The sequence below is a fragment of the Haliotis cracherodii genome, unplaced genomic scaffold (assembly GCF_022045235.1).
Source record: "Haliotis cracherodii isolate W230 unplaced genomic scaffold, xgHalCrac1.p SCAF_7, whole genome shotgun sequence".
In the NCBI taxonomy this organism is placed as follows: Eukaryota; Metazoa; Mollusca; class Gastropoda; order Lepetellida; family Haliotidae; genus Haliotis; species Haliotis cracherodii.
The window spans coordinates 9,960,742-10,023,067 of NW_027266330.1; the positions used below are offsets into that span (position 1 = coordinate 9,960,742).

At 42.7% G+C, this 62,326-nt stretch overlaps 2 protein-coding genes across 2 annotated transcripts; one reads left to right on the forward strand and one right to left on the reverse strand.

Moving 5' to 3' along the window:
• Nucleotides 1-32,222: 32,222 nt before the first annotated feature.
• Nucleotides 32,223-43,961, reverse strand: LOC139447393 (uncharacterized). The gene is made up of 10 exons (XM_071228721.1): nt 43,874-43,961; nt 42,963-43,073; nt 41,832-42,005; nt 41,122-41,389; nt 40,528-40,699; nt 39,666-39,843; nt 38,703-38,885; nt 38,427-38,591; nt 38,212-38,340; nt 32,223-32,343 (listed from the first exon to the last, which is right to left on the reverse strand). The coding sequence occupies exons 1-10, from the start codon at nt 43,950-43,952 to the stop codon at nt 32,228-32,230; spliced, it is 1,575 nt and encodes a 524-aa protein (XP_071084822.1). The 5' UTR covers nt 43,953-43,961; the 3' UTR covers nt 32,223-32,227.
• A 1,491-nt stretch (nt 43,962-45,452) lies between these two features.
• Nucleotides 45,453-53,190, forward strand: LOC139447392 (uncharacterized). The gene is made up of 10 exons (XM_071228720.1): nt 45,453-45,534; nt 46,235-46,345; nt 47,638-47,811; nt 48,251-48,518; nt 49,624-49,795; nt 51,153-51,330; nt 52,112-52,276; nt 52,388-52,543; nt 52,645-52,758; nt 53,070-53,190. Exons 1-10 carry the CDS (start codon nt 45,456-45,458, stop codon nt 53,183-53,185), a joined length of 1,533 nt encoding a protein of 510 aa, XP_071084821.1. The 5' UTR covers nt 45,453-45,455; the 3' UTR covers nt 53,186-53,190.
• The last annotated feature ends 9,136 nt before the right edge of the window (nt 53,191-62,326 follow it).

Here is a 62,326-nt window from a genome sequence, read left to right on the forward strand (position 1 = left end):
ACCATAGCTACCAGAACCCAGATAATCAGACCACTTTCTGTACTATTAACTTGACCAATTTGGCAGCCGTGTTCCGGAAATGGCTCTACCGATACGATTAGCGGTAGGTCTCGAGTTGTGAATTGAATACAGGTAAATTGGACATTTCACCTTTTGTTTTGTTCAGGAAAACGGACTCAGAGCGTCTGAAGGTTGATTCCACTCTCCCCTCGGCTTTCTGGATCTAGGAAGTTAGCTCGTGCACGAAACGACCAAATTTACTTCTCGCACGTCTCATTAATTCTCGCGAGATTTCGACGAGCTTTCGTTTGCGTTATGCAAATTAATTACAGCAAGAAATGAGAAAATTGGGGCTAAAAGGCGGAGACGATGTCCGCGCGGTTTTCAGTCGGAAGACAGCCCGATTTGAACAGGAGGGGGTAATTGGCAAGCACTTATAAACAGCCAGGTGAAATAATTGACTCTCATTGCGACTATTTTTTGGCGGAAAGTATTTGATTAAACTCCCGATTGGCAGCCCGCTGAGAGCCTCTTTGATGGTTAAAACACTTAGATAGTGTCTCGTTCAAAGATAATTATTTGTGAGCTGGTTTTTTGTAAAAGACTGATCCAACAGAGTGTGATGTTACTGTTCTTGATAAATGACGATTGAAGAATGCTAGATGACGAAATTATAATTTATGTAAAATTAATGCTTTATGGTTATACTCATATGATATAAAAAGTAAATTCTGAATCTCATAGACCTGGATGTATGCTAGTTATGGGCATAAACAAGTGAACGTTGCATTGAATTGTTCTCTCATTTTATTCATCTAGCCTCATGATCAGCCTTGGTTTCGTATGTTTGTTTGTTGTTGTTTAACGCCGCACTCAGCAATATTCCAGCTCTATGACCCCGGTTTGTAAATAATCGAGTCTGGACCAGACAATGTAGGGATTGACATCATGAGCATCGATCCATGCAATTGGCCTACGATGACCAACTCAACGAGCCTGACCATCCGATACCGTTAGTCGCCCCTTACGACAAGCATAGTCGCCTTTTACAGCAAGCATGGTTGCTGAAGACCTATTCTACCCTGGACCTTTGCGGGTCCGGCATGCAGTGATTCGTGTATGGTGATTTCGCAGCTTCATCCCCACAAAGAAATAAATAGATTTAACCGCTATAGTTTCATTCATATGCGTCGTGTCATTGAAACCAGACACAAACCATCGATGTGGAGGCAAGCCTCCAGGGTAATTATCATATTGGATGGAGATGCAGATATAGATACTTAGGATGAGGTGATTTCGACATCGTTCTGCATCACGTTTCTGATCGTAAAGATAAGAATGAAACGCTGCGACATTAAAAACAGCCTAGACCTACAGCCTCACTCCGAAATACATGTGAATGTCGCCAGGATCCACTGAACATAGGTTTGATTCATAATTTCGCCCTGAGGTCTCTCAGTACCATACACGTGCTTTTGGTTCAGGTTAATAATTGACTTGCCTTTGCATGTGTTTATGGATACGCTCACCTTTCGCGAACCCCTGGTGTCAGCACTTTTTGATAGTGATTAATAAACACATGCTCATGATATAGTTGGAATCTTACAATCGAGTCTTTCTTTGTAAATTGGAAAGGGTTTCGTTGCTTTTATTTCAATATAGGTAAACGTCGACGTCGACGTCGAGGTCGCCGGGAGCTCGTGATGCAACTGAAACCTCTTCCAAACAACGGAACAGCAGCTCCTTCTCTCGAATTGGCAAACCGTGATTAAGTGAGTTTGGTTTAACGGTGCTTTTTCCATTTATATCACGGCGTGTCAGCTAAATGTAAGAGGAAAGCCCGAAGTTATGCAGGTCTCAGACGTTTACCACTTTAGTGAAACTCACGAGCACGGATATGGAGCTTACAAACCTAGAAACATAATCTGTGCGAACCAGGATTCGAAGTCACAATCATAGGTTCCTGACGTGCCCAAGGGACGTTACTCTGCACAGCGAATAACGGCGCCTAAGACGACTGAGCCATCCGTACCTTCGACATAGAACAGGTCGACCAACACAAATAATTAGGGGCGTGTTTACGACGCTACAAGAATTTTGAATTTTGAATTTTCGAAAAACGCATGGGAATTCTTGGTTAATATTGCCCTAAGTTTGCCCTAATTTATCCCTAAGTTTGAAAAAAAGAAGTGAAGTGAAGTGAAATTGGGTTTAACGTCGCATCCAAGATTATTGCACTTATACAGCGACGTGCATGCACGTGTGTGTGTGTGTGTGTGTGTGTGTGTGTGTGTGTGTGTGTCGCTGCTTGTACTAGTCAGGACTGAAGCAGATTTATTGTGCTAGCTCATGATGCAGTTTAACATGAATATCCCACTCAGACACAGTATTCTGACCCAATAATGCCTAGCGCCAGACAGGGTAACAACAAGTAGCATCTTTTAACGTCTTTTGGTATGACGCGCCTGGGCATCGAAACCCGGGCCTTCCGCTCGCCTGGCGGACGCTCTACCACTAGACCACGGAGGCGGTCTTTGAAAATAGAACCTTAAACGTGTAGTGGTAACGAAATAGAGAACCCCTAGGCAGCCGTCTTTGTTTTGTTCGAGCACAGCAAGACCTACCATCCACAATGCAAAAGAGAGTATAGTGATTATACAACAATTACAATTTCAAAATACAGGCTCATTTGTGGACACGAACGGCGCACACGCAGAAACTTGCACCTCATTAAACTAAAAAGAATTAATAATTAATTGAATATTAAAATGAGGGGTTTGATAATTAAGGGAACGTATGGTATAGGTTTCGTAAACACTTGTGCTTCATCAGCTCGATCCCACTGAGCTACTCGTCGGGGCGGATGTCCCCCTTTGCCGCGTTCTCACAGCTGTCCACCATGTTCACGAAGGACCCAGCTGAAGTAGAGCTGTAGTGATGCTGCTGCACCTTGGCGTAAGTGACAGGAGTCTCCGTGGTTTTAGCTTCAATGTATCTAATTACATAGGCTAGGGTAGCACTGTCGAAACAGGCGTTTGACACGCGCCATCCGGAATGAAAAACTTGTCTACGATCCTTAATTTGTCTTATCAACCTGAACGAAATTGAATACTCAAGTAGGCAAACTTTGATCACTTGACAAGGCATAAGAAAACGTACACGTTGCGTGTCATTGATCATTAAATATTGATTTTTGCCAATTTGTTGATTAACTGTGTATCAATGTCCGAGAAATAAATCGCCTGTTGATTCTGGTAGCTTCGCGACCTTCTTGAATTCCAATCAAAGCGGTCCGAATCCTTCCAACGCGGCACGTGAATTGGCCCTCCCATGGGTGATGCGAGCGAGATATTAAGTCAGTTTCCTCGTGAGAAAAGGACGCTGGGGTTCGAACTCCGACACACGGCAAGTGGCCAATCAAAGCTATCTCAAGGCTCAATCAGAACAATATACATCGCCAAATCACGCAACCCAGAGCTTTTTTGTCATGGTGTTGGCTATACTAAGATACAAAGCGAAGCTTGCGGGATTTAATTCCTGCCACCGTGGACTAGGGTGAGAAGCCACGTTTGACGTTAATAATTTACAGCAACACTTTTTTAGCTTTCGAACCCAAAGTCTAGTGTCATTAGGGGTAAACACTCCGCCTTGGAGCGGAAGCACTTGAACTAGCAACTGCAGTCATTTTTGCAGTATTTATATATAATATATCATGTTGTTTGAAGCTCTATCTTGATCGTGAGGTCAAAAATAAAATTTCGATACGGGGTTGGTAATTACAAATTAATCATTAATTTACTGAGTGCTATTTACATGACCACAATACAGATAGGAGACAGGACTTTGAAGGGTTGGGGGAGTAGGGGGTGGGGTAATTTATGTCGCCCACATTAGGCTTGGCGCAAATAGGTAACCATGTGGCTAAAGATCGTCCTGATGAAACCACGGCTAGTTATTATATGCAGTGCTCAAGCAGACATCTAACAAATGCTGTTCAGAATTCAGGGTAGTAAGAATACTGTGCTTGACGTAAGAGGCGATTCATTGGATCGATGACCTGGTTGGTTGCGTGTCATCGACCCCGGCAGCTTGGGAAGATGCTCATAGTATCAATCACTGGTTTGTCTGAAGCCGGGCAGTGTTCATGTGATAAGACGGTGTAAGGTTCCTAGATGGACCCAGCACATCTGAGGTTGTTAGGTTCCTAAATGGACCCAGCACATCTGAGGTTGTTAGGTGGCTAAATGGACCCAGGATATCTGAGGTTGTTAGGTGGCTAAATGAACCCAACACATCTGAGGTTGTTAGGTGGCTAAATGGACCCAGGATATCTGAGGTTGTTAGGTGGCTAAATGGACCCAGCACATCTGAGGTTGTTAGGTGGCTAAATGAACCCAACACATCTGAGGTTGTTAGGTGGCTAAATGGACCCAGGATATCTGAGGTTGTTAGGTGGCTAAATGTACCCAGCACATCTGAGGTTGTTAGGTGGCTAAATGGACCCAGCACATCTGAGGTTGTTAGGTGGCTATATGGACCAGCACATCTGAGGTTGTTAGGTGGCTAAATGGACCCATCTAATGTAAAACCGTTCGGTGGCTATATGTGCCAATCAAATCTGAAGACGTTGGGTGGCTAGATGTGCCCATCTAATTTGAAGCTTTTAGGGGATTAGTTGTGCCTAACAAATATGACGCTGTTAGGTGGTTAGCCTTATAGACGTGAAGCTGTTTGGTGACTAGACGTGCATAACAAATGCGAACTATTATGTGACTAGTCGTGCCCATCAAATCTGAAGCTGTTAAGTTTCTAGATGTGTGTAACATATCTTAAGGTGTTAAGTACAAATGAGCTATAGATCTATAGCTCAATTCTTATCTTGTACTGTTACGTTTGGTGTTACATTTTTATGACTATCTACTAGTTTTAAATATAATCTGTGATAAATCTAGTTATTTTACTGTTTTTATTTAGTCTAAATATATTAGTAATGTACTTCTCGTCACGATATGGCTGAAATACTGCCAATGTGACGTTAAATTTTAACTCAACTCACTCACTAAGTTGTTAGGTGGCTAGATGTGCGGCGTGCGAGTGCGTGCGTGCGTCCGTGCGTGTATGTGTTTAGGTGGGGGAGAGGGGTTCGCTGAGATATATCGAAAAACATATATTGTCCCAGAAAGGACTTTTGCTTCCGACTGTTGATATGAAGAAATAATTGTCTGCCACAAACCTTACATTGTTGCAAGGAGTTTTTTCCAGAAAAAACTTATTCTTCATGCGCATAGCATACAAAGATATAAGACAGTAAATGAATTTATGTTCTCCAGATTGGGTAATAGCTGAATTTGTTAAGAAAATGAGATAAACATCACTCCAACTCAACTTAGTAGTGAAATGAGCCTCTGAAATAAATACCCTGAGGTGTAAATACATTATTCCGACACGAGGTCCCGGTGTCTGCCTCCATGTGGAGTATTGTCGTAACGATATATAGGTATATAAGTGACTCAGGTGTGATCTGGGTTGAAACCTGTATCCTATTGTTTACAAACATTTCACGGGACAGGAATCTCGGGGTGCGTGTGTACCACTTTGTCATTTAAAGAGCAAATCAAGGGCAAGAATGAGTAAAATCACAAGTGTTGACATTTACGACATCATAAACACCAGCGCGTCGCGTTTCCTGTACCAGCGGAAGTGGGACATTGCGCACATTTTATTTCATCAGAGGTGTCAGATTGGCTGTCAGCAGCACCTTTCTGTCATTTGATAATGATTCCAGACCCGGATAATTTGACGTGGCAGGGTTCATAAAAAGTCTATGAATGTGTCTTGTTGTTATGCATGACTAAGGGAAGACTTAATGACATAGAGAGCGACACAGTTCATTGTGGCTAGAGAATCAAAACTACACTATCACAAAATTAAAACTTTTAAAGTGTTACATTCACAGTCGGAAGGATACCGAATGGTAGAAGATAGTGTTACGTACATCGACTGTTGATAAGATAGGTAGTTCACACGGTTTACAAATCCCTATTAAATTGTTTGGTGTATCGTGAAACAATAGATGTCTGTGTGTGAACGTTATATATTCACCTCTGCATTACAGTTTATCACGATGGACTTTTCGTATGTCAGACATACCAGTGATTGATAGTATGAACAACAATCCACTCAGGTGGTTTTAGATGATGCACAGCCAGTACACGTTGTTTACATGCGATACTCGTGAGTGAGTGAGTGAGTGAGTGAATGAGTGTGTGTGTGAGTGAGTGAGTGAGTGAGTGATTGAGTGAGTTAAAAGTTAATGTCGCATCGGCATTATTTCAACCATATAACGACACACGCGATACTCATCGGCACATAATGTATCAGGTAGATTGATAATGACTTGTATGTGTTAGCGATAATCAAAATACTGTTTGGTCATTTGCAGCGATAGACTGATTCATTGTTCATGACATCTTGATAACATTACGTCACCTGAAACAAAACATATTTCTCTTATTGGGTTGTAAATAATAAAGACATGCTTGTCATCGTTAGTGGCGGAGACAGTGATGCTCCTGCTAGAAAGTCTGAAAGCATATTCAAGCTTACTTTAATTCATCAGTACTCATTATTTCCAAGCATATCTTCGACGGTTAGAAGGCTTTGTATATCATGGGCTTGTGTGCTGAACGGGCGCCTCATACCAAATGTGTTTGGCTGTGCCTCAAACAAGTAGAGACAGAGAGCTCGTAACAGTTCATTTCAATGTGCGCGAGTACAATTTTCGGTTACACAGGGTACCATCACTAGTTCTTACGAAGCATATGGATGTCATGCCAGGGAATAATATTACCGTGGCTACCACATTTCAGGAGACCATGATGACCAGATTAAGCCTGGGCTGACCCGCGTCAATCAAGAAAAACTTTGGGTAGTACACGAAAAGCACTCATAAACTGCAACCCTAGAGGAACCGACCATTGGATATTCTGGAGGGGTGAGTGTGCTGGGGTTTTGTATCGAGATTGGATATTTTATCTGAAGTTCAATCTATCTGACGCATATTGAAACATATACTGCGAGTGAAGGAGTGAGAATGGTTTTACGCCGCAATTAGGAATATTCCAGCACTATAACGGCGGGGGACACCAGGAATGGGCTTCACACATTGTACCCATGTCGGGAATCGAACCCGGGTCTTCGGCGTGACGAGCGAACGCTTTAACCACTAGGCTACCCGACCGCCCCTGAAACATATACTAACAATATCTAGTTAACCATAACATACAAAATGTTTTATTCATGATTGAATTAATAATAATGCTTTTATTCATGATTAAATTAAACAAATCAAATGGTTATACCTTGTTCAACGCGGATACAGCTGAGTTGTCAATAGTTTTGAAATGGAATCGTTCTGAGCGAATGAGTGACTTTAGTTTAACGCCGCTTCGAACAGTATTTCAGTTATTTCATGTGGGTCACAGCTTGATGACACAGGAAAGCCTGACGTGGTGTAGGTCTTGGATGTTTACCACTTTGGGGAACCAACGACCATGAGGATGGCGCGGGCACACCTAGAAACATGATCAGGGGGTTCGATGAATGAAAGCACGAAGTGGTGCACTGGAGTTACACCTAAGGACACAGCTATGATGTAGCGAGGCAGGAAAAGTTCTCAGGGAAAATCTGAGATTGTAGCTCACGTAGGGGACGTCCATCTACCGAATACCTTAATAGTCAACTGATGGTTATTGAATATGAATATGGAACAATTAAAATGGCGTATCAGGAGTAATTCGAAATCTAATTTTCCAGACATTTATAACACACATTAAAGTCATTTGAACAAAAACTAAGTGCGCAATTAATATGATTCTAAAACCGGTGAATAACTCAGAATTGATGTTTTCTGTGAAATTATAAAAGATTATCATGTTCCTGTAGCTAGTGGTGCCAGGATAGGTTTCCGGCATTCAAAGGACACAGCAGCGGCCGATATTGAGCAATTTGCGTCATAATGTGGAGTGTATGGCTTGACATGTCCTCTCGATAGAGGAACCAACGATTGATCGCATTTGATTACGAGGCTCACGTTTCCGGAATATTACGAGGTCTTACTTAATGGCCGATATTAGGCAGGTACATCAGCAATCAGGGCTGGTTTAATTGCTGCACGTACTGCCATCGCTTCTATTGTGCGCTGGGATTGTCGCATTGTACCTGTGAACCTTTCTGTGGATGTCGGTACAACGTCAATACAACGTCGGTGGAACGTCAGTGCAGCGTGGTGTACTCATGCAACTCTTGGACGAACGCCATACCATCTTATTGGTCGGACAGGAGTTTGTATCAGCATCAGTATAATTTCTCTGAAAAAAATCCAACGGTTGGTGGTACAAGAGTATAATATATACAACACATAACATTCAAAGCAGATCAAGATGGTAAGATGCCAATATAAGAGATTTAGACACTTTAACGTAATAATGTGTTAATGAATCTGGACAGATGTTTCAAAGTGGATATATCTTTAGGTGATAACGTTTTACGCAGCTTACACATATTTGGCCAGATATAACAATTCTTTGTGATATAAAGAAGTAGTTGTTTGAGAAGAGCTTCACGCCTAAAAAGATAGTGAAACTCTTCTCCAACAGCAGATGAATTGCACAGTGCACATACACGGTCTTCTAACAGTACTCCTCGCCATCGTCCGGTTTCAATGGGCAAAAGATGATTCGATGTACGAAATTGTAAAATTGGTAAGTAGATAGTTTTTGGGAAGCAATAGAAAAGTTTCGAATTTTGATAATTATTTAAAGTGTTGGTAATATAAACCTTTTGAACTTGATGAGATACATTCTCGCCACTGTTGAATAAATTGGTCTTTAAAATTTCTCTCCACCTTTGAAACCAGCCATGAAGTTTTACAGAAACTTTGGTTAACACACCTACAACGTAGTGGTGAGGAACAAAAGGTGTTGCTATGCGATGAGCATCTGTTTCGTCGATTCTTATACCAATAAAAATATATTGTACACTGGACGAAATATACATTTTATGGTTCCTCCCTTCAAAGAAAAACATGCGTGTTTTGAAGCAGAGACCGACAAATATCCAACAAAAATCCCAGCCTCTGTACCCAGAATGTTAAACGTTTCGTCCCTCACCTGGGTAGTTAAATAAAATATACTGCCGAGCAATACATAGAGTACACTTGAAACGTGGATGGCAGTGGCCTTATTGACTATACATGTATGTTGCCTGATAGAGGCATGTGCTGTACCCATGTTCTTCCTCCTAGTGACCCGGGAAGATCCGGATTAGAACAGGTCTTACGGCGACTATGCTTGCCGTAAGAGGCGACTATGCTTGTCGTAAAAGGCGACTAACGGGATCGGGAGGTCAGGTTTCGCTGACTAGGTTGATGTATGTTATCGTATCCCGCGTCCGCGTTAGAATAGCCCCTTGCAACCCATGGCTCGATGACTAGGTTGATAGTATCTCCTCACTGTTGATATAAACTTCCGGGCATAAGAACTAAAGTGCCAAGAAAAAGAAAGTATAAACCCATGTTTGATGGTGGCTAACAGTAAACAAACAAAAAGTGCTCATTTGTTGATGATGTATTTGATACTGGTATCATAGTTATGGTTCGGACATTAAGTTTGCAGCATTTCGGCGGCGATTTTCAGCGTAGTAACGTTTTGTTAATGTTTGTAATTCTTTGGTCAAATCCAATTTTAGTCTATACTTTATTTTGCACGGCAGTTCAGGTTAACCATACTTCACAGTTTACATGTATGTTGTACATGTAGAATGTATGGAAGGATATGCTTGCCATATCTATTGAAAGACCAGGGTTCAAATCGATAAAAGACAATTTGACGAACAATAAGGGTTCTTCTTTTCAACGGACATTTGCAAGGGAATACAATAATTATTTTCTAGCTGTATATTTAAAAAACACTCATGGTTTGCTTGTTCAGAAAACTTTTAATTTCACTAAGTGAATTATTTTTGTGCTATTGTGGGTAAACATCTGAGGCGTTTGAATTTGTGATTACAACTCACTTTACTTAGGCAAACTTTTTTTAGGAAACACATATGTACGCTTCGGGTTTCAGGTTTCGCTTTATTCATGGTCCGGTAGGTAGTCTAAATCTGAAACAGTTACCACTAAGCTCATTAATTCTGAAAGGGAAATTTGAGAAATAGGTTGGCAAGCAACAATTTGACATATTCACAATGACGCAACGAAAGCACGTGTTTGTGTTGACGTCACGTGTCCTACAGGCCACGTGGGGGGTAAGGGGGAAATAAGATGTAAACCACTGATTTGGGCTCACGCGTTCCGCATTTTTGAGAAAACTAACAAATTAATCTGATATGAAAAACTCATCAAGTGTTTTTCCACACAAATCTGAGACATTTCGACCGATCCTTATCGAGCGTATGCCTCTTGTCGACTGAATTCTTTTCTCGATGGTCGCCATTGTTCATGTTACGTCACCACGCGTGCCGATTACGATAGCTTCCGCTTCCTGCCAATGAGGCCGCGTGCAGTTCTCGCGCCGCGACATTTCGCGAGATTCGGTCTGGTGGACACCTCGTTGTAATTGTTCATAAAGCAACTAAGGCAAGCATCTGATTTTATCAATTATTTCTCCGTTTTCCTTATTACAAAGAAATACGTCGAGGCTCGGGAGGGGGTGCATTTCAAGTTATTCATTTTTCAGAAGCGGGTAAAATGAAATTAGACTTCAACAAAGGATTCAATTGTGTCTTAGGTGATGTAGAAATTAGGCATTCAAACTCTTCGAGACGTTTTAACAGAACGAGCCGTCTGACTGATTTTACGGGCCATGCGTAATTTATGTGTTTCGTAAAATCAGATGCAATTTTATTTTAATAGCTCCGTTACACAATCTCGGCCCACTGCTCGCTTCACAAAGGGAGGTAACAACATTCAGACTGGTCGTGTCACAACAAGAGCATTCTTTGCTAAACAAATACTTTGCATTAATGTTGTGAAAGAATATCACAAGCATATCTCTATGTAAACAAAGTCACCAGGCAAATTCACTGCTTCAAGCTTGTCGGTGGCTTGTATGGAACTGTGATTTTGTAGTATTGATTTGAATTTGAATGTTGTTTTTTCATTAGGTATTCGTAATATAAATAGAGATAATTGTCTTGACATCCTTTAATCTGCAGGTCGCACCGTCAGGGAAGGAACTGTATGACCCCATATTATTTTTATATGAAATCTTAATTATAGGGTTTATTTAACTATATGAAATTGAAAGGACGAATCTTATTAATTAATTATATATTTCATACCCATCCAGGACATTCCTAGGTAAATCATTCACTACGTTACAAAAAGTATGTCTTGGAAAATACCAACATTATTATTTAAAAATGTGGAAAATATATACCATTCATTAAACTAGCCATGGTCCAAGATCATATAATTTTAATATGTTACCAGTTTTACGAATTATTCCAACCTAATGGCCCACGCAGATTTTGTAGACCAATAGTCAGTGTTTTACTATTGGTTTGGTGTCTTGTGATAGTGTAGATGTTTTACTGTCTCGGAAGACACACAAGTTTTTTTTGGATTTTTGTTTGTTTTTGTTTTTAGATTTATTCACATTTAAAAAAAATAAAATATTTTTTTTTATTTCAATTCAGTTGACATAAATGTGACATTGGTACATAAGGTATATAAGTGTAGCAATTCATAGAATCTTAAAACATGATCAGATATGGGTATGTGTACATGTACATATATTGGATTGAGTGATAAATGATATTAAGTAGGTTGATAATTCCTTCCATTTTCTGTCGAATCTATTAATACTACTATTTTTCATTGCGATATTTTTTTTCTATTCTACATGCATCTTTCAATATGTGTATGAAGAATAGAAAACATAAGAGACTTTTCTTAATGCTTGACTGGTGAATGTATGTTTTTGCAAGAAGAATTATAGGGTTGAAAAGATGGTTGTATTTGTTGTAGCATAATAATTTATCTAGAATGGTAACATGAATATCAAATGCAAGTTTCGAGTTTAGGTACACTTCAATTTATAACCAAAATTCCTTTACAAAAACGAATTCTACATATACATGGTATAAGTTTTCAGATTCAGAGACACAAAATGAGCATATCATCATCCATTAGCTTCATTTTCAATGATTCCTTTTTGGTATATAGAGCTCTATTTATGAATCTGTACTTGAAAACTATTAGATTAACATCATGGGTACACATTTTACAACTAGTGCAAAAGACATACAAGGTGTTCAAGCAGCACCATACAATGATATATCCTGTCGCTGCTGGCGTAACCTTGTCACACAATCTAACCCTGTATTTTAATACATCTATTGGATGAGTAAGGTGTATATAACGTCGCCTTTAACAGTATTCCAGTTATAGCACAACGTGCCAGCTTGACGCGAGAGGTGATGCATGTCTCAGGCGTTTACCGCTTTGGAGCACGGGTAATCGGAGCGAACTGGGATTCGAATCTAGGATAATAGGTTCCTGGTGTGCCTACGGGACGCAACTCTGCACAGCGAATTGGGGTACCCAAGAGTGAGTGAGTGAGTTGGGTTTAACGCCGCTTTTAACAGTATTCCAGTTATATCACGGCGTGTCAGCTTAATGTGAGAGGAAAGCCCGAAGCGATGCAGGTCTCTGACGTTTACCACTTCGGTGAAACACACGGGCACGGGTTGGTGCTGACAAACCTAGAAACATAATCTGGGCGAACCGGGATTCGAACCCACAATCATAGGTTTCGGGCAAGCCCAAGGGACGCAACTCTGCACAGCGAATCGCGGCGCCTTAGACGACTGGGCCACCTGGCCCCCTATGGTACAAGAATACACATGTACACAAGCACTTATATTGAATTGTTGACGGATCACTTTCCATTTTGTATAGAACTTGTAACTAATAATGCGTATTTGGCGTGTTGTCGCAAAATAATTTCTTGCATTTTCTTTTTGAACTGGATTGATAGGACCATTCCCGATTAAACTTTGTCAAAATTCTAATCATGATCCTGTGATTCGTGGCGGAAAATTCACAAATTTGTAAAAACATCTTTTTAAACATGACAACGATCAGATATTGCTCAGGAACTGTCCCGATTCATCCGTTTCCAGCCGAATTTGTCCCGATTCTCCCGTTATCAATCCGAATATGTGATCTGGACAGTGATCGGACAGTGAACCGACAAAGACGGTTCGCATTCGGCAAGATCTGGACTCAATCCACAAGAGACGGCAATGAACAATTCATGCCCGTTCATCAGGACAGCGTCCCGATCCACAGGACACCGTCCAGACAACACAGGACAATGTTACGATTTTGATCCGATACAGCAGAATCTGTCACGGCATAGTCACGATTGTAATCCGACTAGACAAAAAATCGGCTGAGTTTACCGAATGTTACGGGACGCACCATACTGTCGGGAGTGCTTGGCTGCCCTCTCTGGACCTTTCCTGATCCGTAGGAATCTGTTACGAAGGTAAACGACTGCCTTCAGACAATGATAGGACATTCCAGATCACTGAGGATAGTAATCCGACGTTTCCACTTTTCGTGTCGTAGCGCTGTCTGACCACAAACGGGAGCCATAATCGGCACTGTGTGAACGCAGCCTTATGTTTGTAATCTAACATCCGGTTTGGTTAAATGTTGCTAGTGGGTTGTAACAAGTAAACGCAAAGTTTACACGGGTCAAAGGCAGTTGCGGAGCTATGCATATGATATATGTATGGGTGTATAAGGATCTAAGGTTCACCTGAGACCACCGTTTGAAGACAGCGTCCGTATAAATGAATATCACCGACTTGAATATTTGCGTCACCCACTGTGAACCCAATTTTACAAAACACGAGACCATGACCATAAAATGTGCATGAGTGAGTGAGTTTTTGGTTTCTCTCCCCTTTGAATGGTATTTAAGTTTGATGTAGGGCGAAGGCCCCAGGTGACACAGGTCTTAGATGCTTTCCGCTTGAAACCCCACAGAATGACAAACCTAGAAACATAATATAATTACTATGTTTACCATCAGGCACGCTTATGTCTCCATCTGCATAAGGTTTTATTATAAATTTTCTACTCTGTTTTGTCTGGTTTATTTTTCCACATTAAACTAAAGCATAATGTTTCGAGTTCTTTTATAAACCTTTCACTTGGATAACGTAGGGTTGAGAAAAGGTGGGTTAGGTTTGGTAATTAAGACTTTTTAGTACTGTAAATGGACCTTATGGGGTCAGGTGACGGGCTAGCCAAGAGTTCATAGTGATTTTTATTGTTTTATGTTTGCTTTTGTAATTTCTTTCTAACATTTCTGGCAAATTGTAAGTGAAAATAGTTCCGAGAAAAGTAAAAAAAATGGGACCAAACTAAAATCCATTTTTTGCACACAGTTTTATCAGAGCAAATTGTGAGCCTATAATTAGTGAAATATAATTAGGGCGACCGGGATTCGCACCTATTATCTCAGGTCTCTGGCGCACCCACTGGACGCACCTCTGCACGGCGAAATGCGTGCCTCGGACATAACGGCCGCTTGAGACCCCTATAACCCAATCCTCAACTCTCTGCTGGTACGAAAGACTAGTATAGATTTTCTTGAGTTTTGAATATGAAAATCCCTGCTTGTTTACGACGTTGCTTGTGTATTTCAGTCGCAGTCATATTCCCATCTCCACATAAGGAGATAATTGTACTTGAAAGAACAAACTCGCTCGATAACTTGTATTTGTTGTTCGTTCAAATATTTTGTGACAATGATAATCACTGTCCTTTGAATACATTCCGATATCATTCAGAAAAACAGTTATGTTGAAATCAATATTTAACACATCAGTGGAATAACTTGTTTGGGAGGGGAGGAGAGAGAGAAGGGATGAGGGATGAGGGGTGTGGGGGTGGGGGGTGTTGATGGTGAAGCTACATGCAAACAGTACCCTGACTCCAGGCAATTTTCTGAAACGACACCAATTGTCCTATCAAAACAAAATTCCTCTTCAAATCACAGTCATATGTTCCTTTAATGGGCTTTCGCAATCACCTAACCTGTATTAAACATTAATGCAATTATCGCGTGTAAGCTTTTTGCTTCTAGTCTAGTCTTGTGAGCGCTCAGTAGAAAGTTCACCTTCGTTTGAACACCGCGTTCAATACTCTGAGCCTCTGCAGCCTTCTTCCGCTTCTTGACAGACCGCCCAACAGTGAAAATAGCCTTCCGCTAAAGAAAATAATCCCATCAAAACAAAAACTGCGCCGTCTTGTCAGGTGACGTGAATTGTAATCAAGGGAGAGAATTGGGAACAATCACCTGTTGGCGGCGTCTTTGATCTTCGCCCAGGTAATAACGAACGAGACAGTGAAATTGCCGCCTTGCTTGTCATAGCGGACAAAAGAATCGGGTCCAAATCAATGGATTTCGCGTGTAATAGAATCACCGGATTAATGGAGCGGTTAACATGGTTAGCGTCTGGATTTGACCACTGATATTTTCTCTATACAGACACGGCAATAATTGGCTTTCACCTACCACGTTCCAACGCCCAGATTTAGACTTTAAGGTGCCTGGAAAGTCCTCCCTACGAAGTTATGCGTCTCGTGATATCATTTTCAAATTCTTTGCAAATTTTCCCAGGCCGAAAATCGTTTGAAGATGCATCGCATTAAACCTACGGAGGCAGTAAAACAGTGTTCAATTATTCGGATGAATTTATGTAACGCATCCATAAATGTTTGGAAAGCATTAACGATCAATTAGTCGGGGCAGAATGTGTTTCGTATCGAATTTAACTTTGTGTTTGATTAGTGTAGGGAAATAAATACGCGACAGATACGGAAATATTTATTTTGGGCGTTAGGTTAAGTCATTAGAAGCGTGGAATGTTGGTGAACTGCGTCGTTATGAGTTAGCGTAATCATAACATGGGCACTAACTTCAAGAATGTGTGTACCGTTGGCATATAAGGAAACGAGATAAACTGAAGTTATGGCTGGTATTTTAAGCATGGTTTAACTATTTCGAGGCTATTCAATAATGTAATTTGAGTACGACTTTTAATAACTGATGGTAATATTACGGACAAACAGGTAGCCTCAGTGAAAGTTGAAAGAAGCAAATAAGTAAAATAAGATTCTTATAATATTTAACGATTGTCGAAACAATATTTAAACATCGGTAAAATATATGGTTTTGATTTGAACCAACCTGTTCAGCGGTTGGTAAATTAAGTGAAACGACCACGAAGTTACGAATGTATTCTTTGAATATATTGAAATAAGAACCAATAAGTTTTATGATATATATTATTTATATTTTATATGTTGCCTGATTACACAGATCCACGTGAATATATTGAATCTAGTTATCCATAGATGTGCCAGGTATGTATTCGTACAAAAACTCAAAGGTTTCTCGGGAATGGGCATGTCACATTAAAAACTCATCGGGCATCGGGCATGATATTTCTTTATTTACAATATGTTTCATATTTGGCATCATGTACTCCATGTCTTATTTTGTCATCCTCGAAAAAATACATCTCGCCATTCGGACAGTGACTGGTGGAGCCACTGTCGAAGCTCGTATGAGTCAACGTTTTAAGTCAGTTGAGGAAAATATAAAGTTAACTGGTACCTCTCTGTCTACTTTTATTCTCACTAATAAAAATAAATAGAAACGACAAACGAGTTTGCATAATCATAAGAAATGTCTACGAAGCTCATGATGTCAATCACTGGTTTGGCTGGTCGTGATGTTTACGTAAAGGTCAGCATCTCCTGCCCCACCAGTGGCACACTTCACAGACACACGCAAGGCCAAGTCAATTGTTCGCCTGAAAACATGGGAACGGGTGGTACACATCTAAATAGGGAATTGCATCGGATATCATCACTGATGCGACAAATTTGGAAATGTCCTCCACTTGTCTACCATAAATCACTTTGAAACACCTCCCCTCCCTCATCAGTTTCAAGAAAGAAACTACTGATTATTCTTATACACTCTCATTCATCCCAGTATACTGCTTATTTACTTAGATGTTTATTCTAGGAATATATAATGGAGTCATTCGGAGGGTTGTGTGGTGGGGTGTGTGTTTGGGGGTGGGGTGGGATATCGCTGCCATGGAATGCATCACAATGCTTTGGAGACCATGATGACGACATCGTTACCATGGCGTCAAAAGCAAATGACTTCCACTGGTGTCAATTCAACTTTACGTTTTACAATCAAGACATTTGATATCACGTTTCCAAATTAACAAAAGGTTAGAAGAAAGATTTTGAATGATTAATAGAATCTCACCCTCATGTCTTTTGATATATAATGAGGTCCTCTGTGTAAACCGACCATCTGACATTCGCTGGGTAAGAAAGGGGACCTGGGAAATTGGTCCAGACAATACTGATTTAATTTGCCATTTTACCCCTAGAGTAGAATGTTCATTGGGTGTTCTGAATACAATGAGCTACGGTGCCAAATATATATTTAGTCTCTAACATAAATCCCTAACAAAGGTATAGGCTATCACGAAACCAAATATATTTCATTGTAAATATATTCCAATATCGAATATCAATATTACAATATGAATAGATAATGCGGAAACGCCAAGTAATCTGCCCCTTGTGGTTGCTGTAGGTATATAAGTCAGATGTAGACAATAGCTCGCACTCCTCTGACCCCGTGTCACTGTTACCTGTCGAAGCTGTCAGTTTAAATCTGCCACGCGGTCAATAAACACTGGGAGTGGATCCTACTCTCGTGCAACATGATTGTTTCTCTGAGGTCCGCGCGATCGTTTTATGGAAACCTTTTCGGGCTAAGGGTTAAGGCTTTCTTGACATCCGACTTCATGCATTCCTGTTCCGGATCAGTTGTCTTCACGAGACCAGCATTATACATAACCAGTTTGGGCATGCTTGATTAACAACATTTTAGAAAATGGTAAATAATTTATCAGCAGGTTAATTGGTGATTTTTTTCGCGCATACAATACTAATCTTGGAGATAGCTTTATAACTGTAAACAAAGCTATGCCATTTTGCTTGCTAGAGTCTAATTACTGAATGATTTACATGATAAATGTGAAACGTAAAGCACACTCAGTAACTATTAAAACTAAATCAAAACAAAATCTACACAATCACCGATTTCAAAGGGGCACGGGTGTTCCAATCGTGTTAGGCGCGGCAATTCGATGTGTAGAGTTGCGTCCCTTGGGCACGCCAGAAACCTGTGATTTGGAGTTCGAATCCCTGTTCGCCTCGATAATCCCTTTAGGTTTGTCAGACCCATACCCGTGAGTTTAACAAACGTAGCAAATGTCTTGGTCCTGTATAACTTCGGGTTTTCCTCCTACATCAAACTGATAGAACTGAAATATTGTTAAAAGCGGCGTTTAACACAGCTCACCTATTTTGGAGGTGCAAACAGAGTGCTGTCATGGGGCTTGATAAACCCTTAACCACCATTCAGCAATGTCCTGTCAGGGTAAACATATCCAAATTGAATATTGATCACTGATGGACATCACATGTGTCAACCTCCTCTCACTGAAGTATAATTACCACTAACAACGAAATTCTTACAAAACAGAACACCATAGTTTTCCACAGCGTCGCTCAGTGCACTGTTTTTAAGGTTCTCGGTATATATTAATGAAGAAAGGAGAAAAAAACGTATTAAGTATTTATCCGGATTTAAGTTGCCACCGAGCTCTCAGCACAGTACCGGGCCGGACCAAAATAACTAGACGTCCGCATGCTTACAGTGTTGATCAGAAATATCCTACTTCTGTTGACAAGCCAGGAATTGATTCAGAGACACAAATAGTCATTCCATTACGAAGCATGAACATTTTGTTATCATATAATGGATAGTGTTATCAATGCGATAAACCAATACGATACACTTGTTATCACGATCCGATACATATGCAAATTAGTTCCCCCAGGAGGAACTGCTTTTAATCTCCACATATCGATTAAATGTCTGCTTTCTCAGCAAACTATTGACTAACGTTTCCTGTGCGTTTGATAAGGTTTTCCGATGTGTGGGTGATTAGTGATGCAAGTCATTTGGCACTATATGATAAATTGTTTACTCAATCACTATATTCATTCGCGGTTTCTAAAGTTACTTCATTGTTTGTTTGTTTGTTGTTGAACGATGCACTCAGCAATATTCCAGCTATATGACGGCGATCTGTAAATAATCGCGTCTGGACCAGACAATCCAGTGATTGATGTTATGAACATCGATCCACGCAATTGGGATCGATGACATGCATCAACCAAGTCAGTGAGCCTGACCACCCAATCCCGTTAGTCGCCTCTTAGACAAGCATAGTCGCCTTTTAGGGCAAGCACGGGCTGCTGAAGACCTAGTCTTCACCCGGATCTTCACGGGAAAGTTACTTCATCGAAATTGTCTTAAACGTCGATTATTTTAAAAATGACATTATACGATCACAAAAGTCGATTTCCGAATAGTAAATATCAACATAAGGAAAGAAAAAATATTTTTGCTCGCCAAAGGCTCACATAATATTTTTTTCTAAAATATGATATTTATTATCTGGGAAAAACACTCAGGGGTAAAAATCTTTATTGATGTCATTTTTTAAATTTGTTGTTCTGAACAGCTGATAAAGGGCAGTGAGTACAGAGTTGAGATTCAGGCTGTTGTTAAAATATGGAGGTGTGTCAGTTTTTGGGACGGAAATCAGGCTAGAGACAGGCCGTTCATATAACTGATGTAAATGGGCGTGGGAAGCAACAGACAAGGCTAGTCAAATCATTCTTGCCACTGATATTAGATACGCAAATTTCGGGTTAGTACTTCATTATGAGTTTGTGAGTTTGGCACTTTGTAAGAAAAGAACGGCGAAAATTAATACAGAATATATAACACGAAATGTCTATTTCCTATGTCTGTGTCAAATATCTATTTCATAATGTTCATTTCATATGTCTATTTCATTAAATATATTTATTTCATATATCTATTTCATAATGTATTTTTCAAACGTCTATTTCATATTGAAATGTGTATTATCCATACCAGTATAGGGCTACCGCCATTGCGTTTAGAAACACCGATTAAAATTAGACATTGACTATTCAATGGTGAAGGAAGAAGAAAAGACTTCAGTTGTCGACCAGTTGATCCCTTAATTCCATCTTCTTAACCAGGTACGTAATGTAGAAAACAGTGGAACCCCGTTTAACCGGACTGTAGCGTCCCCGTGCAAGCATAAAAATGTCCGGATTAACGAAACATCGGCACGATGTCATATCCCATTGTATGAGTCGTGGTATTCAGAGAAAAGGGGGTTGCGCAGTATATAGACGTTCACAGAACACGACCACATGTCCGCTATTCAAAGGATTAGTATATACTTGGTTGACAACAGTATACGGATCGAAACCCAATCGTCTCTATAATAGTGTAATGAAGAAGTTGTCCATACATTGTGTCTACTTCGTGAGTATATACGGATATATATTTATGGCTGCTTACACATTGTTTACCTTGAGAGAGAGAGAGAGAGAGAGAGAGAGAGAGAGAGAGAGAGAGAGAGAGAGAGAGAGAGAGAGAGAGAGAGAGTGCAGAAAAGGGATCCTTTTTATGGGCGGGCGCATTTAGTATACTTCCTGAGAATTTTATTTACTTTATCTTTATCTATACATTGTGCGTCCTCCACAGCTTACCATTCATTATCTGTTGATTTCTCTGTGTATACCTATATGAAAAATGCTTTTCAAAGTTACATCACTTGCAAAAGTAAATTTAAATTTCATCGTAAGACGAGAACAAAATTACCAGGTGCTTACTACTAATCAATAATGGTGAATTGATAATACCATTTAAAATAATTACTATAACAAGAAAATATAAACATATATATCAAATTACATTTACCCGTATGCTTTTTTACCGTTCGATAACATAGCAGCACCTTTTTGTCGACACATACAATTACAAACCTATATCTCACTCAACGAAACTGTCAGTTAAACGCCCTTTCAGCAGCAGACTTAAGCACTCAATAAAGCAAATCATTAACTCCTTCGCTCACTGCGGCTAATAATGTGTTTTATGAATCGGATTACGGGCTCAAACGTGCATTTGATCCCTCGCCCATCTGATGGACAGATAAGGTCTTTACTAACGTCATTTGATACCTAAAAGTAGTAGTTGGGTAAAGTGTAGCTCTATTAAAATCCGGACAACGAAAATACAACCGGGAGCTTGCATCATCTCTTTGTTCGGAGCAATCGAAGCGTCAACACTTGTTTATTCTGTACCTGTTAAATGGCGTAACTTTCTTCCAGGTAATCCATCTACCCCTCCCGCTTCATTCTTAAATGGCAATTTGTCACGATTTGGAAACGTTTTGATACTTAACTCGCAACTTTAAGTAATCGCGGTTATATTTATTTCCATCCGGGCTATCTATACGCCATTAAATCATCGCGAGTTGTTTTGACTGTTGCTGTAAATGCTACGTATAGCTTAATAGGGTTTGACTCAATTGATCTTGAGTTTAAGAGAAATTTGTTACATTAGTGTGCGCATTACGTTCAAAGCTTAATGATATTGGTAACTAATTCACAATTTGTGTATGAAAAGATGACAAAACATTTGTTTGTTTGCAATATAATTAGTATAGGTGTGTATTTTTCAATGACTTGTTTCCTTGCGTTTTGGGATTTTCGTTCGCGAATTTTTCTTTGATCATTATATTACCATTATTTCAATTAATTTCGTCTATAGCGTATTAGCCAGACACTGTTTGGGTAATGGACGGTTAGAATCTCCTCAGGTAATAATGTGTCTTTAATTTCCACTGTCGAGCAAAACATGTTTTATAGAAGATTGTTTGTCGAATCCAGCAACAATACACGGATTGGGGATATGGAAATGAAAATAGAAATGACTATGATTATGAAATTATTATGGAAATTGTTTCTTATGATTACAGAAATTATTTTCCTTCTTAAAGAAGGATCCCATTTGATTTTCATTGGGAATGCGGGATTTTGCTGTGAGATCAGCATGTCTTTTTTATTGTTTTGATGTTCAATAGATCAATTATTTTTTCCCAATATGTGCTTAGTTCTATTTTGTTCACGAATGCTATGACAAAAACTAGATTGTGTTTCACAGTTTGTAGTTTACAGTTTTAATAAAAGAAGTTGTGACTTCTACGTATTTCAATACACACCGTCTGCAGGAACGGGGCATATGATTACAATGATTGATTATCGGTTTTAGGAAGAATATTAATATACGTCAGGGGCCCCGGGGTATATTTCAGAGCAATTGTGTGCTGCACGCGCTTTCATGCAAAATGTGTATTTGTTCTTTCACTTCGACGGATAACTCCTGTCAGTGCTTTATCACGAGGCCTCGTCTCTCATTGTTTCGGAGGCTTTTCTACGCCCACAGGAATCTATCTCGGCGGAAAATCGAGACTGATTATTCTCTGGCCATGACGTTTTATATTGAACATGCATAGGTCAAATAATGAACTATTCCTCAAACATTATCTGTGACAAGATATGATCTGGGGAGGTTTGTTAACCATGTTTTTGCCAACTTTATAAAATCACTGATTTTATCAAAATATTTTTGATTTCCAATGACATTTGTGAATTGTGTAGTAGAGGCCATACAATTAAATAAACAAGCAGACCTGTGTGGGATTCGATCCTGGTTCTAGTGTCAAGCGGGTTCTAACACTAAACCGGGCGGTCGGGTAGCCTAGTGGTTAAAGCTTTCGCTCGTCACGCCGAAGACCCGGGTTCGATTCCCGACATGGGTACAATGTGTGAAGTCCATTTCTGGTGTCCCCCTCCGTGATCCTGCTGGAATATTGCTACAAGCGGCGTAAAACCATACTCACTCACTCTAACACTCTTTGCTCGACTTCCCTCAATCGTCTTATATCCGTGAGTTTTTCTAAAGAATCCGAAACATTTATCAACTTTTTAAACTTTTGTTAGACTTTGCGATTATTAAACAGGCATTTTTAGACAAAGCATCTCGTGATCCCAGGCTGTCTGTCTGAAATACCGATACAGCTTAAAACAGAGAGTTGTAAACCCGGGGTGACACATTTGATGAATTGTCCTGTCAGCCCAAACCAGCACAATTTACGTCTAAACCTGCTCATCTTTTCAAAACAATCGAAGTTCCACTGAAATTCCCGAGTTAAAGAGTCGTGAAATCCGACTCCCCGTCCCAAACCACGACTCAATCAGGCTTCATTGAATAGCCTCTTTGTCACCGGACACCGGTAGTTTACGAAAACATGATTTCTGGCAGATTTTCCACAAGGCACTTTTCATAGTTGTCACCGGTTGACAGGGAGCTGTGCCAATGCCTCTCTCTCTCTCTGACTCAACTAGTGAAAGTTTATAATCAATCTAGGGTGGGTTTCAACGTCCTGACATTACAGGGTAACCCGAGATGGCTTTTAAGGAGGGACTATTGTTCTTCGCGGATGAAGCCCTTTCACAAGAGTGGTTACACCTGGATATCATTACGCTGACTTCTCACCTGGGCGGACGAGCGTCTATTCCCGAGATCGGTGCGAGCTCCAATTCATGGGAAACCTTCACGTGCAAAATGTGAGCAATGGGCAGTGGCACTTAACTGATGGGTGACGTTAGCGTGCAAATACCTAACGGAATTTCTGTAGTCATATAGCAGGGGGGTCGAAGACGATTAGGGGCGTGGCGAACTGGGTTATTTGTCAAACCAAGGGTGATTGTGGTCAGTTTTCGTCAAATCTCCTCAACGTTGACAGGTACAGTATGAATAAGTCATTGGCGATAGTGGGTGCAACGAGCTAAGCCATCGGGGTACAATAATACCCCTGATAAGACAGGCTGTTATTTAAAGATGTAAACAACCCTTCCCTTTACTGAATGTGAACGCCATCGTCAAACAATGGGAGCCAAATAGAACTGCAATAAAACTCGGCCCTCCGATTATGTTTTGAATACTTCGAATTCAGAAACTTAAACCCCTCAGCTGATCTTATCATGATTTGATTTTCAATTGAAATTGTCTTAAGTTAGCAATATTATATTACAAAAATGAACTGTAGTGGTGCTTTGTCAGCACTCAAAGAATACTTGTACAACGTTTTATTTTGTAAAATATTTGATTTAAAACTTTTAAATATATAATAAAAATATGTTCGCATAAAACACAACTGCTGGTGTGCAATTTTGACATCTTATCGTTGACAATCAATACATTTACTTTTTTCGACATAATTCTATACCATTCCAAATATGGTAGGGGTCACGTGGTTGCAAATTCGTTTCTTCATTGAACCAATTCATTTTTATGCAAATTTACCCAGACATAGATTACTCGTTACAAGCTGTATCATGAATGAATGATGTTCAAATACACAAAATAAAATTTTACACCAGTTCTTTCAATTTTCAATTACATAGAAAACAAACTCAGTATGCTTTCTTTTGTCAATCAATTTAGAGTAGTGTACGAAACTGACAGGCCGGACACCCGGGTTAGAATATGTCCCTCCAGACTCTCAAGTACTTGCTGTAGGAAGGGACTAGTGAGTGAGTGAGTTGGGGTTAAGGCCGCTTTTAACAGTATTCCAGTTATATCGCGGCGGGTCAGCTTAATGTGGGAGGAAAGCCCGAAGTGATGCAAGTCTCAGACGTTTACCACTTCGGTGAAACCCACGAGCACGGGTATGGTGCTGACAAACCTAGAAACATAATCGGGGCGAATCGGGATTCCAACCCACAATCATAGGTTTCTGGCGTGCCCAAGGGACGCAACTCTGCACAGCGAATCGCGGGGCCTTAGACGACTTAGCCACCCGTGCCCCCTTGGGAGCGACTAAATAGATCGACCGAGACGATGAAGTGAAATGGGGTTAAACGTCGTGTTCAAGGCCATTGCACTTATATTGCTGGGTGCATCTGTTTGTGTGTGTGTGTGTGTGTGTGTGTGAGTGAGTGAGTGAGTGAGTGAGTGAGTGAGTGCGTGCGTGCGTGCGTGCGTACGTGCGTGAGTTCGTGCGTGTTTGTGTGTGTGCCTGCTTGCAATTGTCCGAAAGAATGCCAGCTTTATAGGGCTAGACCCAGTATACTGACTCCGAGTCGACCAGTCCTTGTTTTAGCCCCTTACCACCCAGCGCAGGCAAGAAAACAACAAACACCTATTTTAACTTTCCCCTCTCCCGCAGACGTTCTTTCAACAAGACCTCAGAGGCGGTTGATCGGTTTGTAAGGTTCGGAGACTTTATTGATTGCGTGTAATAGTACATTCATAATGTCAACCACTGGTCCGTCTGGTCAATATATGATTATTTACACGCCATCGTATTTACTGACTGATGCGTAGAGCAACAAACAAGACAACAAGCAGACCTACCCCCTCCTAAAATACGTAATGTAACAATCACAATATGGTGTTATTCAAATTGTATTTTCAGTATATATTTTCTTGTCGAAAAAGTGTTTTCACGCGAAGGAAATTATATTTGAAGCTTTGAGTATTTTCAAACAGTTGATTCTTTTGTTGATTTTGTAATTACAGTAGAGTAAAATGATTCAACCATTTCATATTTAATATGTCAACCATTACAAGGAATCCGTTACATTCAGGAGGCACAGGGGACCTGTCGTCTAAGGCGCCGCAATTCGGTATGCAGAGTTGCGGCCCTTGGGAAAGCCAGAAACCTGGGATTGTGGGTTGGAATCCCGGTTCGCCCTGATTATGCTTCTGGTTTGTCAGCACCATACTCGTGGGTTTCACCGAAGTGGTAACACCTGCATTACTTTGGGCTTTCCTACCACATCAAGCTGACACGCCGCGATATAACTGGAATACTGTTAAAAGCGGCCTTAAACCCAACTCACTTTTCATTCATTACATTCAGTGGGACTGAAGTACGTATTGTCAGAGACCAACCAGACAGATTCTAGCCCTTTAAAGACGTGCAACAGCAGAGCTCCAGATAAGCTGGGTAATTGCGTATATACACACTAAATCACTATAACCTGATTATTGTTTCAGTTGCATGCGTACAAATACGATCGAATATATAAAGAAACCTATGGTGGCCCATAAGGGACATGGAGTCTGTTTTTCAATATTTTGATGTTTCACTTACTTTTATCGTAACCTTTTGCAAATTAACACAATTTGTAACACAAATATGTGATAAATCATGTATAAAAACAAACGAAAACATGGAACATCTTCTTTCAAGTAGCTATTGAGTCACTGACAAAAACTAAATTGGAAATGTCAAACCAAAACGAAAATGTCAAAAACAAAAGCGAAAATGTCAAAAACTAAAATGATAATACAGAAAACTATTTCATTTTAGTTTTTGACATTTTAGTTGTTGTTTTTTGACATTTTCATTTTAGTTTTTGACAATTTCGTTTCACTTGTCAGCGATTCAATATCTTCTTTATACATGATTTATCACATATTTGTTTGACAAATTGTGTTAATTTGCAAAAGGTAACGATAAAAGTAAGTGAAATTTCAAAATATGGAAATACAGACTCCATGTCCCTTATGGGCCACCGTAGAAACCCAATGTAGAACGACACTGTGAGTAATTACCCACTGTAGACCTTTCCGCTTGTGTCACTGTATGTCTTACAGGCCTCTGATTGATCGGACGCAGGCATCGCGAATAAATGAACTTTTGAACTATTGAATAATGCAAAATAGTGCAACGTCTCACTTACTTGGGCTGTATCGCTGTTGTGAGCTCATGTAGTATGTGAATAGCATGGGGCATCACATGGACAGATACGAATTAGAAGTAAACTGATTCAGAGTTCAACGCACATTTATTTTTAAGACTGGACCCAAGAGAGTAAAAATATATTGAATACCCAAGGAAAATTATTGATACCCAGAGTGAATGACAACATATGAATAATCCTCAATGGCTTAAACACTTACCAGTGTGCAATCTCTGGAGAGAGTGAATGTGGTTTTGCGCCGCTTTTTGCAATATTGCAGCAATTTTATGGCGAGGGAGATAGTGAACTGTGATTAATACATGTGCATACCTGTAACTATACATGTGTGTGTGTGCTATATTGACAGCTTGATGGGATGAATCGGTCAGCATATGACCGTTAATTGCTGTTTTGAACAAGATAGATTACAATTATTAAAAGCTGAAAACAGATTTTTGTTGATTTCTATCAAACAAAACAAGATGGAAAGATATAGCAAAATGAAGCCTGTATTAGTAGCTTTTATTTGATATTTAACACAGTTAACATTGAATCATTAAAAATTGGATATTTATATTTTTTCTGTGAAAATACCAGTTAATCGCCTGATGACTGAATTTGAAAATGTTACCCCACTTAGATTTTTCTCGATTTTTGATATGATGTTAAGGAGTGCTTGTTAAATATGAATCAACTAAAAACATTTCTCTTGCAATTTGTGGTTAGTCTCTCTTTATTTTGACCGGACTAAGACAAGATTTGGCCTTCACACATTGTATCCATGTGGGGAATCGAACCCAGGTTTTCGGCTCGTCGAGCGAACGCTTTAACCACTAGGCTACCCACCGCCCCGTTTAGTCTCTGGAACTATGAATTTGAACAATTGTACTTAAATAGGGCGTGTTTGTTTGAAGCGCCTACCTCGTCATCCCTACCTCTGCAGGGGCGTTATGGGTAGGCCAGGAGAGGTGGAATGGAGTTTAACGTCGCGTTCAAGATTGTTCCATTCATAAAGCGACGTGCATGCACGTGTGTGTGTGTGTGTGTGTGTGTGTGTGTGTGTGTGTGTGTGTGTGTGTGTGTGTGTGTGTGTGTGTGTGTGTGTGTGTGTGTGTGTGTGTGTGTGTGTTGTGTTGTGTTGTGTGTGTCCGAGCCGACCAGTCCTTGTCTTAACCCCTTAATACCGCGCGCCAGGCAGGGAAACAAAGTACCATCTCCTAATAACATCTTTTGGTATAACGCGTCCGGGGAACGAACACCGGAGCTTCCGCTCTCCGGGCAGACGCTCTACCACAGGCCACGGCAGCCATTATGTGCAATCCGTATGTCTGATAAGGCAAATTATTGTTTGGCCACGATAATATGATGATCCATTAATTGTTATGTCTTTGTTCTTTTCTAAAACAATATTTATATTGCTTATAGTGATGTGTGGTCAGGTAGCGACAGGTAGGTGCCATCTTTACTCGCACTTTGGTATACCGGGTCTGTGGATCGAACCCCGCTCTCCGGGCGCTCTATCCACTAGGCCATGGATGCGGTCCATTCTGGGTAGACGTGGCGTCCAATATTAGTGAGTGAGTGAGTTGGGTTTAACGCCGCTTTTAACAGTATTCCAGTTATATCTCGGTGTGTCAGCTTAATGTGGGAGGAAAGCCCGAAGTGATGCAGGTCTTAGACATCTACCACTTCAGTGAAACCCACGAGCACGGGTATGGTGCTGACAAACCTAGAAACATAATCATGGCGAACCGAGATTCGAACCCACAATCATAGGTTTCTGGCGTGCCCAAGGGACGCAACTCTGCACAGCGATTCGCGGCGCCTTAGACGACTGGGCCACCCGTGCCCCCGCGTCCAATATTAGGCTGACTCAATTGCGGAATCTCGGAAGCTCTTGTAGATTTATGTTATACATTGTAATTCATAGTTGCTTGTATTGTTGTGTCTTTGTGCGAAATGGCTGACAAAGAACATGATGTCTCGAACATCAGTGGAGTAGTGATATTCAGCGACTATCATCCATTCACAGCCAGATCCCGCCGCCAAAGTTCGCACGAACAAGACGGCCGACCAATCGTTATCCTATGCTGACAGAACTTAAGTACAACGTTGAATTTAACAACGAAAGTAGACCGAAACATTTCCATTATTAACTTGGTCACGACCGGTGCCAGGTTTGTTGTGATGTGTGACAGGAGGGCGAAAGGTTGTAGTAGTCCATCCAGTGCTGGCCGTGTATGCACGATGGGTGCCAATGTGTGGCGCGCCGTCGTAAAATCACTGCGGTCTGTTCAAAACACCTTACGTTTTCTTCATAAGAGGTGAGGTAAAATGGGCTTAACGTCGCGTTCAATACTATTGCACTTATTTTGCGACGTGTATGGAAGTTTGTGTGTGGTTGTGTATGTGTGCACGTGCGTGTGTATGTGTGTGTGTGTGAGTTGTACTATGTCGGATAAATTCCGGTTTTAAAGTGCTACCACAGAGGCATCTTTGCAGCAATTTAACATAGATACCCCACTCAGAAACAGTATACTGACTTTGAGCCGGCCAGTCCTTGTTTTAGCCCCTTATTGCCGAGCGCCAGGCAGGGTAACGACTAAAAAAAAACTACTCACGGAAATGAAAAAAAACTGTTTTTTTTACCTCAGATCTTAAATTATTGCAGTATATACAGCGTATCAAATGTTTTTATGCCTTTTTACACGTAAAAGTGTGTAAAAATGTGAATAAAACAGACTATTGTGAAACAGGGCATAATCAGGTGTAAGTAGATCAAGGTGACCTATGACATCTTGACGACAGGTGAGAACAGGTGCGTAATGCCTATAGTCTGTTTCTGCTATGTCAATTTGGACTTAGTTTTATTTTTGAATGTTGAAAGTGCCGACAAATTACCTCCTAAAAAGTACATTTTGTATTGTTCACTGAGATCAAACTAGCAAATCCAGACTAGTACTTTTCGAGATGTTTTGTTATTTCATATTTACAGCTACGTAACACTTTGTGTCGATTTTTAAATTGAGAAAAACATTTTTTTTTTCATTTCCGTGAGTACTTTAATACGACCTTTTAACGCCTTTTGGTATGACGCGGCCTGGAAATCGAACCACCGACTCCCCGGGCCGACGCTCAATCCACTAGACAACTAGACTACTGAGGCGGTTTCCACCAATGCGTGTTGGACCCGACGAAAGTATCCGGGTCATATTTATATCAATCTTCTACACAGCTAAAATACCCCAAACTGTGTGACTATGTCACATAACACAGTATAATATATTTTTGTGATTATTTCAACAAGCTTCTTCAAGCGTTTAGTACCTGATATTTATGTACACAAATTCCCCAGCACACAGGTAATGGTTTAAGCTCATTTTTTCAATACTTAAGGAAGTACGTTGTTAGTAGTATTTGTGATAAAGTAATTGATGTAGTGTGTACAGTTTGGTATGAGGATGTAATATCAGTGCATAAAATTCACCAATATTTCAGTCAGACAACCGCACTGGCAACATTGCAAAGTTAATAGACAAGATGAAATGTTGCCAGTCCTCATTTTGTAGACTAATGAACAAAAGTAATAAAAGGGTAAACATAAGAATAATACTGTTAATGTTAGTTCTCAGAAAATAACAATTCACTGGTGGATTGTTAACTTTGTAACTTTATTAAACTCCCGTCAATCGACCGTGCAACTTTTCCAAACTGACCGTCCGTCAGCAAAATAGACCGCCTCGGACTGTCGGGTATGTTAAACACTGGTATTATTGTGGATCTTCTTTAACTTGTTTTGAGAAGTATATACATTTTAATGCATCCATCTCATAGAGGGAGTATGCATTAAGATTTTGTTTCCATTCGTCGTACACAAAGACGTGGAATGACGTACACGTAAAGCAGTTTGGGTGACGGTCAGCATGAACATCCGGGGATATTGATCGGCCTGTCCACATCCGTTGTGGATTAGGAAGTGCTGTGATGTATTTCTAAACCTTGCTGTGTGGAGTGATAACTACAACGGCGAGACTCTCAGGTCTTTATACATCGTATAACGTTAGAGTGGGCTCCTGGTACAGATGAACCATGGTTTGGGAGACGGAGGTGTAGCAACAGTGAAGATGTGTTGACGGTTCTTGATATTTTGAAATGAATATATGGATCCGTGTTAGTATGTCACTTCAAAAGTTTCAAAGTGGTAAACGAGGGCCCGAGAGAATGAGCGTACAGGGTTCTGGAGTAAAAACGTTGGACTGCAAAACTATTGGTGTGTATATTCAGGATACAAGTATTTTTGTCATATAAGGGGCACCCGGTAGCCTAGTGGTAAAAGCGTTTGCTCATTACGCCGAAGGCCCGATTTCGATTCCCCACGTGGGTACAAAGGGTGGCGACATCCTATTCCACCAGGTCGCGTCAGAACGACCTTTCGCATGTGACTACCTTGTTTGGTTTAATAAAGTGTTTGTAAATATCTTTCGCTTTCATGAGATTGCTTCAGGTCTCTTGTAGTTGCAAAATGAATGACGTCTCGTGATTTTTTATGAACGAAAAAAGTAGTCCCGGTGTCACAGAGGTCACGGTTATCCCACGGTATCTTACCACTTGTATCTTCACCACGTAGTATAAGAGGCAGCAGAGAGAGAGAGAGAGAGAGAGAGAGAGAGAGAGAGCACCAGTTTCACACTGACGATTTCTATTCCATTCCTACGCCTTGACGAATATTGATTCAAAATTTGAAAACTGAAGAAAAGAAAAATCTGGAATGTGTTTTACATGGCTGAGATTGCAAGGCAGCACATTCCACGGGTTGTGAAAGTAACTTCCGTTTCTAATGTTTACCTCATTGAAGCGGGAGATAGACGAAGATTTTGATAGAATCAGTCGTACAGTAACCAGAATACCTAGTGTTAACCTTTTCGAAGTGTATGATCAGAAACACATTCCGACTGTCACCTTCCAGATCCTGTGAGCGTCTTGGTGGAAAGTATACCTTTTATAGGCGGGCGCTTTCAGCACACTGTGTTTGTGGTATTGTTATCCGTTACAGTTTACTATGGATTAATATTGATACTATCCCGCTTAGTTCATTCTATTCAATAATACAATATGCTTGTCGTAAAAGACGACTAACGGGGTCAGACTCGGAGACTTTGTTGATACATGTCATCGTATCCCAATTGCGTAGATCGATGCTTACGATGTCAATCAGTGGATTGTCTGGTCCAGACTCCGTCATTTACAAAAGCCATCATATAGCTGGAATATTGCTGAGTGCGGCATTAGACAACAACCAAACAAACAACAAATTGAACTCTGAAAATGACAAATGTTTTGTCACAAAAGGATAACTAAACTGCATGTGGTTTGGTTTATTCGTGGACACGATCAGCACTGGCCGCAGCTGCGTCTACACGAGGTCAACATGTAGCCGGGGTTCCGTCCACACTCCCCTGTACTTGACCAGCTGCTACAGTTGGGGTTGGAATCCACACAAGACACACCTGAAATTACGAAATCAAAAATGGTTACTCGTTTCGTTACAGGTGTATTTTTGAACACCGAAGATGACACTAAAAGTAACACTAATGGCACTACTTCTTTTTTAAAATCGGCAATTTCCGGTACTGATCGAAACTCCTCGGATTGATTAGTTAGCACTATGGGGTAGGTTAGTGACTTTTATAATCATTATGACATACATCTGTACACTGATGGTCTGCAGATAATGTATTTCCTCCTTTTTTTCTACATAAACATGGGGGCACGGGTGGCCCAGTCGTCTAAGGCGCCGCGATTCGCTGGGCAGAGTTGCGTCCCTTGGGCACGCCAGAAACCTATGATTGTGGGTTCGAATCCCGGTTCGCCCCGATTATGTTTCTAGGTTTGTCGGTACCATACCCGTGCTCTTGGGTTTCACCTAAGTGGTAAACGTTTAAGACCTGCATCACTTCGGGCTTTCCTCCCACTGGAATACTGTTAAAAGCGGCGTTAAACCAAACTCACTCACTCACTCTACATAAACATAGAAACGATCATAGGATTCTGACTGCCCTAACGGACACGAGGATTTTGACGGTCCTGATGGACACGAGGATTCTGACGGTCCAAATGAACACGAGGATTCTGACGGTCCTAATGGACACGAGGATTCTGACGGTCCTAATGGACACGAGGATTCTGACGGTCCTAATGGACACGAGGATTCTGACGGTCCTAATGGACACAAGGATTCTGACTGTCCTAATGGACACGAGTATTCTGACGGTCCTAATGGACACGATGATGCTGACGGTCCTAATTGACATAACTCTACCAAACGATTGCTGCACATTAGATAACTCGATCTCATTAAAATAAGATCTTAGTTCTCGTAAGTGAGTGAGTTAGTGATAAAATCATTATGCCATACATTTCACTCAATATTTGTAAATAATGCACAAGGATTCTGACTGTCCTAATGGACACGAGGATTCTAACGCTCAAAATGGACACGAGGATTTTGACGGTCCTAATGGACACAAGGATTATGACGGTCCTAATGGACACAAGGATTCTGACGGTCCTAATGGACACGAGGATTCTGACGGTCCTGATGGACATAAGGATTCTGACGGTCCTGATAGACACAAGGATTCTGACTGTCCTAATGGACACGAGGATTCTAACGCTCAAAATGGACACGAGGATTCTGACGGTCCTAATGGACACGAGGATTTTGACGGTCCTAATGGACACGAGGATTTTGACGGTCCTAATGGACACAAGGATTCTGACGGTCCTAATGGACACGAGGATTCTGACGGTCCTAATGGATACGAGGATTCTGACGGTCCTGATGGACATAAGGATTCTGACGGTCCTGATAGACACAAGGATTCTGACTGTCCTAATGGACACGAGGATTCTAACGCTCAAAATGGACACGAGGATTCTGACGGTCCTAATGGACACAAGGATTATGACGGTCCTAATGGACACGAGGATTCTGACGGTCCTGATGGACATAAGGATTCTGACGGTCCTGATAGACACGAGGATTCTGACGGTCCTGATAGACACGAGGATTCTGACGGTCCTAATGGACACAAGGATTCTGACGATCCTGATGGCCTCAAGGATTCTGATGGTCCTAATGGACACGAGGATTCTGACTGCCCTAATTGACACAAGGATTCTGACGGTCCTGCTGGACACAAGGATTCTGACTGCCCTAATTGACACAAGGATTCTGACTGTCCTGATAGACACGAGGATTCTGACGCTCCTGATGGACACAAGGATTCTAACGGTCTTAATGGACACGAGGATTCTGACGGTCCTAATGGACACGAGGATTCTGACGGTCCTAACGGACACAAGGATTCTGACGGTCCTAATGGATACGAGGATTCTGACGGTCCTAATGGACACGATGATGCTGACGGTCCTAATTGACATAACTCTACCAAACGATTGCTGCACATTAGATAACTCGATCTCATTAAAATAAGATCTTAGTTCTCGTAAGTGAGTGAGTTAGTGATAAAATCATTATGCCATACATTTCACTCAATATTTGTAAATAATGCACAAGGATTCTGACTGTCCTAATGGACACGAGGATTCTAACGCTCAAAATGGACACGAGGATTTTGACGGTCCTAATGGACACAAGGATTATGACGGTCCTAATGGACACAAGGATTCTGACGGTCCTAATGGACACGAGGATTCTGACGGTCCTGATGGACATAAGGATTCTGACGGTCCTGATAGACACAAGGATTCTGACGGTCCTAATGGACACGAGGATTCTGACGGTCCTGATGGACATAAGGATTCTGACGGTCCTGATAGACACAAGGATTCTGACGGTCCTAATGGACACGAGGATTCTGACGGTCCTGATGGACACAAGGATTCTGACGGTCCTGATGGACACAAGGATTCTGACGGTCCTGATAGACACGAGGATTCTGACGGTCCTGATAGACACGAGGATTCTGACGGTCCTAATGGACACAAGGATTCTGACGATCCTGATGGCCTCAAGGATTTTGACGGTCCTAATGGACACGAGGATTCTGACTGCCCTAATTGACACAAGGATTCTGACGGTCCTAATGGACACAAGGATTCTGACTGCCCTAATTGACACAAGGATTCTGACTGTCCTGATAGACACGAGGATTCTGACGCTCCTGATGGACACAAGGATTCTAACGGTCTTAATGGACACGGGGATTCTGACGGTCCTAATGGACACGAGGATTCTGACGGTCCTAACGGACACAAGGATTCTGACGATCCTAATGGATACGAGGATTCTGACGGTCCTGATGGACACAAGGATTCTGACGGTCCTGATGGACACAAGGATTTTGACGGTCCTAATGGACACGATGATTCTGACGGTCCTAATGGACACGATGATTCTGACGGTCCTAATGGACACAAGGATTCTGACGGTCCTAATGGACACGAGGATTCTGACTGCCCTAATTGACACAAGGATTCTGACGGTCCTGCTGGACACAAGGATTCTGACTGCCCTAATTGACACAAGGATTCTGACTGTCCTGATAGACACGAGGATTCTGACGCTCCTGATGGACACAAGGATTCTAACGGTCTTAATGGACACGAGGATTCTGACGGTCCTAATGGACACGAGGATTCTGACGGTCCTAATGGACACAAGGATTCTGACGGGCCTAATGGATACGAGGATTCTGACGGGCCTAATGGATACGAGGATTCTGACGGTCCTGATGGACACAAGGATGACATAACTCTACCAAACGATTGCTGCACATTAGATAACTCGATCTCATTAAAATAAGATCTTAGTTCTCGTAAGTGAGTGAGTTAGTGATAAAATCATTATGCCATACATTTCACTCAATATTTGTAAATAATGCACAAGGATTCTGACTGTCCTAATGGACACGAGGATTCTAACGCTCAAAATGGACACGAGGATTTTGACGGTCCTAATGGACACAAGGATTATGACGGTCCTAATGGACACAAGGATTCTGACGGTCCTAATGGACACGAGGATTCTGACGGTCCTGATGGACACGAGGATTCTGACGGTCCTGATGGACACAAGGATTCTGACGGTCCTGATGGACACAAGGATTCTGACGGTCCTGATAGACACGAGGATTCTGACGGTCCTGATAGACACGAGGATTCTGACGGTCCTAATGGACACAAGGATTCTGACGATCCTGATGGCCTCAAGGATTCTGATGGTCCTAATGGACACGAGGATTCTGACTGCCCTAATTGACACAAGGATTCTGACGGTCCTAATGGACACAAGGATTCTGACTGCCCTAATTGACACAAGGATTCTGACTGTCCTGATAGACACGAGGATTCTGACGCTCCTGATGGACACAAGGATTCTAACGGTCTTAATGGACACGGGGATTCTGACGGTCCTAATGGACACGAGGATTCTGACGGTCCTAACGGACACAAGGATTCTGACGGTCCTAATGGATACGAGGATTCTGACGGTCCTGATGGACACAAGGATTCTGACGGTCCTGATGGACACAAGGATTTTGACGGTCCTAATGGACACGAGGATTCTGACGGTCCTAATGGACACGAGGATTCTGACGGTCCTAATGGACACAAGGATTCTGACGGTCCTAATGGACACAAGGATTCTGACGGTCCTAATGGACACGAGGATTCTGACGGTCCTAATGGATACGAGGATTCTGACGGTCCTGATGGACACAAGGATTCTGACGGTCCTGATGGACACAAGGATTCTGACGGTCCCAATGGACACAAGGATTCTGACGGTCCCAATGGACACAAGGATTCTGACGGTCCTGCTGGACACAGGGATTCTGACGGTCCTAATGGACACGAGGATTCTGATGGTCCTAATGGACACGAGGATTCTGACGGTCCTAATGGACACGAGGATTCTGACGGTCCTGATGGACACGAGGATTCTGACGGTCCTGATGGACACGAGGATTCTGACTGTCCTAATTGACACAAGGATTCTGACGGTCCTGATGGACACGAGGATTCTGACGGTCCTAATGGACACGAGGATTCTGACGGTCCTGATAGACACGAGGGTTCTGACGCTCCTGATGGACACAAGGATTTTAACGGTCTTAATGGACACGAGGATTCTGACGGTCCTAATGGACACAAAGATGCTGACGGTCCTAATGGACACGAGGATTCTGACTGTCCTAATGGACACAAGGATACTGACGGTCCTGCTGCACACGAGGATTCTGACGGTCCTTATGGACACAAGGATTCTGACGGTCCTATTGGACAAGAGGATGCTGACGGTCCTTATGGACACAAGGATTCTGACGGTCCTAATGGACAAGAGGATGCTGACTGTCCTTATGGACACGAGGATTCTGACGGTCCTAATGGACACGAGGATTCTGACGGTCCTGATGGACACAAGGATTCTGACGGTCCTAATGGACAAGAGGATGCTGACTGTCCTTATGGACACGAGGATTCTGACGGTCCTAATGGACACGAGGATTCTGACGGTCCTGATGGACACGAGGATTCTGACGGTCCTAATGGACACGAGGATTCTGACTGTCCTAATGGACACGAGGATTCTGACGGTCCTAATGGACACGAGGATTCTGACGGTCCTGATGGACACAAGGATTCTGACGGTCCTAATGGACACGAGGATTCTGACGGTCCTAATGGACACGAGGATTCTGACGGTCCTAATGGACACGCGGATTCTGACTGTCCTAATGGACACGAGGATTCTGACGGTCCTAATGGACACGAGGATTCTGACGGTCCTGATGGACACAAGGATTCTGACGGTCCTGATGGACACGAGGATTCTGACGGTCCTAATGGACACGAGGATTCTGACGGTCCTAATGGACACGCGGATTCTGACGGTCCTAATGGACACGATGATGCTGACATAACTCTACCAAACGATTGCTGCACATTAGATGACTCGATCTCATTAAAATCAGATCTTAGTTCTCGTAAGTGAGTGAGTTAGTAATAAAATCATTATGCCATACAATTGTAAACTCAATATTTGTAAATAATGCATTTCACCCTTTCTGCTACATACATAGTCGAACGAGTAGTGTTTAACATCCCCTTGTACACAATTTCAGTTACATCCTCGCGTCAGGGTCTTACACATTTCGCACTTTGGTGAAACGATCATAGGATTCTTGTGCGCCTAAGGGACGCAACTTTGCCAAGCGATTGCGGCACCTCAGACGACTCAATCTCATTAAAATCAGATCTTAGTTCTTGCTACCACTCAGCAAAGATCTGAAGACGACTGGGCCACGCCTGGGGAAACATTATGAGTACAAGAAAACTGATTGTCGAACCTCCACATTTGTTGCAACTTCGTCTACAGGAAACGTGCATGTAGGCAGAGTTGGAGTCACACTCTCCTTTAGACGCCCACGACTTGCAGTGAGAATTGTTGTCCTGACACGTGCCTGAAACGGAGACAACTGGTGTTTCACTCTGGACATATCATTTGTGTAAGTTTCTTGTATCTTGTTGGTTTATCTTGAATTGTAAATGTATCCCATTCGACTTTTCTTACCTGAACCAGTTCCACTTCCAGCCCCCGCTCCCGCTCCACCTCCCCCACACTTGTTGCAACTTCGTCTACAGGAGATGTGCATGTAGCCAGGGTTGGAGTCACACTCTCCTTTAGACGCCCACGACTTGCAGTGAGAATTGTTGTCCTGGCACGCGCCTGAAACGGAGATAACTGGTATTCACTCAAGACAGATTATTTGTGCAATTATCTTGTAGCTTGATATCTGTTCTTGAATTGTAAATGCATCCCATTCGAGAGTGTCCATACCTGAACCAGTTCCAGTTCCAGTTCCAGTTCCAGTTCCGCTTCCGCTTCCGGTTCCAGTTCCAGTTCCAGTTCCAGTTCCAGTTCCGGTTCCGGTTCCGGTTCCATTACCGTCTCCCCCATTGTCCGTGCCACCTCCGCCCCCGTGGTTACAGTTCATCATGAGTTGCTGGCTTCGCTCAGCACCTGCAACATTAGCATTATATACATCACAACCCACGACCATACAACGAGGTCACGGAGGAAACAGCTGCAAAATTATACAACATGTTATTGCTGTTCTTGAAAGTTGCCCCTTTGAATAATACTGTTCAGTGTCCATTTGTTCAATTTTTAGTAGACAAACGTGACTTTAACAAACACAGAGCACATTAATCCTATGTTAAGTTTGAAATAGAAGTGTGGGAGTTGGAACATTACTTCGAACTGTGTATCAGTAACATCAGCGTGTCATCTTTAAGCGCGAGGACAGTCCGAAGGGGAGAAGGTTTTAGATCACTTTGGTGAAACCAACGAGCAAAGGTATGTGCTGACAACCCAAGAATCATAATGAAGGGAGAATCTGGGATTCGAACCCACGGTCGCTCTTTGCGGTACGCCCAAGGGACGCAACTCTGCATAACGAACAAAGGCGCGGCGGATCAAAATAGATGCTTGTCTTCACAGCATACTAAAACGGCGGACCAGGTGGTCAGGCTCGGGTGGTTTGGCTATTTGCTTGTTTTCGCACCCGTTTGCGGAGATCGGTGCTCATGACTTCAATCCCTGGTTTGTCTGTCCAGGACACAAATATGTGTTGATGTCGGAGAAAAGAATGAACATAGGTAGGGTGCTAACAGACAAAGCATCACAACTACACCCAACTTGAACCAACAACCAGGTCCGCCACTCTACGGCATTTCAGACAACTGGATCACCTACGCCCCCGTAAAGCAAAGGAATGATAACATATCACAGGCGGCTTACTTCTGGTTGTACTGCATCTCTTCAGGTACGTGTTGCCGCACGGGAATACCTCCTGTATGAGAGAGAAGAGCTGGGGGTCGTATGGCCGAAGTTTCTCGCGGGTGTTGACGTGGTTGTGGATGCCGTTAGGGACGGCGGAGTAAGCGTTGACGTTGAAGTAGCTTTGTGTCCCTTCCGCCTGAGATGAGAGGGAGACAAATTGTCACGTGTAACAGACATGACATACTTAACACATCAACTCAACACCATGCTAAAATGTACCGTTACTGGTCTACCTCCTTTGTTCCTTAATTCACGTTTTTCTACGTGTAAGACAAGACAGCAGAGTCACGGTCACGGGCCACGTTCATTGTCCAAGTCACGGCTACTGTCACAGGTCACGGACAAGGTCACGGTCACAGTTAAGGTCATACAAAGGTCTGCCATGGTCGCAGTGATACACATTGCGAAACAGATATTACGATGGATCGGATACATTTAGCTACTGTCACTGACATCCTGGGTGTTCTGGGTCAGTTACCCATGCTTGCGGTAAATTCTGGCTGAAATGGGGAAAAGGGTGGCCGACAGCGTGTCGTTGCTGAAGCTATCAAATACATGTTTTTATACCCGTGAAGATCCGAGTAGAATAGATATTCAGCAACCCATGCTTGTCGTAAAAGGCGACTGTGCTTGTCGTAGGAGGCTGAGTGCGGCGTTAAACAACAAACAAACACCAGTATGCTTGAAAAAGACATGATTATTTACAAGCCGCCGTGATATAGCTAGTACATTGCTGTCTGTGGCGAGAACTTGAACAACACGCACACACCGCGCACGCACGCACGCATGCACGAACACACACTGTAACGTTTCTACTTACAAAGTATTCCTCCACAGTACTCATGGCGTATGTGTTGCGCCACCTACCGGCAGCTCTGGCCTGGTAGTATAGCGACTGAAGACGACTCTGCCAGCCTGGAATGGCGTACTTGGCGCCCAGCAGATGGATGCCATGGGCGAACTCGTGAAGGAAGATGTCCTCGACCCGATACCTGAAGGTATTTTATATAAGGTTGATTCAGTCACATCGGCCGTTTTCTGATTCTATCTTGCTTTGTTTTTTCTTTCATAATTATTGCTCTCGTGAGAATCACTTTTTTCAAAGTGATCCAATAACAGTTTGATTGAGAGCGCGTTTTTGTTTTTGTAATAGTAGCCTTTGCATTCTTTCTTTTTTCATGACAAGTTATTATCATTATTATTTGAATTATTGTTATTATTATTACTATTTATAGATAAATGCAGCAAAGAGGGTTTGGGTGATCCTGGCACAGTCAGGCTGGTTAAGCTTATCATCAGCTCAGGGCCCTTACCCCTTTTTACAGGCAGCCCAGACAGCGAATGGGACTTCTCCCAGGAAACCACATCAGGTTTATTATTATTATTATAAGTAGTAGTAGTAGTAGTGTCATACTTGTCCTCAGTGTAACACAGGATGTTCTCTTCACCTCCTGTTGACACTGGGGCATGTTCCGTTGCCCCAAGTCCACGTGCTCGGTCGTTCCAGGCGGGCCCCAGCCAAGCGTGTTCTGGAATAGACACTGTCCCTTCCCGATCCCCTATCACTGCCACCCTCCCCGACAGTCGGTAGTAGGACTGTCGCACACCGCTGTGGTCGGCGAGGAGGAAGCGAAGGATGTAACAGGCGCGGCGGAGAGCGTCGTCGGGGACTTTACCGGAAGCTGCGATACAGACAGGTGTTTCATTAATCCTTGATCTTTCTGTTACTCTTTTTCAAAACCATAAACAATAATTAAAATTGAAACACAAAATTAAATTGAGAAAAACACAAATCTCTTTAACACAAAATTGCATAAAAACGAATTTTTTTTTTGCCTTTTGCCCAACAGCAGTATTCGTTGTCCTGACAGGTACTTTTCTGAATCTTTGACCTTTTTTAATTTACTGTTTTCCAAAACCATAAGCAATGAGTAAAATAGAAATAGAAAATAAAATTGCGAAAAACATGGTCTCTTTCGCACAATGGTCTGTGCGGAATATATGAAATGAAAGAAATGTGATGTTTTAGTTTGCCACTTGCGACAAGCAATAAAGCGTGGGGACCTAACTCTGGTTCCCCCGGGGTTCTAGGGGTTATTAGATCTTCCAGTACATATCGTATACCTAATACGGGTATCCCATACGCCTCTGTATACTTCTGGTAGAAATATGACAATCCACTCGGCCCGATGTTGCTTGCGCTTCTCAGCTGCGCAGGAACTTCCCGGATGTCGTTGCACGTGTTGTTGGAAGTGGAATGACCTGGCCGCCCGCCAGCTGCCCTCCTACGTCGAGAAGCTAAAGACGAAACAGTTCAACGTAAATTAAAGCTTCAGTGTCACACAGGAGTTCTATATCAAACTGCAACAAATAGAATAACGAATACCACAGCAGTAAGGACTCTAGATGTTGGCAGTCTCACCAAGTTCATAAAAGATTAATAAACGAAAGTTGGCCAATTACAAGTCCTTCTAATCCAAATTGCTGTATTTCTAAGGTTAACTTTGACAAGGGATGTATCTGTCCATGAAAAATCCTCATCGATGTTTATGTATTTAGAATTAACAACCAGTTAAAAAGTTTAGAAAGAGAAGATTATTAACACATTTTCTCTTACACACAATCTGTTCTTATAATGAAAATACCCTATATATGAACCTATATACACACTGTCTCTAGTTTCAGTTGGTCCACTGTCTCTTATTTCAGTTATGTAACACTTCAACGTGGACAAGACAACGTTGATCAGAGGAATCGAATCAACACTAACTCTTTGTCAGTCAAATTAAATTATCCTACAAAATACTTTCCCCAAAATGACTAATCAACATAAGAATGTTTAAACCAGAAAGAACAATATTGGTTCTAATTCATTCCCAGTTTTTCATATTTAACCATCTTTGGGCTAAAAATGATTACCTCCCTTACATACTGAATTTGATAAACAATGTATTTCCACAATAAATGAGCGCACGAGCCTAATCAAGCTGGAACTAGGCCAAGCCGTTTTCTGCTTGAGACGAACCGGTAGTGTCTCCCTCTTATTATTGTGGTAGACTTTCTTACAAATTTCACGCATTTCAGGGTGTAAAACGAAGAATTAACAACATATAGGGAACTGAAGAACTACTGGACCAACAGTAATATATTACAAACAATTGTTTGAAAAAATATAAATGCATGTACGTTCTGTTCAGTCACCCTTCAGATCAATAGACGTTTCAGAAAACTATTATAGAAACAAAACAATCTTACCAGTGCCATTTGTCGACTGATAATAATCCGCTTCCGTTGAAGGTCGCAGGGGGTCCTCCAACTCCAATGTCAAGGTCAGATCACTGCTTGTTACGTGACGTCTGATCAGGCCTGTGTTCAAGTAATAACTGGCAATACATCCCACCAAGATTAAAACATATGGCCTTTAAATACAACAACGCACGTCCCTTTCTTATGTGTGACTTTAAACCTTTGAATGAGGGTTTTATTACGTATGGGTTTATATATTAAAATAACTAACTTGACGCCAAATATTCTGTGCGTTGTTTGAACATGAAATGTTCGCGTTATATCCATCCTTAGCAGATACTTATAGAAGATACACGTACAACAGACAGACAGTCTATTCAGTAATTTATGCATCAAGGCCCATAGTACAATACAGATTGGATATTAACATTTGTCATGTGATGTACATGATTATATTTTAGATACACGTATAACCTAAATTATCAAAAGTCATTGCACTGAAGATGTCCATGCACAAAGACATTATAACTATTTCAGTCAATCAACATGGATGTGTATATACAAATCTTCCCAAGCCTAGACGGTACCTAGGAGGCAACTGCTCGTATTCTGTATTGTCTGATCAATGCTTAACAAAAATATGTTTGACAGATTCATTTCAAATACAATTCGGATGTATTGATAACATATTTTAATGCCATAACATCTGCCCGCTGTATGGTTAAAACCAAGACAATGCGAACTTAAATGTTAACTGACTGTATTGTCTAATATGTTACACGATATGTATATATTACAGAGAAATGCGAACCACAGACTTCTGGGGACTAATTTTGAAAGGAATCGTGAGTCTGGGCCCGTTTCTCTAAGTGGACATGTATGAAGAAAAAGACGAAAATAATGAGTTTATATGAACGTACCTGAATTTACAATCTGCAATCCAGCGAGGACAATAACCAACACGCCAATGTGTAGATCCATGGTGACTCTGTTTTTCATGTCAACATTTTATCAACGATTTATTAACCACAGGTGACCAGACAGGTGCAGAGAATAAAAAATTATCCGTACGTCACACATGTGGCGTACAAGCTTAATCTTTTAGTCGTGAAATTTAGTAGTGAAACAGTCTTATTTAAGGACCGTTTAAACCTAGAATTGTAATATGCTAGATTGATACTTAAATGACTGGAATACTGACAGTTTTTTTATCCGGGACCTTTTCTCTATTATTCAGTATACTATTAGTATTTCATGTCTAGTTTAACTACACGAAATCAACATATAGCAGCCAAATCGTAGATTTCGAACCATATTTTTGATCAACTGTAACATAAGTTCACTGTACCAGCAGAGTAAAAAAGTTAAAATTATTTACAGCAAGTTTAACCAAATGGCAAAGTAATAAGTAAAAGTGACTTACCTTCAAAAACTAACAGAGAGGTTCTCAGGCGAAATGTAGGAATGACTCAGTGGCAAGATACTCCTGCAGTTATACCCGTGACCTCTTGTCCACGCTTGAAAGCATCTCAATACTCGTCTGTCCAGTTTGGAATCGTAAACAATGCCTTGGTCAAAGTATGCAAGTTATGTGCTGTTTTTTTTATTTAATTGTTATAGGCTCATCCTCGCGTGTCTGAAACTGGTCAGTCGGGTCCAGAATGACGACAGTGCTAGCTTGCATCTCGAAGCGTCACGTCTTCAGTGCTGTAACTATCTACCGTTTACTTGCTTGGGAATGTGAAACCTAAAGTAGCAGAATATATTTGAATTTGATAAAAACTTTAGCAATTTTAACACTGTTATAGTAGGTTAGATTTAATAACCGTGACCTCTCTACCGTTTTCCTTAAAAAAACAATAACGATTAACTCTTTATTAACACAAACAAATTCGACACACGCATCATATTTGCTTTACATTCTATGTTAGTTATGTAAAGTGTTACTGCAGAACTATTGAATATGTGAATTAATGTAAAAAGTTCAGCGTGGCAAAATAAAGTAAGTATAAAATATTTGGACCGATATACAGACTTTTATCGTATTTTATTGTGATGTTTCCGAAAATGTTTGTTTTAGAATTAATCTGAATTTGTGCCAAAACATCCCACATTACAACAGTAACATTTATTCTTGATTAATTCTAAAACAAACATTTTCGGAACCAGTGCCCTAAAATCCGTTACAAGTTTACATATCGTTCCAAATATTTTAAACATGCACTTTTTTCATGAATTCAAATTGTCAATAAATCTTGAGGAAAAATAGATATTAGCTCGATTTGATGCGTGTGACGTGCTTGTTTGTATTAAACAAGTCATAATCCCCAAAGAGTCTCGCTATTGCTTTATTTTTAGGAAAAGGGTAGCGAGGTCACGGTTATCAAACCTAAACTACAAATAGATTAATCTTGTACGCCACATGTGTGACGTACGCATTATTTTTTATCTGACCACCTGTCTGGTCACCTGTAGGTAATAAATCTCTGATAAAATGTTGACATGAAAAACAGAGTCACCATGGATCTACACATTGGCGTCTTGGTTATTGTCTTCGCTGGATTGCAGATTGTAAATTCAGGTACGTTCATATAAAATCATTATTTTCGTCTTTTTCTTCATACATGTCCACTTAGAGAAACAGGCCCAGACTCACGATTCCTTTCAAAATTAGTCCCCAGAAGTCTGTGGTTCGCATTTCTCTGTAATATATACATATCGTGTAACCTTTTAGACAATACAGTCAGTTATCATTTAAGTTCGCATTGTCTTGGTTTTAACCATACAGCAGGGAGATGCTATGGCATTACAAACGTGTTATCAATACATCCGAATTGTATTTGAAATGAATCTGTCAAACATATTTTTGCTAAGCAATGATCAGACAAATACAGAATACGAGCAGTTGCCTCCCAGGTACTGTCTAGGCTTGGGAAGATTTGTATATACACGCCCAGGTTGATTAACTGAAATAAATAGTGATCAGTCGTCTTTCTTCATCGACATCTTCCATACGATGACTTTTGATTTATTTAGCTTGTACGTGTATCTTCTATAAGTATGTGCTAAGGTTGGATTAAAAGCGAACGTTTCGTGTTCAATCAACGTACAGAATATTTGGCGTCACGTTAGTTATTTTAATAGATAAACTAATACGTAATAAAACCCTAATCCAACGGTTTTAAAGTAACACATTAGAAAGGGACACGCGTGTTGTTGTTTTTAAAAGCCATGTGTTTCAATTTTGGTGGGATGTATTGCCAGTTATTACTTGAACACAGGCCTGATCAGACGTCACGTACCAGGCAGTGATCTGACCTTGACTTTTGAGTGGGAGGACCCTCTGCGACCTTTATCGGAAGCGGATTATTATCAGTCGACAAATGGCACTGGTAAGATTGTTTTGTTCTTGTAATATTTTTCTGAAAAGCCTATTGGACTAAAGGGTAACTGAACAGAAAGTTCTGGTTTGTTTGTTTGTTGTTTAACGCCGCACTCAGCAATATTCCAGCCATATGACGGAGGTCTGTAAATAATCTAGTCTGGACCAGACAATCCAGTGATTGAAAACATGAGCATCGATCCACACAATTGGGATACGATGACATGCATCAACCAAGTCAGCGAGCCTGATCACCCGACCCGTTAGTCGCCTCTTAGGAGAAGCATAGTCGCCTTTTACGGCAAGCATGGGTTGCTGAAGACCTATTCTACAACGGATCTTCACTAGCCGAACAGAAAGTACATGCATTTCTATTTTTTCAAAACATTGTTTATAATATATCATTTTTGGTCTAGTAGTTCTTCAATTTCCCTATATGTTGTTAGTTTTTCGTTTGCACCCTGATATGCACGACATTTGTAAGAACGTCTACTTCAATAAAAGGAGAAAGCGGTTTGACCTATCAACGGCTTAAATAGGCTACTGAAGCTGGAGACATTTGTAAGAAGGTCTACCACAATAATACGATCAGGCAGAAAGCAGAAAACGGCTTGACCTAGGCTACCACGCTCATTTAGTGTGGAAATACATTGTTGACCGAATTCAGTATGTGAGGGGGTAATTGATGTTAGCCAAAACATGGTTTTATATATAAAACAGCGATTGAATTGAGACCAATACTGTTATTTTCGTTTTAAGCATTCGCGTGTTGATTAGAAATTTCAGGAAAAGTATTTTTTATAAGTAATATTATTTGACTAACACAGAGTTTGCCGCCGTGTTAATTCAATTCCTCGGATCAACGTTGTCTTGTCCATGTTGAAATGTTACATAAACAAATCACCTGACACTGGAGACAATGTGTATATGGACATTCATATATATAGGGTATATTCATTACAAAAACCTGATTGTGTGTGAGAGAAAATGTGTTATTATTCCTCTCTTTCTGAACTTGATATCTGGTTGTTTATTCTATGTATATCAACATCGATGAGGATTGTTCATGTACACATACATCCCGTGTCAAAGCTAATCTGGAAAATAAAGCAATTTGGATAAGAAGAGGCGCCTTTTGTAATTGGTCAACTTTCGTTTATTAATCTGTTATGAATTTTGTGAAACTGTCAACAGCTAGAGTCCTTACTGCTGTGGTATTCGTTATTCTATTTGTTGCAGTTTGATATAGAACTCCTGTGTGACACTGAAGCTTTAAGTTACGATGACCTGATTTTTCTTCAGGTTTTCGACGTAGGAGGGCAGCTGGCGGGCGGCCAGGTCATTCCACTTCCAACAACACGTGCAGTAACATCCGGGAAGTTCCTGCGCAGCTGAGAAGCGCAAGCAACATCGGGCCGAGTGGACTGTCGTATTTCTACCAGAAGTATACAGAGGCGTATGGGATACCCGTGCTAGGTATGCAGTATGTAATGGTAGATCAAATTACCCCCAGAACCCTGCTGGATTCAGAGTTAGGTCCCCACGCTTTATTGCTTGTCGCAAGTGGCGACTTCAGTGACTAAAACATCACATTTCTTTCTTTTCATTTTTATATATTCCGCACGGACCACTGTGCTAAAGAGACCATGTTTATTTTACTCATTGTTTACGACTTCGGAAAACAGTAAGTTAAGAAAGGTAAAAAAATCAGAAAAGTACACACTAGGACTTCATATACTGCTTTTGGGCGTAAGGCAAAAAAAAACCAAACGCTTACAGTTTTATGCAATCTTGTGTTCACGAGATTTGTGATTTTCTCAGTTCAATTTTCTATTTCTATTTTAATCATTGTTTATGGTTTTGAAAAAGATCAGAAAAAAAATCAAAGATTTAAGATAACCCGTCTGAATCGCAGCTTCACGTAACGTCCCCGACGACGCTCTCCGCCGCGCCTGTTACGTCCTTCGCTTCCTCCTCGCCGACCACAGCGGTGTGCGACAGTCCTACTACCGACTGTCGGGGAGGGTGGCAGTGATAGGGGCTAGGGAAGGGACAGTGTCTATTCCAGAACACGCTTGGCTGGGGCCCGCCTGGAACGACCGAGCACGTGGACTTGGGGCAACGGAATACGCCCCAGTGTCAACAGGAGGCGAAGAGAACATCCTGTGTTACACTAATGACAGGTATAATGATAATAATCTAAATAATAATGATAATAATAGTAATAATGATAATAATAATAATAATAATAATATGTCAGTGTTGATTTTGTTGATGGTTCTGTATTGCTGGATGGTATAGAAATGAGTGTCATCCTAGGGAAGTGCTATATCAAATCGGCCCAGACCCAGTTTTTCAAGAAAAGGCTATCTGAACGACCACTGCATCGAGTTTATGTGCAGTGCGTTCAGAAAATCAGAGTTCAGAGTCCTTTGCTTGGATGAAGTTGACTGGCCTGAAAAGTGAAACAGAAGGTTTTTTTGTTTGCTGCTCAGGACCAGTCTCTTCTCACTTGCATCAAAATCTAAACATGAAATGTAGATTGTGTAATTTAATGAGACTGTCCAACACGTTGTCATTGGATGCCCAGCTTTGGCACAAACGCAGTATCTTAAGCGACATGATGGAGTTGCTCGGTCATTTTATTACCGTCTTCGTCATGCTTGTGGTTTTGACACAGAGGTCCACCCATGGTACGACCCGGAATATGTAGAGGGTGTCATGGAAAATGATCAATACAAAATTCTTTGGAATAGACCCGTATACGGCATCAGACGCATCGTCCCTTTTACTAAATCCAATGAAATCATTTATATTTTTGTCCCCTTTGACACTAATGTGATTGACAAGATTGAGTAAAAACATGGCAAATATGCAGACCTCGCTTTTGAAATGTCACGCTTGCATCCCAAGTACTAAGTTGTCCGACTCCCCAATGTTCTCGGTGCCTTAGGTTTGGTACCTCCCAATCTGTTGACTGACATTGGATGAGTACCCGTTGTCTGGGCTGCGTGTAGAGGGGGAAAGGACCTTGAGCAGATTATGAGCCTAACAAGCCTAACTGTGCCAAGATCACACTTCTTTGCTGCATTATTTATTTTAATCTGTAAATAAAAACAATAACAATAATAACACTACTACTACTACTACTACTACTACTACTACTACTACTACTACTACTGGTAATGATAATTCTAATGATTTTCACCCGAGCAATAATTATGAAAGAAAAATGGAATCAGAAAACGGCCGATGTCACTGAATCAACCTTACATAAAATACCTTCAGGTATCGGGTCGAGGACATCTTCCTTCACGAGTTCGCCCATGGCATCCATCTGCTGGGCGCCAAGTACGCCATCCCCGGCTGGCAGAGTCGCCTACAGTCGCTCTACTACCAGGCCAGAGCTGCCGGTAGGTGGCGCAACACTTACGCCATAAGTACTGTGGAGGAATACTTTGTAAGTAGAAACGTTACAGTGTGTGTTCGTTCGTGCATGCGTGCGCGGTGTGTGCGTTTTGTTCAAGTTCTCGCCACAGACAGCAATTTACTGGCTATATCACGGCGGTTTGTAAATAATCATGTCTTTTTCAAGCATACTGGTGTTTGTTTGTTGTTTAACGCCGCACTCAGCACTATTCCAGCCATATGACGGCGGTCTGTAAATACTCGAGTCATGAGTGATTGACATCATGAGCATCGATCCACGCAATTGGAATATAATGACATGCATCAACCAAGTTAGGGAGCCTGGCCACCCGATCCCTTTAGACGCCTTTTACGACAAGCACAATCGCCTTTTACGCCACGCATGGGTTGCTGAAGGACTATTCTATTCCCGAGGCAAGGGAGTTAACTGACTATAAAAGTCCAGTTTCCACCCATGCCGAACTAGGCAGGAATTATGATGTTACATTTTGGCTTGTCTAACGAGTCTATGCATAGTCCAATCAAAATCGCGCACCGAAATCAAAATCAGGTTAGTAAGCTGTCGTGCAGATTTCGGTCGATTGCAGGATTTGCAAAGCATGTGCACCGCAAACTCGTTGTCAACAGATAATTTACAAGTCTATTCATGTTTCTAATCAAGGTGCTCACTTGATTTATGCACTTCGCGACGTAAGACCCGTTTTATCACAATATAGATCTTGATTATCGATCAGATCGACTTGACTGGGCGCAGCCGTTTTGTTTGAAACGAATGCAAGTGATACGAGAGGTGGAATCTGATTGGTCCATAGGAGAGGCTTTAAAGGGACATAACTCGTAATAACCATTGATGGCGCTACGATCGAGCCCAGGAATTCAAGCCTGGTTCGGCAAGGGTGGAGACTGGACTTTTAAAGTCAGTTAACTCCTTGCCTCGGGAAGATGATTCTACCCCGGATCTTCAGGGGTATAAAAACTGGTGTTTGATAGCACCGGCAACGACTCGCTGTCGCCCACCCCATCCTCATTTCAGCCAGAATGTACCGCAAGCATGGGTAACTGACCCAGAACACCCAGGATGTCGACGCACAAACTCAGTGACAATATTTGCTAAATTAATCTGATCCATCTGTTTGGCAATGTGAATCACTGCAAATATTGCGACCATTGCAGGCCTTTGTATGAACTTAACTGTGACCGTGACCTTGTCCGTGACCTGTGACAGTAGCCGTGACTTGGACTATGAACGTGGCCCGTGACCGTGACTCTGCTGTCTTGTCTTACATTTAGAAAACGTGAAGTTAGGAACAAAGGTGGTAGACCAGTAACGGTACATTTTACCATGGTGTTGAGTTGTGTGTTAAGTATGTATCTCTCTCTCTTTTCAGGCGGAAGGGACACAAAGCTACTTCAACGTCAACGCTTACTCCGCCGTCCCTAACGGCATCCACAACCACGTCAACACCCGCGAGAAACTTCGGCCTTACGACCCCCAGCTCTTCTCTCTCATACAGGAGGTATTCCCGTGCGGCAACACGTACCTGAAGAGATGCAGTACAACCAGAAGTAAGCCGCCTGTGATATGTTATCATTCCTTTGCTTTACGGGGGCGTAGGTGATCCAGTTGTCTGAAATGCCGTAGAGTGGCTTACCCCAGCCGTGTCAGGATCTCTGGTCATTGGCTCGAATCCCCGATGGGCCAAGTCATGATGCTTAGTCTGTTATCATTATACATGTGTTCATGCTTTTCTCCCGCATAAATAATCATGTCCTGACCAGACAAATGAGGGATTGAAGTCATGAGCACCGATCTCCGCCAACGGGTGCGACAAGCAATCAGTCAATCCACCCGAGCAAGACCACCTGGTCCGCCGTTTTAGCATGTTGTTAAGACAAGCATCTATTTTGATCACGTCCACTGTGCCATCATTCGTTATGCAGAGTTGCGTCCCTTGGGCTTACCTCAAAGAGTGACCGTGGGTTCGAATCCCCTATGCTCCCTGATTATGATTCTTGGGTTGTCAGCACATACCTTTGCTCGCTGGTTTCACCAAAGTGATCTAAAACCTTCTCCCCTTCGGACTGTCTTGGCGCGGGAAGTTGACACGAAAGTGGGCTTCAAACTCGTACACTTCTATTTCAAACTTAACAAAGGATCAGTGTGCTCTGTGTTTGTTAACGTCAAATTCGTCTACTGAAAATGGAACAAATGGACACTGAACAGTATTATTCAAAGAGGGGCAATTTTCAAGAACAGTAATAACATGTTGTATCATTTTGCAGCTGTTTCCTCCGTGACCTCGTTGTATGGTCGTGGGTTGTGATGTATATGATGCTAATGTTGCAGGTGCTGAGAGAAGCCAGCAACTCAGGATGAACTGTAACCTCGGGGGCGGGGGTGGCACGGACAGTGGAGGAGGCGGTAATGGAACCGGAACCGGAACCGGAACTGGAAGCGGAACCGGAAGCGGAACTGGAACTGGAACCGGAACTGGAACTGGAACTGGTTCAGGTATGGACACTCTCGAATGGGATGCATTTACAATTCAAGAACAGATATCAAGCTGCAAGATATTTGCACAAATGATCAGTCTTGAGTGATTGCCAGTTATCGCGATTTCAGGCACGTGCCAAGACAACAACTCTTACTGCAAGTCGTGGGCGTCTCAAGGAGAGTGTGACTCCAACCCTGGCTACATGCACGTCTCCTGTAGACGAAGTTGCAACAAATGTGGGGGAGGTGGAGCGGGAGCGGGGGCTGGAAGCGGAACTGGTTCAGGTAGGAAATGTCGAATGGGATGCAATTCAAGAGACAACTAGATACAAGAAACTTACACAAATTATGTGTCCTGAGTGAAATACCAGTTGTCTCCGTTTCAGGCACATGCCAGGACAACAACTCTTACTGCAAGTCGTGGGCTGCTCAAGGAGAGTGTAACTCCAACTCTGCCTACATGCACGTCTCCTGTAGACGAAGTTGCAACAAATGTGGAGGTTCGACATTAAGTTTTCTTTTCTCATAATGTTTTAGTGTTAACGTGTACCAGGTGTCGCGGTTGGCCCAGTCGTGGGTAGGGATAACTAAGATCTGATTTTAATGAGATCGATTCCTTTGAGCTGCCACGTCGGAATCCTATGATTTTTTCACCAAAATGCGAAATGTGTAAGACCCTTACGCTGTGATTTAACTGTAATATTGTTCAAGGCGATGCTACATCCTACTCGCTTAACTGTGTATGGAGAAAAAAAAGGCAAAAATATATCTGTCACGAAACGAGTAAACATTTTTGACTTCGGTATTTAAGGTGTGTCTTGTGTGGATTCCAACCCCAACTGTAGCAGCTGGTCAAGTACAGGGGAGTGTGGACGGAACCCCGGCTACATGTTGACCTCGTGTAGACGCAGCTGCGGCCAGTGCTGATCGTGTCCACGAATAAACCTAACAACATGCAGTTTAGTTATCCTTTTGTGACAAAACATTTGTCATTTTCAGAGTTCAGTTATTGTTGTTTTTTTGGTTGTTTTCTAATGCCGCACTCAGCAATATTTCCGCTATATGATGACGGTCTGTTAATAATCGAGTCTGGACCAGACAATCCATTGATTGATGTCATGAGCATCTATCAACGCAACAAAGTCTCCGAGTCTGACCCCGTTAGTCGTCTTTTACGACAAGCATTTTGTATTTTTCAATATAATGAACTAAGCGGGATAGTATCAATAACGGATAACAATACCACAAACACTGTGCTGAAAGTGCTAGCCTATAAAAGGAATACTTTCCAACAGGATCTGGAAAGTGACAGTCGTATGGTGTTTTCTGATCATGAATTTCGAAAAGGTTAACGAGGGTATTCCGAACGAAAATCAATATCTGTGACAATCATCGTCTGTCTCTCGCTTCAATAACAGATGATACTTTCCGAAGCCCGTGGGATGTGCTGCCATGCAATCTCATCCATGTATGTCACATTCCATATTTTTTTCTTCAGTTTTCAAATTTTGAATCCATGTTCCTCAAAGCGTGAGAATTGAATGAGAGTGGCCACTTTAAAACTGGTGCTTTCTCTCTCTTCGTTGTGCAGAGTTGCGTCCCTTGGGCACGCCAGAAACCTATGATTGTGGGTTCGAATCCCGGTTCGCCCCGATTATGTTTCTAGGTTTGTCAGCACCATACCCGTGCTCGTTGGTTTCACCGAAGTGGTAAACGTCTGAAACCTGCACCAGATTAAGCTGACACGCCGTGATATAACTAGAATACTGTTAAAAGCGGCGTTAAACCCAACTCACTCACTCACTCTCTCTTTTTTCGTTCATAAAAAATCACGAGACGTCATTCATTTTGCAACTACAGGACAGACCTGAAGCAATCTCATAAAAGCGAAAGATATTTACAAACAAGATAGTCACACGCATCAAATTCGGTTTGCATTCTATATTAGCATAGAGCTTCTACGTACAATATATAATCGAGCAATATCCATTTACAATGGACGATCTTCTATCGAGGGTCCCAGTGAGCGTGACGCACCTGACCACTTTCGCAACTTTCAATTTGCGTGGTGAAATGAAGTCAGTTTAGACTTATCTGGACAGATATCTACGACTTAGTTGGGATGATCAGGTTGTGCCATCAGTGTCCCGTTTGAAGCGTATTTTGTGGCACTGTTTCGGGAGTTGTTTGTTCACGACAGCCCGACCAGATCGCTAAAAGTGAATATTTCCGATATAAATCATTCGAAAACTCAGTAGAAGGGTGCCTGACTTCTGATAATGTGGCCAAAAATATCCCAAAATGTGAAAAAATAACATTCCCTATCTCTAGCATAAAACGCTGTGAGTAGATCACGGTTGTCTTTTCTTGTTTCGGTGGTGACCTTGCCCCTCGTTCGAAGCTGACTGACATGCAAGCAGACTTGAGTTTGTTGATTGTCACGTCTGCAGTATAGGGTGGTACAGTAAACATGAATGTCTTTGGCGAACACTCTGATTTCCCTCTTCCAAAATGGTCCGGACAGGATATAAATTCAGCTGATTGATCAAGGAAACCGAACCATTTTGATTGCACAGCCGGGACACCGGCAGTGCGAGTGACCGACTGTTGGTCCGATATTCAAAGCGAGGCGCTCATGTGACTTTAATAGTTGTCTTATAGGTGTCCTGCATACTAAAAACAATGCGCTTGAATTACCATAAGTTGAAGAAATTCTTCCAAAAGGATCTTGAACGTCGGTGCTGTCATGTTTGCAAACACAACAGCAAGAGCATTTTGTTAATGCGAATGCATAGAAATGTCAACAATGCCCATATTTGGGCATATATCAATATTCATGCGCAACAAGATTTTGCAACCGGTTTAAGTCAACGAACGAAAGTTGTTATGTATGTACAATTAAATATATATTTAACGTGGGTAATAAATAAAATACTACGCTAATTCTCGTTAGATACCATTTCTACGAAACTTCTATGGTATTTGATCTCGCTTTCCACTCGTCTCGTAAAAAATAGTATCGAACGAATCAGTGTAGTATTCTCTATGGGTGTACCGGATGCGGGAGTATGAGCGTACTTAATGCGGGAGTATGGGTGTACATGTACTTCGTGCGGGAGTTTTATGTACTGAATGCGGGAGTATGGGTGTGCTTGTTCGGGAGTATTGGTGTATTTAGTGCTGGAGTATGAGTGTACTAAATGCAGGAGAATGGGTGTACTGGATATAGTAGTATTGTAGTATTGGTGTACTTAGAGCGGAAGTATGAGTGTACTTGATGCGGGAGTATGAGTGGACTTGATGCGGCAGTATGGGTGTACTTAGAGTGGTAGTATGAGTGGACTTGATGCGGGAGTATGAGTGGACTTGATGCTGGAGTATGAGTGGACTTGATGCTGGAGTATGAGTGGACTTGATGCGGGAGTATGGGTGTACTTAGAGCGGGAGTATGAGTGGACTTGATGCGGGAGTATAGGTGTACTTGGAGCGGGAGTATGAGTGGACTTGATGCGGGAGTATGAGTGGACTTGATGCGGGAGTATGAGTGGACTTAGAGTAGGAGTAGGAGTGGACTTGATGCTGGAGTATGGGTGGACTTGATGCGGGAGTATGGGTGGACTTGATGCGGGAGTATGAGTGGATTTGATGCGGGAGTATGAGTGGACTTGATGCGGTAGTATGGGTGGACTTGATGCGGGAGTATGGGTGTACTTAGAACGGGAGTATGGGTGTACTTAGAACGGGAGATTGGGTGGACTTGATGCGGGAGCAAGAGTGGACTTGATGCGGGAGTATGAGTGGACTTGATGCGGGAGTATGGGTGGACTTGATGCGGAAGTATGGGTGGACTTGATGCGGGAGTATGGGTGTACTTAGAACGGGAGTATGGGTGTACTTAGAGCGGGAGTATGAGTGGACTTGATGCAGGAGTATGAGTGGACTTGATGCTGGAGTATGAGTGGACTTGATACTGGAGTATGAGTGGACTTGATGCGGGAGTATGGGTGTACTTAGAGCGGGAGTATGAGTGGACTTGATGCGGGAGTATAGGTGTACTTGGAGCGGGAGTATGAGTGGACTTGATGCGGGAGTATGAGTGGACTTGATGCGGGAGTATGATGTGACTTAGAGTGGGAGTATGGGTGGACTTGATGCGGGAGTATGGGAAGACTTGATGCGGCAGTATGGGTGTAGTTGATGCGATAATATGGGTGTATTTGGTTCGGTAGTATGGGTGTACTTGGTGCGGGAGTATGGGTGTACTTGGTGCGGGAGTATGGGTGTACTTAGAACGGGAGTATGGGTGGACTTGATGCGGGAGTATGAGTGGACTTGATGCGGGAGTATGGGTGGAGTTGATGCGGGAGTATGAGTGTACTTGGTGCAGGTGTTTGAGTGGACTTGATGCGGGAGTATGGGTGTACTTAGAGCGGAAGTATGGGTGGACTTGATGCGGGAGTATGGGTGGACTTGATGCGGGGGTATGAGTGGACTTAGAGTGGGAGTATGGGTGGACTTGATGCGGGAGTATGAGTGGACTTGATGCGGGAGTATGGGTGGACTTGATGCGGGAGTATGAGTGGACTTGATGCGGGAGTATGGGTGGACTTGATGCGGGAGTATGGGTGGACTTGATGCGGGAGTATGAGTGGATTTGATGCGGGAGTATGAGTGGACTTGATGCGGTAGTATGGGTGTACTTAGAACGGGAGTATGGGTGTACTTAGAACGGGAGATTGGGTGGACTTGATGCGGGAGCAAGAGTGGACTTGATGCGGGAGTATGAGTGGACTTGATGCGGGAGTATGGGTGGACTTGATGCGGAAGTATGGGTGGACTTGATGCGGGAGTATGGGTGTACTTAGAACGGGAGTATGGGTGTACTTAGAGCGGGAGTATGAGTGGACTTGATGCGGGAGTATGATGTGACTTAGAGTGGGAGTATGGGTGGACTTGATGCGGGAGTATGGGAAGACTTGATGCGGCAGTATGGGTGTAGTTGATGCGATAATATGGGTGTATTTGGTTCGGTAGTATGGGTGTACTTGGTGCGGGAGTATGGGTGTACTTGGTGCGGGAGTATGGGTGTACTTAGAACGGGAGTATGGGTGGACTTGATGCGGGAGTATGGGTGGACTTGATGCAGGGGTATGAGTGGACTTAGAGTGGGAGTATGAGTGGACTTGATGCGGGAGTATGAGTGGACTTGATGCGGGAGTATGGGTATACTTAGAGTGGGAGTATGGGTAGACTTGATGCTGGAGTATGGGTGGACTTGATGCTGGAGTATGAGGGGACTTAGAGTGGGAGTATGGGTGGACTTGATGCGGGAGTATGAGTGGACTTGATGCGGGAGTATTGGTGGACTTGATGCGGGAGTATGAGTGGACTTGATGCGGGAGTATGAGTGGACTTGACGCGGGAGTATGGGTGGACTTGATGCGGGAGTATGAGTGGATTTGATGCGGGAGTATGAGTGGACTTGATGCGGTAGTATGGGTGGACTTGATGCGTGAGTATGGGTGGACTTGATGCGTGAGTATGGGTGTACTTAGAACGGGAGTATGGGTGTACTTAGAGCGGGAGTATGAGTGGACTTGATGCAGGAGTATGAGTGGACTTGATGCTGGAGTATGAGTGGACTTGATGCTGGAGTATGAGTGGACTTGATGCGGGAGTATGGGTGTACTTAGAGCGGGAGTATGAGTGGACTTGATGCGGGAGTATAGGTGTACGTGGAGCGGGAGTATGAGTGGACTTGATGCGGGAGTATGAGTGGACTTGATGCGGGAGTATGAGTGGACTTAGAGTAGGAGTATGAGTGGACTTGATGCTGGAGTATGAGTGGACTTGATGCGGGAGTATGGGTGGACTTGATGCGGGAGTATGGGTGGACTTGATGCGGGAGTATGGGTGGACTTGATGCGGGAGTATGAGTGGATTTGATGCGGGAGTATGAGTGGACTTGATTCGGTAGTATGGGTGGACTTGATGCGTGAGTATGGGTGTACTTAGAACGGGAGTATGGGTGTACTTAGAACGGGAGATTGGGTGGACTTGATGCGGGAGCAAGAGTGGACTTGATGCGGGAGTATGAGTGGACTTGATGCGGGAGTATGGGTGGACTTGATGCGGAAGTATGGGTGGACTTGATGCGGGAGAATGGGTGTACTTAGAACGGGAGTATGGGTGTACTTAGAGCGGGAGTATGAGTGGACTTGATGCAGGAGTATGAGTGGACTTGATGCTGGAGTATGAGTGGACTTGATGCTGGAGTATGAGTGGACTTGATGCGGGAGTATGGGTGTACTTAGAGCGGGAGTATGAGTGGACTTGATGCGGGAGTATAGGTGTACTTGGAGCGGGAGTATGAGTGGACTTGATGCGGGAGTATGAGTGGACTTGATGCGGGAGTATGAGTGGACTTAGAGTAGGAGTATGAGTGAACTTGATGCTGGAGTATGAGTGGACTTGATGCGGGAGTATGGGTGGACTTGATGCGGGAGTATGGGTGGACTTGATGCGGGATTATGGGTGGACTTGATGCGGGAGTATGAGTGGATTTGATGCGGGAGTATGAGTGGACTTGATTCGGTAGTATGGGTGGACTTGATGCGTGAGTATGGGTGTACTTAGAACGGGAGTATGGGTGTACTTAGAACGGGAGATTGGGTGGACTTGATGCGGGAGCAAGAGTGGACTTGATGCGGGAGTATGAGTGGACTTGATGCGGGAGTATGGGTGGACTTGATGCGGAAGTATGGGTGGACTTGATGCGGGAGTATGGGTGTACTTAGAACGGGAGTATGGGTGTACTTAGAGCGGGAGTATGAGTGGACTTGATGCAGGAGTATGAGTGGACTTGATGCTGGAGTATGAGTGGACTTGATGCTGGAGTATGAGTGGACTTGATGCGGGAGTATGGGTGTACTTAGAGCGGGAGTATGAGTGGACTTGATGCGGGAGTATAGGTGTACTTGGAGCGGGAGTATGAGTGGACTTGATGCGGGAGTATGAGTGGACTTGATGCGGGAGTATGAGTGGACTTAGAGTAGGAGTATGAGTGGACTTGATGCTGGAGTATGGGTGGACTTGATGCGGGAGTATGGGTGGACTTGATGCGGGAGTATGAGTGGATTTGATGCGGGAGTATGAGTGGACTTGATGCGGTAGTATGGGTGGACTTGATGCGGGAGTATGGGTGGACTTGATGCGGGAGTATGGGTGTACTTAGAACGGGAGTATGGGTGTACTTAGAACGGGAGATTGGGTGGACTTGATGCGGGAGTAAGAGTGGACTTGATGCGGGAGTATGAGTGGACTTGATGCTGGAGTATGGGTGGACTTGATGCGGAAGTATGGGTGGACTTGATGCGGGAGTATGGGTGTACTTAGAACGGGAGTATGGGTGTACTTAGAACGGGAGTATGGGTGTACTTAGAACGGGAGATTGGGTGGACTTGATGCGGGAGTAAGAGTGGACTTGATGCGGGAGTATGAGTGGACTTGATGCGGGAGTATGGGTGGACTTGATGCGGAAGTATGGGTGTACTTGATGCGGGAGTATGGGTGTACTTAGAACGGGAGTATGGGTGTACTTAGAGCGGGAGTATGAGTGGACTTGATGCGGGAGTATGATGTGACTTAGAGTGGGAGTATGGGTGGACTTGATGCGGGAGTATGGGAAGACTTGATGCGGCAGTATGGGTGTAGTTGATGCGATAATATGGGTGTATTTGGTTCGGTAGTATGGGTGTACTTGGTGCGGGAGTATGGGTGTACTTGGTGCGGGAGTATGGGTGTACTTAGAACGGGAGTATGGGTGGACTTGATGCGGGAGTATGAGTGGACTTGATGCGGGAGTATGGGTGGAGTTGATGCGGGAGTATGAGTGTACTTGGTGCAGGTGTTTGAGTGGACTTGATGCGGGAGTATGGGTTTACTTAGAGCGGAAGTATGGGTGGACTTGATGCGGGAGTATGGGTGGACTTGATGCAGGGGTATGAGTGGACTTAGAGTGGGAGTATGAGTGGACTTGATGCGGGAGTATGAGTGGACTTGATGCGGGAGTATGGGTATACTTAGAGTGGGAGTATGGGTAGACTTGATGCTGGAGTATGGGTGGACTTGATGCTGGAGTATGAGGGGACTTAGAGTGGGAGTATGGGTGGACTTGATGCGGGAGTATGAGTGGACTTGATGCGGGAGTATGGGTGGACTTGATGCAGGAGTATGAGTGGACTTGATGCGGGAGTATGGGTGGACGTGATGCGGGAGTATGGGTGGACTTGATGCGGGAGTATGAGTGGATTTGATGCGGGAGTATGAGTGGACTTGATGCGGGAGTATGGGTGGACTTGATGCGGAAGTATGGGTGGACTTGATGCGGGAGTATGGGTGTACTTAGAACGGGAGTATGGGTGTACTTAGAGCGGGAGTATGAGTGGACTTGATGCAGGAGTATGAGTGGACTTGATGCTGGAGTATGAGTGGACTTGATGCTGGAGTATGAGTGGACTTGATGCGGGAGTATGGGTGTACTTAGAGCGGGAGTATGAGTGGACTTGATGCGGGAGTATAGGTGTACTTGGAGCGGGAGTATGAGTGGACTTGATGCGGGAGTATGAGTGGACTTGATGCGGGAGTATGAGTGGACTTAGAGTAGGAGTATGAGTGGACTTGATGCTGGAGTATGAGTGGACTTGATGCGGGAGTATGGGTGGACTTGATGCGGGAGTATGGGTGGACTTGATGCGGGAGTATGGGTGGACTTGATGCGGGAGTATGAGTGGATTTGATGCGGGAGTATGAGTGGACTTGATTCGGTAGTATGGGTGGACTTGATGCGTGAGTATGGGTGTACTTAGAACGGGAGTATGGGTGTACTTAGAACGGGAGATTGGGTGGACTTGATGCGGGAGCAAGAGTGGACTTGATGCGGGAGTATGAGTGGACTTGATGCGGGAGTATGAGTGGACTTGATGCGGAAGTATGGGTGGACTTGATGCGGGAGTATGGGTGTACTTAGAACGGGAGTATGGGTGTACTTAGAGCGGGAGTATGAGTGGACTTGATGCAGGAGTATGAGTGGACTTGATGCTGGAGTATGAGTGGACTTGATGCTGGAGTATGAGTGGACTTGATGCGGGAGTATGGGTGTACTTAGAGCGGGAGTATGAGTGGACTTGATGCGGGAGTATAGGTGTACTTGGAGCGGGAGTATGAGTGGACTTGATGCGGGAGTATGAGTGGACTTGATGCGGGAGTATGAGTGGACTTAGAGTAGGAGTATGAGTGGACTTGATGCTGGAGTATGGGTGGACTTGATGCGGGAGTATGGGTGGACTTGATGCGGGAGTATGAGTGGATTTGATGCGGGAGTATGAGTGGACTTGATGCGGTAGTATGGGTGGACTTGATGCGGGAGTATGGGTGGACTTGATGCGGGAGTATGGGTGTACTTAGAACGGGAGTATGGGTGTACTTAGAACGGGAGATTGGGTGGACTTGATGCGGGAGTAAGAGTGGACTTGATGCGGGAGTATGAGTGGACTTGATGCGGGAGTATGGGTGGACTTGATGCGGAAGTATGGGTGTACTTGATGCTGGAGTATGGGTGTACTTAGAACGGGAGATTGGGTGGACTTGATGCGGGAGTAAGAGTGGACTTGATGCGGGAGTATGAGTGGACTTGATGCGGGAGTATGGGTGGACTTGATGCGGAAGTATGGGTGTACTTGATGCGGGAGTATGGGTGTACTTAGAACGGGAGTATGGGTGTACTTAGAGCGGGAGTATGAGTGGACTTGATGCGGGAGTATGATGTGACTTAGAGTGGGAGTATGGGTGGACTTGATGCGGGAGTATGGGAAGACTTGATGCGGCAGTATGGGTGTAGCTGATGCGATAATATGGGTGTATTTGGTTCGGTAGTATGGGTGTACTTGGTGCGGGAGTATGGGTGTACTTGGTGCGGGAGTATGGGTGTACTTAGAACGGGAGTATGGGTGGACTTGATGCGGGAGTATGAGTGGACTTGATGCGGGAGTATGGGTGGAGTTGATGCGG

What these genes read in the sequence shown, in the direction of transcription:
- LOC139447393 (XM_071228721.1), bottom strand. Translation starts at nt 43,952, where the DNA reads ATGAAAAACAGAGTCACCATGGATCTACACATTGGCGTGTTGGTTATT. An exon ending in CTGTGTTACACTGAGGACAA is followed by an intron (nt 40,700 to 41,121) that starts GTATGACACTAC and finishes AAATACCTTCAG; the next exon opens with GTATCGGGTCGAGGACATCT. An exon ending in GAGATGCAGTACAACCAGAA is followed by an intron (nt 38,886 to 39,665) that starts GTAAGCCGCCTG and finishes CTAATGTTGCAG; the next exon opens with GTGCTGAGCGAAGCCAGCAA.
- LOC139447392 (XM_071228720.1), top strand. Translation starts at nt 45,456, where the DNA reads ATGAAAAACAGAGTCACCATGGATCTACACATTGGCGTCTTGGTTATT. An exon ending in ATTGCAGATTGTAAATTCAG is followed by an intron (nt 45,535 to 46,234) that starts GTACGTTCATAT and finishes ACTTGAACACAG; the next exon opens with GCCTGATCAGACGTCACGTA. An exon ending in GAGATGCAGTACAACCAGAA is followed by an intron (nt 51,331 to 52,111) that starts GTAAGCCGCCTG and finishes CTAATGTTGCAG; the next exon opens with GTGCTGAGAGAAGCCAGCAA.